Source organism: Carassius auratus, unplaced genomic scaffold (genome assembly GCF_003368295.1).
Source record: "Carassius auratus strain Wakin unplaced genomic scaffold, ASM336829v1 scaf_tig00042130, whole genome shotgun sequence".
Classification (NCBI taxonomy): Eukaryota; Metazoa; Chordata; class Actinopteri; order Cypriniformes; family Cyprinidae; genus Carassius; species Carassius auratus.
Window position 1 is genome coordinate 6,025 of NW_020526695.1, and position 72,089 is coordinate 78,113.

General features: G+C 37.3%; 2 protein-coding genes and 1 long non-coding RNA gene across 3 annotated transcripts in view; 2 read left to right on the forward strand and 1 right to left on the reverse strand.

Annotated features, from left to right (window-relative positions):
• The window catches only part of LOC113085622 (probable U3 small nucleolar RNA-associated protein 11), a 7,762-nt gene extending 2,161 nt beyond the window's left edge, over positions 1-5,601 (forward strand). The window contains exons 5-8 of the mRNA XM_026255219.1: positions 1-49; positions 4,436-4,566; positions 4,908-5,018; positions 5,227-5,601. The exon at positions 1-49 is cut by the window's left edge and continues 45 nt beyond it. Of these exons, the coding sequence (XP_026111004.1) occupies positions 1-49; positions 4,436-4,566; positions 4,908-5,018; positions 5,227-5,310 (375 nt within the window). The 3' untranslated portion in view covers positions 5,311-5,601. The remainder of the gene's footprint in view (positions 50-4,435; positions 4,567-4,907; positions 5,019-5,226) is intronic.
• A 25,535-nt stretch (positions 5,602-31,136) lies between these two features.
• On the reverse strand, positions 31,137-34,480 carry LOC113085621 (POU domain, class 3, transcription factor 1-like). The gene has a single exon (XM_026255218.1). The coding sequence runs from the start codon at positions 33,815-33,817 to the stop codon at positions 32,711-32,713; it is 1,107 nt and encodes a 368-aa protein (XP_026111003.1). The 5' UTR covers positions 33,818-34,480; the 3' UTR covers positions 31,137-32,710.
• Positions 34,481-34,938: 458 nt separating this feature from the next.
• Positions 34,939-41,783, forward strand: LOC113085623 (uncharacterized). Its single transcript, XR_003284336.1, has 3 exons — positions 34,939-35,260; positions 39,106-39,201; positions 39,403-41,783. It is a non-coding gene; the product is annotated as an uncharacterized LOC113085623 (long non-coding RNA).
• Positions 41,784-72,089: the final 30,306 nt, after the last annotated feature.

Below are 72,089 nucleotides of genomic sequence, written 5' to 3' on the forward strand. Positions count from 1 at the left end.
GAAGAAAAGAAAAATAAGCATGTTTTTTATGTGGACTCAAAAAAAGAAGGTACCGTAATATTGCATAGCTACACCTATTACATAGTGTAAACCTACCTTATAATCAGATAGTATCATATTAATATATTTATTTATACACCTTATGCGCCTTACATTGCTATGCCAGTAAAATAAGATTTATTGATGTAATTTACATTTTAATTTGACATTTTTTTTTTATGTGGTTCGATACAAAACATTTGCCTCTAGCTACTTAACTTTAGCTTTATGTGAAGTTAAAGAGCAGGCCAAATGGGTTTTTGAAAAAATATCTCTTTTGCAGTTTATAAAGTAGCTATCCTTAAATGAAAACATTATGCAAAGTTGTTCATCAAAAAAGTGCATGATAAATAAAGATATTGTCTTTTAAATGAGAGAGTCGTTTCTTAATCGCCTTAATGATTCGTCATATTTTTGCTTGTTACAGGTATGCATCACTAGGTAACATATTTGCATAATCCCGCCTGCCCGCTAAATAGGAACACTCTGACTTGCCCACAAACACTTCCGCTAGTTAGTTTGTTTACTTCACATCATGTTGAGAAGACGCTGTGTTCAAGGATACCACAGAAATACGATTCAAACCTTTTGTTTGCATGTAATTTTAGTAATAAAAATTAGGACTTAAAGCTGCAGTCGGTAACTTTTGACGCTCTAGCGGTTAATAAACAGAACTGCTTGCGGAAGAACATCGTAGCCGGAACTACTTCTCTCTGTTTATGTCTATGAAGAATCACAAAGGTACTGGGTTAATCCGCCGCGGTACCCCCGAAGCAATCTAAAATAGTCACAATATAAACACTTATTATAGGTGTACCCTAATGATTCAGGACAAGCTAAAAACACGGTTTGGAAAATGGATTCATGGTGTACTCGCTTATTATATAATTTTTTCTACATTTTGAACACAAACAAAGTTACGGACCGCAGCTCTGATTGGTTGTTTCTTACCGGGAGCGGATGGCTTTCTGCAAATGGCAATAGGACCACTGGGAGGAGCCAGAGGAGCTTGATTTTTTTCACAGATTATCTGTCTCATATTCTACTGTCAGGACATAATTACAGGTTTAACAAATATGTAAAAAATATATTTTTACAAAAGTTACCAACTGCAGCTTTAATAAGGACTGCTTCTATAATCTGGCTGGTTTTCTGAACTTAGATGCATTTAAACCTGTTGTAGTTGCTACAACACAAAATTAGGATAGCATAGGGCTGGGCGATATGGAGCAAAAAATATATCTCGATATATTTTGCTATATCTCGATATACGATATATATCTCGATATCTTTACAGGAAAAATAACCCCCAAAAAACTACTGCAAAAACAAATATGGCAAATATTACATGTTAAGGGGCCTATGAAACATTTTATTTTTTTCTTCACCATATGTTTTATTGTTACCTAATTCTGTGTGCATAAATGCATAAAAACAACTTAATTAGTTAAAAACAATTCTTAAAATAGCCTTATGTGAAATGTTTTTTTCCCTTCAGAAATTCTGTGTATTTACATTTTACTGATTATCAAATGAAGGCATAAAACATTCATTTAATTTATCTTTTAATTATTTAAAGGGGATTTACTATTAAAAATAAAACATGGGAGAAATGTTGTGTGATTATTCCTTATAAAATTATGTTCGTTTCATTTTAATAGTAGTAGTAGTGGGCTATCTACATTCTGCTGTACAATAGTAATAGATTTCTGTCAAATACTTTTATTTTGACGGGTTTACCTTTACAGTTCTGTGTATAGCCGCGTTTCCACCGCAGGAACTTTACCCAGGAACTAGGGACTTGGTCCGGTACTTGGTGTGTTTCCACCGCAGGAACCAGGAACTAAATAAAAGTTCCGGGTAAAAAAATGCCCCCCAGAAAGTCCCTGCTGGCGAGGTGGTACTTTTTTAAAGTTCAGGAACTTTCGGGGGCGGGACTTTGGCGCTAAACATTCTGATTGGTTGAGTTCACGCAGCATTGGTTGAGTTCAACCACCATTTATTCGGATCAACATTTTCAAAATATTACTGTTATTGTGTCATGAAATGTAATTTTAAAAGTATTTCAGGCGAGAATGTAGTTGTTTGAAACTCAAATCTGTTGTTTATTTATAAAGACAGCGCCTATTTAAAAATGTGTTTCGCCGATCTCGTAGACGGTGAGCTCCACTCGATCAGCGGGAGCTCAGTCCTCATGTATCCGCAGAGAGCAGCCTCTCCTGGGATAGACTTTCTGATATGTGCCGCTGGCTCTGATGTGTCTTTAGTGGTTAAACATAAAATATAATTCAGCTGCGGGGTAAATCTAACAGGTTTTCTTTGGTCTGTATTCAATTTATCTATATGTTAAAATGAAAATAAAAAGGCAAGTCTATATAATATTTCTTTCATTGTAATGGCTGTATATAACGTTACACTTATCCCTGAACTAAGTACATTTCTACAGCTGTTATTATGTTTAAATGAAAATGAAAGGAGGCAGTGGTATTTTATATCCTATTTCGTTTTATTGTAAATATACTGAGGGGAAAATTGCAGTAGCCAAAGCAATCTGAGTTCACGCAGCATTGGTTGAGTTCAACCACCATTTATTCGGATAATTTTCAAATATTACTGTTATTGTGTCATGAAATGTAATTTTAAAAGTATTTCAGGCGAGAAGTAGTTGTTTAAAACTCAAATCTATGGTTTATTTATAAAGATCATGCCTATTTAAAAAATGTGTTTCGCCGATCTCGTAGACGGTGAGCTCCACTCGATCAGCGGAAGCTCAGTCCTCATGTATCCGCCGAGAAGCAGCCTCCCCTCGGATAGATCTTCTGATATGTGCCGCTGGCTCTGATGTGTCTTTAGTGGTTAAACATAACATATAATTCAGCTGCGGGGTAAATCTAACAGGTTTTCTTTGGTCTGTATTCAATTTATCTATATGTTAAAATGAAAATAAAAAAGGCAAATTTATATAATATTTCGTTTCATTGTAATGGCTGCATATACACATTTCCCTGAACTAAGTACATTTCTGCAGCTGTTATTATGCTTAAATGAAAACGAAAGGAGGCAGTGGTATTTGATATCATATTTCGTTTTATTGTAAATATACAGTAAGGAAAATTGCAGTAGCCATGACGACCAGACTGAAGTTATCAAGTACGCTGCTGTTTATAGATTTACCGGACTTGCGTCGTCGCGGATATCACACTCCTGAGACGAATGCACAAAGTCTGAACCAACTACCGAGGATGCACGTCCAAAATCAGCGTACTTTTTTTATTTTTATTTTTATCAGCGGTACTTTGTATTGAGAAACGCGCGCAGACCTACGTCACCAGTCTATTTGCCTAATCTACCCGGTACTTTACACCGCGGTGGAAACGCAGAAAGCAACAGGTCTGGGGGAAAAAAAGTTCCTGGGAAAAAAAGTTCCTGGTACAAATGTTCCGGGTAATTTCGGTGGAAACGCGGCATATGTGATACCACAGTCTATGATGTGATATGAGCTAGTCTTACTCAAATCAAACGGTCAGATGCTCATGAAGTGACTCTCAGTGCAGTTCTGGAGATGTTCCTCATGTGTTCACGTCTTTATTTAGAGAGAGGAAAGACAATGTAATCAGCGCGAGCGTTATGCGAGCTTCCGTGTTTAATGAATGAAGACGCGCTTCTGCTCCATTCGTTGACACAGACACGCAGAACATGCAGGATTCATATTTAAATAGACTTTTCCGGGTTAATATTTGCAGATATTAGTCCATTTCGCGATTTGATGTAAGTGCATGACCGACTTTTGATTAATTCATTTAAAATTTGACCAATTCCGTGACATTCCGCGTTAAACTGTCAATTCCATTTTTATGACTGGATTCCGCGATTCCGTCCGCGTTTCATTGGGCCCTACAGTAGACATCTGCCTGCCGTTCGCCCTACGTCTTAAAACTGAAGTATCTCCATATAATGGAGCCAGTTGTCTTTTTTTTTTTTTGACTAGTTCTCTACACGCGAGGTGAGAGGGGACAAAAGCAAGGAGGCGGGGGGCGAGCACAGCACAGGGAAGGCAAACAAGCAAAGTGGCGGAATCAGAATATAAACAATATATCGATATATACGATATGTCAAAATCCTTATCGTGTTTAAAAAAATATCTCGATATATTTTAAATATCGAGATATCGCCCACCCCTAGGATAGCATATGACCTGCTCTTTTAATACTGCATGATTGTAAGTTTATGAATATTTGAATAAAAGTTTGAGATCAAGTGATACTTGGTGGACCACTTGCAGTATTGCTGCAGACCCCTTTGTTATGTAGACGTAATTTATTGTTTGCTTGCTTATTTCATTTTTATACTTTAAAATTTATTTTTTTTTTTATATATATTTTTTTATTTATCCTAGTGGAGGGCTTTGATCTGGCCACACACCTCAACACAGTACCTGAATTGGTGGGACGAGCATATAACAGACCTACAATAGAGACCCTGGAAAAGAAAAGCATTGTGGGAGCAGTGGATCCTCAGAGAATAAAAGTAATTTAGCCACTGTATAGCATTCTTTGTATAACCTATGTAACCTAAGTATTTTAGTGTGTACACTGCACTGTTGAATCATTTCTTCATTCATTTACCCATTTTTAATAAGAATTAATATATTTTACACTAATTTAATAATTGTATAAATAGTAGTCATGACGACTTATTATTAAACTTATTATTATCTAAATTATTCATAATTATGATTATCTAATAATTTTTAGACCCATGAAAATGCAGATCCTGGTGTAAATCACATTTTAACACTAACTTCTCTGCATTTATTGTACCATTTCTCATACTTGTCATTTTCTAACATGTTGAATCCCCTTTCTCAGAAACTTGCAAAGCAGAGGGAACTTCAATATCTGAGGCTTTCACAGCGTATTGACAGAGAAAAAAATATGTTTGTCATTAGCCAAAAGATCCAGACTAGAAAAGATCTGCAAGTAAGTGAATTCTTCTACATTTCACATAAACCCCTTAAACATGGGCACTTCAGTACTTTTTATAATCATTTCAATTTAGTAATGCATGGATTTACCAATGATCTTGTTTTTAAGAACCTTATCTTATGATGAAGTGTTTGTTGGTGGTGATTTCAGAATTGGTTTTCATTTTTGTGTGACATCTGAGTTGTGCTTTTATCTCTGACAGGATAAAGTTAAGAAAGTGAAAGTCTGTGAGGAGACCGAAACTGCTCCAGCTGTCTATAGATTTGAAGCTAAGAGGAAAAGATGATGTCTTTGTATCAGTACACCGTGGAAACTCACTTTCTTGTGACCATCAATCAGCAGATTCATCTATGAAGTGGACTCTCTTTCACTTCTATAGTGTGGTTTGAAAGACTATGCTGGGAATCTTGCACACTATATAAAGCAAGGAGTTTGTAGATATTTACTGCAAAATCGTTTATTGCCTTAAAATACACATACTGTTTTGTAGTTCTTTAATTTAACAGTAGATGGCACTAAATCATCTCATCAAATTTACAACCTTGATAAATATAATAAAAAAAACAATTTTCCTGGCTCTTGATGTAGGCATTCAATTTTTAAAATGCAACTATTATGCCTTCAAAATTCAGTCTCAACTCTTTAATGATTAGGTGACATAGCAATATAATTTATATTACATGGTAGATCCATAATTCAGAAATATGGTTTCTGTATATATATATATATATATATATATATATATATAATTGTTTTTTTTTACTAATTTAAATTTTTTTTGTCCTATTACATCCTTTGTCCTATGTTTACTTTTTTTTTTATTTTTTTTATTTTTTACATTTTGCCATTACCATTACATCTTTAAATTGACTTAAATTGACTGGCTACAAAGATAAACCCGGTTTCCGGGGGCTCTTAAAAAGTCTTACATTTTGTTTTATCAAACTTAAGGCCTAAAAAAAGTGATTTCAAGTATGATTTCAAGAGGTCTTAAATGTGGGTATGAAAGACCAGAATAGCGGCTGAATGTGACGATTAAACTTCAAAAGGCTGATGTTATTATTTCATTGAATAAACATGAGCGCTGCACATTCAAAGTCCAGTGCTGTTCTGCTGTTACCAGGGAAACAGTTATACTCTACCAAACGCTCCACCTGCTGGCAGTATGAATGATCATTTTCAATACAGCATTTTTGTGATGTAATGTAATGAAGTCTTGTAGGTTAGACTAGTGTGCGTTCTTTCACTGCATGCATTAATCAGTGCATTTAGAATGATCACAATTTAAGAGGGGGAAGAACATTTATATTTATATAATTTCATATAGCTACAATCACATGAAAAGTGACGTTTTTTTTTCTCCTAAAGCAAGCATTATTATAAATGTGATTTGATTTTATAAAACAGTTCATGAGATTAAGTTTTAGACACCATATTTCCTGTTTTTGCTTACCCTCCCCCCCCATTTTTTATTAATATATTAATACTTTTGACTTTAAATGGCTAAAATGTATTTTATAAAACGTTTTTGTAACTGAACTGTAAATTATGCTTTTTACAGTAATTTTATGTTACTTTATATGGCACTATAGACATTGCCCTACCCCGCTCATATGGTATTAATTATGTGTTCAGGTCTTAAAAAAGGTCCTGCAGAAACCCTATTTAAAGCAGAAGTTAATTTTCTCAGAACATTAAATGGCCCACTTTTAAGGCCCACACGTCTCTGCATGACTTGATTGATCATGCAGGTGGCAGCGGCTTCATAAACAGGCCCCATCCATTACTCTCTCCTGGGAAAGAAGAGGATTGAATCAGGAACAGGTAAATGTCACTGTGTTCGAGAGGAGCAGGCCAGGAGTCTGTCTGTTCCCACGCTGACCACAGGAAAAGCAGTTTGTAATGAATGCTGCGTGCATACTGCTGCTGTACTGTAATACACTCAAAATGTTTAATTCTTACATGCTCTTCTTTACACACACACACACACACACACACACGCATATATATATATATATATATATAAGGAATTACAAGCCAGTGTTCATAGTGACATGTGGATACATGTCCAAGTCTGGTGATATTTACAAAGCAGCTCCGTGTGACATATCAATATTGACCTTCTGTATTTGCCAAAAGAAGTCACTGGCAGTGTGTGCGTCATGTGGCTGAGCATTCGTCACTGCAACCGCCTCGGTTTGGAGTGGTGGGTCATGCAGCCATGTGCGCAGTTCCGCTCTACTTCTGTCTGTCATTACACAGAAAGCCACTGTTCTTACTGAAGCCTGTCTTTCATTCACATCAGCTTTTGCATGGGGTCATGGCTGCAGGTCTACCAGCGCAGTGTTGACAGTGACCCCTAGATCTGAAAGATATTGGTCAAAATCCTCCACATTGTCCCGTAATGTTATTAACATTAGGAAATATAAAAGAGGCCTCCTGTGGCCCTCATGGAGCTCTTGAGCCATTTGTTAAGGGTTTGGGATAGGAGTGTTGAGTTGACAATAGTTTTAAATAGGCTCATTTGATGGGATGGTATGTGAAGTCTATGCTGAGCCTCAATGCTTTTGCTCTTCTTTTTTGTTTTTTTGTTGGTTCAGTGAAATGATTAGTGAAATCTTTAAGATGTGTACTTGGGATAATGTCTCAACCTGACTCCTGAGTAATTAATATTAAGTGATTCTGAATGGCACTAATAAAATGAGTTGTAAATGCTGTTGAAGCCTCTCGGTATGTAAGTGAGTTTGAACAAGCATTTCATAGCAGAGTAATTTGCTTATTGCTGATAAGTATCTCTCTATTTCTAGACTTTTTGCATGAAAATAGATCACACTGTAACAATTTCCATGGATTAAACTGTCATTTCAGATGCATATAATATATAATGATTAATATGAAAGCATTATTTTGTAGGCAATTAACGCAAGAGCTTTTCACAGCTGTATAGTGAATTGAGCTTTGTGAAACTGGAAGTAAGGCCATTTCTTAATCACTCTCTGTTTAAAACAGCGTTGGTAACTCAGAGTAGTTTTGACTAGAGTATGATGGCCTTGACTGTTATTACAGCACCTGAGCCCACTGGATGTCAAGCCCCTAGCTGCCTCTTCTCTGCTGTACCTCAAAGTCTCCTTTCATGAGTGAGGTTAAGAACAGCACTAATCGATTTGCCAATTACGGTTCAGGGTAACTGGGTGGGTGAACAGTAGAATCGGTGGGTTGTGTGGAGAAAAAATGGCTGAGGTTCTTATATCTGCCCATTGAGTAGCACCACACTTTGTCACACGGCTTTTGAAGTAGCAGATTGTAGCGAGAGCTCGAGGGGTGGGGGTTTGTCTCTGTGCCAGAGGGAAAGCAACTGAAGGAAAATCTTTATAACTCTCACTGCATGCGAGTGTGCGTGTATGTGTGTGTGAGGTGGGATCACAGAGACCCCTTTAAATAGTCACTAATTAGCCATGAGCCTGTTTGGAAGAGGCACTTGAATTGATTAAATTTGCATGGGAGCCTAAATCATGCTAAGGACTCCTCCCCAGTGGAGCTCGTTTCCCCTCTGCTCCCCAGACATGGGGGCCCATGGGGGGGACCCGCTGTGGGTGAGAGGACAGGACAAGGCGTGGCGCGCACCCATCTACTTGGGTATTACCGTTAGTCCATCACTCTCCCACTGGCAGCTGTGTGCCTGGGGGATGTGTTCATTACACTTTAACTACTGGATCTGTCCTTGTCTGCAGGCAACCGGGTGTCATTGTCTGTCTATCGCTGCGTATACCTCCACACTCTGCTTCTCTCAGCCTTATAAAACAACAGTCTGGCTTTATGGTCTATGATGGCCTGTCAATGGATGCACCTTATTGTTGTTTGCTACATCATTGTGTCTCCCTGTAGGTTTTTAAACTGCTCTCTACCATTACTTCAAAAACTTAGTTCAGCCAAAAAAAGAAATTGCAATTATTTACTCACCATCATCTTGTTTTAAACCTGCATTGCTTTCCGATGTTCTTGCTTTTTTACTTGGTACAATGTTGTTTGAACTCCAATGCTCTTTAAAGTATCAAGTTTTATACATTTTAAATCTTATGAGTATATTCTCTTTAGTTTTACCTATTGAAGCTGACCCTATACCAAAGATCCCAGTGACATGTAAAAAAATAATGAGAGTAATTTTCACTTTAAAATTATTGTAATATGTTTCTATGACGCTTGAACACTTTAAACCACAAAATGACTGGAAGGGATTCACAATATAGCTGTACCATATTGGTTATCAGCCAGTATTAGAGTTCCTTTTAAAATGCTGTTCTTCTCTTTTCTTCTTCTTCTTCTTCTTCTTCTTTTTAAAATAAAAACATCAGTTCATATTGCGCATATCCATTTCCATTTCCTCATTTTTACTTGCATTAATATTACCTTTGCCATCATCTAATGCTCAGTTAAATCTATTCTTCAAAAAAACAATAATCATTTAATAACACTTAAATCTGATCATTAGCAAATCTCAAAATAACCATATATTTTTCATACTGTACATTATAACGCTGTGGTGCCTAATTTTAACTTGTAGCTTTCAAAAAGATTTGTGTTTAATGTTTTAACTGTGTTGATTTAGACAAAATAGTGTAGACTTTTAAAATGACCACAATCGGTAATCAGCCATAGGATGAAAATTATTATCAGCTTATCGGTATCGGTCAGACTATTATTATTAACAAATCTCGAAATAAGTATACATTTTTCATAATGTACATTATAAATCTGTGTTGCTTAAATTCACTTGTAGCATTTAAAATAATACATTTGAGGTTTAGTGTTTTAAACTGCATTTATTTAGACAAAATAATTTAGAATTCTAATATCGACCATAATCGTTTATCAGCAATAACATAGCATCAGTGCATCCCTACTGACAAAATAAGATTCAAATAGTTTCTAGTAACATTATTTCTGTTTGGTGTTGATTTTACCTTGACAAATGGCAGTAAGTCTCCAGAGATTGTTAGCACTTAAACAAGTTCTTGCTTTAAATCTGGGGTCTCCGAGAACACAAACATATGTAACATTTTTCACAGAGTATGTGTAATTGGTGTTATCACTTGGAATCTTTGTTAAAATGTTAATTATCAGCACTTAATTATCAACGTTTTTGAGGCCCCTGTGGACACCCAAGCAGAATGTGAGGGTTAAATCTTTCAAATGTACTGCATTAAGCTGTATAATAATACTTTTATATCATGATATTTGCTATATCTGAATTCCATTATTCCTGTAATAAGAACAGAGTGAATGAGCATTCCAATATATTTATCACACATTCTCAGTAAATCTTGCACTCTCTCTCTCTTTCCCTCCCTCATGGGACTGGTCCTACGTTCTGTATGATTGCTGTAATCAGATCGTGCTGTTAATCAGAGTGTGTTCGTCAGTGTCCTGATGAGCGGCCCTCGCTGATTGTAATGTGATGCCTCTGTTTCAAAAAGGCCCCCCCTTCCTGAGCACATACACTATATCATCCCTGTCTATGGCTGAACGGGGCAGCCTTGTCACCTAAAGCATAATACAAGGTGGGATAGAGAGAACCCCCGGTGGGGGTATGTAGTGGGTTTGGGGTCCAATCTGAAATGCTTTATGACCCTGTCTTGTCCTGTCATACAACAAACAACAACATTCTCTGTATCTCATCGTCTTGCTTGTATTTTAATGAGGTCCAAACAGTTATACTCTTACGCCTGCCTCATCAGCCAAGTCCCTACCAGGGCTGATACAAATTAATTAACCTAATTAGAGGCTGTGATTGCAGACGTGATAGTGTGGGCCGGGGGAGGAGGGTGGCGAGGGGGGCTGCACTGGCAGGCAGGGCTCTGGCTGTAACAAGCCGCGAGGTGTGGGAGAAAAGCCAGATCACTGCGCATGGCTAATGAGCGATAAAAAGAAATCCGCCAACTCTCCTTTTCTTTCCCCTCAAAAAATCTTGGTGTTTCATAGGCCCTTTTAATTTTTTTTTTTGCATATTGTATATTAAAATCAATCATTCTCCAACGTGCAGTTTTTTTCTCAGAGGAAACTCCCTCCTCATATCTATATGTTTATTTTATGTATATGTTCACAGAGCTTAACTTTCCTCAGTCTTTGTTGGTTCTTTTCTTTAAGTGTGTCTTGCTTATCATTTCCTCCCTGTGATTTGTTCTGCTTCTCGTCGTCCTGTATTCTCTAATGTTAATACTTTAAACCCATCCAGTCCACTAGGTACTGTGATACTTATCTTAAACCTCACAATCTGTCTTTCTCTCTCACTCTCTAACCTTCCCCCTCACACACACACACTCACACTCACTACAAGAGCAATATTTAAATTTCTTGCTGTTTGTTTTGGAAACGAACCATGATATTCTGGAAAACGAAGCAAAGTGCATTTTTTCTTGCCTGGATCAGCAATTCTAACGTTTCTAATGAGTTGGAGGAGGACTGGAAGTGTAATCTGAGGGAAAAAAGAACAGTTTCTCAGGAAGGCAGAATGTTCTTTTCTGCCTTGTTGAGAACACACAGTGCCCTCCTCATTAACAAGTCATAGTTTACTGTAGCAGTTAGTAAAGCGTTCAACCCATCCAATGTCCTTTGGTTAGATAATCTGACAACAAAATTCTCTGTTGTGGGACATGGTGTTTACGTAAAATTGAGGTATTAAGAGGCTTTTTAACCTTTACAGACACAGAGACCCCTTTTTAAGGCCCAAAGTATGAGAAAGCTATATTTACTCGATAATATTTTATAATAATTCTCTTTACTTATTATATATTTATTTGTTATTCTATATATAGATCTATTAAAAACACACACATAATATATTATTATTATTATTAAAACGTAACAAATCATATTAATATTTCAAATTTTCAATATTTATTTAATGTATTTAAATTAAATAAATAAATAAAAAATATATATATATGCCTATATCGAGACACGACTAAATAATTTATTTACTCATGATTGATATAGCAGTCACCTTGTGCTTTGGTGAGATGAGGAAGTGACAATTAACTCAAATCTGTATATCCTTGCCATCTCTTTTTTTAATCTCTATATCATGCACTCACTGTCTCTTTCTCTCTTTAGATAAGTGCTGTGCTATCATGCGGAAGGTAAGTGCAGCTCTTTTGGATTCTTTTCTCATTTAGCGGTCACATTTAGTCTTTAATTAAGCCGAGAGCGATACCCCGGCAATGAGCTGATGCTATCTAGGGGCCGTCAAGGCACACTAGGTGATGAGGGCCCATGAACAGACTAGTGCTTACGTTAAAATCTCTGTGTGTGTGTATGGGCTGAGTGTTGCTTTCAGAGCTAAACAGCTGTAGAGTGGCTGATATCAGATATTTATAAGAGGCTCATGAATATGGATGGCGGCAATATGGGGCTGATGTTTGTCCTCTAAAGGGATGAAAGGAGAATGCACTCTCCTCCCGGAATGACACAGTCAGGGCTGCTTGGAGAGGAGGGTGGAGTGGTCTACACAGTGGAATGGTAGGGAGAGGTAGGTACCGAAAAGGGATGACACTTTCTTTGCTTCCAATCAAACTGTGCAATTTCTTGGGCGAACTGCTTAGCATGACACTTTCAACCAACTATGTGTTTTATAATGGGCATTTCCTCACCTTAGTCAAAGATAAAAGAAAAGGCAAGATAGAAAAATAAATAAAATCAAATAAAAACTGCAACAAAACAGCAGCACTCTATGTAGTGTATTCATGTACACACTTATTAATGCATATATATATATATATATATATATATATATATATTTTTTTTTTATGTATATGTGTATATATATATATATATATAGAGAGAGAGAGAGAGAGAGAGAGAGAGAGAGAGAGATTCTTTATGTTTTTTAAAAGAAGCATCTTATTTAAAAAAAGGTAAAAATAGTAATATTGTGATACATTATTATTAAATATTTTAATATATTTTAAAATGTAACTTATTCTTATGATAACAAAGCTGAATGTTAAGCAGCCATTACTCCAGTCACTCCATGATCCTTCAGAAATCTTTCTAATATGCCGATCTGGTTATGTTGAAAACAATTGTTTATTTTTCAAATTTGTATTTATTTATTTTTTGTTAAAAGATTTTTTTCAATTTTCCTTGATGAACAGAAAGTTCAGAAGATCAACATTTCTTTGAAAATTTATCTAGCATGTCTTTACTGTCACTTTAAAATAAAATTTCTGGAAAACAATAATAAAAATAGTATTCATTTATTATTGTTTTTAGATCTTACTGACCCCAAACCTTTGAATTGTAGATTAAATTAAATGTATGCATTTAGCAGATGCTTTTATCCAAAGTGACTTACAGTGCATTCAGGCTAGCATTTTTTATCTAACATGTGTTCCCTGGGAATCGAACCCACAACCTTGTGCTGGTAACGCAATGCTCTACCACTTGAGCTACAGGAACACTAGAGTATGTATTTAGTTGGTAAATAAGTCCCAAAATACCCTTAAAGTACCCTCAGAATTTGAGATCTCAGTGAATAGGTAAAGGTAAATATTTTGCATGTTTGCCCGCTGCAACATGTATCACCTGAGACAGGCATTTCTACAGGATCCATGTATTTAGATCTGCCAGACATGATTAGCCATCTAGCAATGTTAAAGTCATAACTGAAATGTCCCGTAGACTAATTTTGCATGAGGCCGCTGTTTCCTCTATATGATGTCTGCAAATTAGATGAGTGCAATGAAGTTAAATGAACTCAGTACAATCAGGGTCAAGCTCTGACCAGTCGGATGGGCCTAAAGCCTGTGACCCTGCTGCACCTCTCCACTTCCTCCCCTATACTTTATTGGCTAATCCATTATGATTAATTGCCTGGAGCAAAGCTACCTAAAGTTGCATTAGTAGTTGCCAATTACCATAATTGTGATGTTTCAGTATGGTTAATAGGCTGACATGACCTTGCCCAAGCACTTGGCAGGTACACGTTGTGCAAGAGCGGAGCCATGTGGAGTAGCCATATTTAGAATATTACTGATGGAGAGTCGGCCCCGTTGATTCATTGCTACGTTTGAAAGGAGAAGATGGGGAACCAACAAGGGACAAAAACATGCATTTAGGAACCATAAGAATGACCGAAAGATACAGTATTTAAAACAAAGTAGATGGACGCAGTCACCCAACAGAGCCTCCTCTGTTTGATGGCAAAACGAGGGCCAAAACATAATGGCCTCTATGGTGGCGGCCTTGACCATTCAACCTTTGAAATACCTTCATGGTGAATTTGGCTGCGTAGGAGCACTGTTGGGACGTCAGTGTGGGCATAAGAGTGGCAGGGAGGGGGTCGGAATTTTAAAAATGCCCCCCGAAAGACCAGAGGGGTCAATGCTTTGGTTTTTGATTCTTTTGTGAAGTGGACAAATGATCCCCGATGCTGCACAATAATGTTTTTATGAGACTCTAAATTTTGAGATGAAGAGGTCCTTTGTGGGTGTGGAATAGCCAACACGTGGCCACCCTTGAACAGTGGTAGTCCTGCAGCAAGACTGGTTGATCTTCGAACACTTTTCTCTAACAAGAAGCCACTTTGTTCCCATCAGACAAGGGCCACTCAGATATTACCTAGAGGACAGGGTGAATTGTGCCAGTGCGGCTTCTGCAACCAGTGCACTGGCTTTATTCTGAGAGATAATGTTTCTCTCTCATCTGGGGCTATCCACCCACCACTGGGATCCCTGGGAACAAAGAGACTGCTTAGCAAAGAGCTGATTGCTCTGCATATTTTCGTACTAAGCTATTTGTTTACAATTATACAGAGAATACACCATTCAGAAATGAAATGAGAATACCTTTTAAATTACAATTTAATCTCAGAATTTGAATTGAAACTAAACTGAGAAAGGAAATATGCATAAAAATTCAAATTTGAAATCAAGGAAGTACTATTAAAAATAATTGAATTGAATGAATTGATATTTACGTAACGGAATATTTTAATGGAATGCTTGTCAAGAAACACTTTAAATGTTGGCTTGACATTTTGTTTGAAAGTTTTGAGAAAAAAAGGTAAAGTTTGAGGGTTTATTGCTGTTGCTTTCAGCCAGGGGTCCGGGGCCTTCAGCACTGTTCCAAGGGGACTGCAATATGGCTTAAAATAATGAGCCTTTAATGTGACACATTTGCAATAAAATGTAATTTTTTCTAGTTATGTCAAGCTCAGAAATATTTTATTGGGTGTAAGTTGCTATAAAAAAAAAACAAAAAAAAAACAAAAAAAAAAACAAAAGAAGGTAATTAAAAAGCCTTGTTTATGGCATATAAATTCATTGATGATAAACAAAAATGTAAACCTCTGACAGCATTCAGTTATTGAAATTATTCAGTTAATTGCATTATGTACTTATATTTAAATTAATAATTTGGTACAATGCACTTATTGTGTACATACATGTTTTTACATTGTACTTGTATTAATCTATATATAGATATCCGCATGCAATTACATAATGAAACTGTTGACCCACCCATACAGTACATATGAAATGACAGACATAAAAGTTGTTTTGAGTACATTAAAAATTACACCTTAACCCACCTTTACCACCAAACCTGTCCCTTACCTTACCCGTATCCCACCTCAACAGCAGCAAAAATGTTTTGCAATAATCACCTGGACATCGACTTTTATCAGCATCAGTGTGATTTATATTGGTTTGATAAGAATTCATGTTTTTTCATTCCTCTTTATTATTATTTTCTGAACCAACCAGTTTATGTTTTAGATATTGAAATTATATAGCACAGATCCTTTCTAATATATTTTCAAAGAAGCTTTATGAATAATTAGTTACAGGCTGGCTTTCAGCCTCAGTCTACGGTTTCGTTCTCCAGAGACCACTTACTTTTAAACTACTTTGCTTTACACTAATTACATTGTTTGCTAATTGTGGGAAAAGACACATGCACTGAAAACCCCCCATCATGGTGTCAGCGATCCACAGTGGGCCCTTTGGATCATCCATTAATCTTTAGCCACAAACCTTGTTTGGTTTGATATAAACACGTGCTCCGAGGGCAACATAAGATTCATTCAAATGAATCATTCAGATCATGCTGGGAAATGAGTTTTTATAATGTGAATCTTGATGCACTGTACTTATACTGTACTTCCTATTGTTTCTTCTCCACATTCCTTTTCACCTGCTGGGAGACTATAGGGCAAACGGAAGAGGTGCATTATGGGCTGCGGTATGCCTTCCTAATGTCCCCAGAGTGATGCCATATGTCTCCTGTTAACAGGTTGAGGGCTGCCAGACACATAATCAATAGATCAATCATAGAAAGATCGTTTGCAATCAATCATTCGCCGCCTAAGGGTAGCACTCTCCCCTCCGTACTGTTTCATTGAACGGGGCATGGTTATGACACATTTATTTCTATCCTGCAACATTTCTCTTTAAAATATGTACACTGCGTTTGACAGTGTGCCGAAGCACACAAGGTAGCAAAACCGAGAGCATGGAACAGCACAGAGGAAAATCAGAGGAGGTACACTACCCTGTTGAGCCATTCTTCACTCCCAAAGCCGTACCCACTTCATCATAAAAAATCTATGAGCCAGCCCTGTGATTTAACACACATCTGAAGGCCTCTCTGTAGTAATAAGCCCGAGTCTGCTGGGGTAACGCCTGGTATCCGTGCGCACCAAAGATCCCCGGATAGAGGTCTCCATCACAGTGAAAGTGCCACATGGGACTCCGGCGAGTAGAGAGAAAGGGATGAAAGAATAATGAAAAGCCACTGTGAGTGAAACCGAGAAAGCGAGCAGGGGGAAAGAAAGAGAGGGGTATTGTTTCGCATCTGCATGCTCAGCTCGTCAGAGTTGCCATCTTGAATTCCATCCATTCAGATGTCAGCCACTGTGTAGGCCAGGCCTCCGACGCATTTCCCTGCCGCGTTCACAACAGACGCATTGACACGGCACTGCAGCGGGACATCTGCACACAGGCGCACGCTTGCATGCTCACGCAAACACTGGGTTGCTTTTGTATGGTGGCTATGACGCAGAATTTTAGTGACAAACGCAGGGGGCTCACAGGCTCTCAGGAGCATATGCTCAGTCAGGACCGAGGGTATTGCAGGGCAGGAGGGGTTATGGGCTACTGATGGGGGTGTTACAGGGCAGGGGCGTGCATCACGTGGGGTTTAGAGATATGGTCTTGCGTAGCAATGACCTTCAACATTCCTGGGTGTCACCGTATAGTGACGTGGGTGGGCCATTCACCCTTGAACCCTGAAAAGTACTCATGTAGAAATGGGCTGTAAACAATTCAGTTCAGATCTGATTCTGATGAACCCATTATTAATGTGTTTGCTGTAATTCATAAACCCTTTTGCTGTTAGACCATGCTGGTCTGCTGGTGAGTTTTATGGGGTTTTGTGCACTTTTTAGATAAACCAGCTGAAAACTAACTTGGCCAAATTTTTATATAAATTATTATTATTATACTTTTTTATCATTTAAATTTTTATTGTTTTTTTTATGATTTTATTTTTAGGGCTGCTATAGTTAATTCTTTGAATGATCTTAATGGGACCTTGTGCATTAAATTTCAGTACAGTCTCTGATGTTATTTTTTATGTAGTTGCATTTTCATGGTTATAAAATGTTTCAAATAATAAAATTAATTTCTGTCCATTTTATTTTATTTTTATTACTTTTTGAGTCATGTATTTTAGATTAGTTTGTTTCACCAATTATGTTGTTTGTTTCATCTGACAAAAATGTTTTCATTTATTTTTTGTTGTAGTTTTCAGACTCTGAAGACCAGCTTAAACCATTAATAGCAAACTGCTTTGACTGGTTTATTCGTTTTTCAGCAGGGAAATCATAATCAGTTTATGTTAAAAAGTGGGCTTTTTGCATCCGGTCTGTTTGGACAGAACCCAGAGACAGAGACAGACTTTCAGACCAACACTGTGTAGGAGCGATAGTCAATGTTATTGTTAGTGATAATGCCATGCACGTGTTGTGTTGTTGTCCAGCAATCGAAACATACATATTTAATAACGGCGGGCCATGAATACAACTGTGCCATTGTCAGAGCCTTCTCACACTCTGAAGCACCAGACTAGATTATGAATGCATTCACTGGTGAGACTTCTCAACAAATTCTTCTTTTTTTCCCATTATTAATGTTGGTTAAATACTAAATCTTGACCGAAAAGAACACAGGACATCTTACTCGATAGGCAACCTGCTCTTTCAAAAGGCCATCACAATTGTCACTCTCCACCAACTGGTCCCTTTTGGGGTTTCCTGGCATTTTGCACACAAGCCACTCATCTGCTGAGCGTGGCAGGATTGATGGATGGAGCTGGAGAAGAGGTTGGAGGGTGGTGGGGGGTGATAGGTGGACAGGAACTGGCTGGACCTGCCCAAATGAGTGCAGAAGAGACTGTGATGGATGTGGTCCTAAAGATGTTCTAGAAAGTAGATGATAGTCCGACTCTGAACACCGCAACAAATTGTCTTAGCTGCACGATGCAAATTGTTGCGTTGATGCACTATGAGCTTAACTAGCCATTTCTCAGATTAATATTGTGGAGATGACAAGCACGTCTCCACTGACTCTTCGGTCCAGTATACACAGCTGGACACTCAAGCATTCAATAGCTCTTTGAAGACAACTTGAAGCACTCTGTGAGTGCACAAATACTGGCCCCAAGCCAAGCTACTCTTGTGTCTGAGCAGCCTGGTGCAATTGAAAGGCCCTTTAGCTTGCTTCCTCAACACACTTTTCATCCTGGGAGGCATAGACCAGCACCCCAGAGAGCACCCATGGATTACCTGGACAGTGTCTTATCCTAACCTTCAAACGTTTTGCTGGGAGAGAGAGTCAATGTCACTGCAACAAAGGCACATTTGAGAAAAAGCCTGGCCCTCAGAAGCTTGGGCCCACTAATTGACGGCTTGAGGGAAGGGAAGCGACATAGACAGAGAGAGGGAAAGAAAGATATGAAAGCTGTTAAACCCACCCCACTAAACTATTCCTCCTGGCATATACAGACTTAAAATGCGAACTTGCCTTTTTTTTTTTGCTTTTTCTTCTTTCATGTGTTCAACTTCTTGCACGTCGCCCCTTCTTTCTTTTTCTGGAAATAGTAAACCCAGTAAACTTTTGAGATCCATTATTTACTCTCTTTCCTTTCCCTACTTGCCAATTTGGAGCACAACAATCAATTACCCCCCTGGCCCTCAGAACATGAAGATGAATTTTAGTCAGGTTAACTTTTTAACACTTCAGTAATGCTGTCATGGCCTTGCCTAAACACAAACACGAGACTGGAGTGGCCCCAGTTAACACGGCATTGTACGCTAATGGTCACAGAGGGCCCAGGGCCAATATTTAATTGTTGAGACCAAGCATAGTGAAAAAGGCGCTAAATCAATTAATCCTCTCCATTTCACCTCCAGTGTGGGGAGAGACAAGGGGGATCAGGCTTTCCTCCTGAGGGGATGCCGAGCTCCTTCACATCCAGCTGTCACCTATATCAGTTCATCATTCATGTTTTGGCAAACAAAACCTTCCAGCTAGCAAATGAGAGTGTTTGGAGTTGGGTTGGGATTAACAGATTTTTCTCAGTCTGTCTGAGAGAATCTGATTGTGTTTTGGACTGAGAAAGAAATCTTGGTTGCACTTTATTTTGCAGTACGTGTATTTACATGTTCTTATAGTGTATTTACAATGTATTCATCTAAGAAGGTTCTGACAATACTAGTAACTACTAATTAGGGTTAGGTTCAGGGGTTAGTACCTAGTTATAACATAGTTATTGTAATTACTATAATAAGTACATAGTATGTACATGAGGAACAGGACTGTAAAATAAAGTGCTACCAAAATCTTCAAGACAAGATCTTCAAGGTAACTACCTCTATCTTGCAAAATTATCTATATCTATATGCATTCTCACATATGATAATGGAACTTCATTTAACTGTGCACTGTACCTATATTGGGCACCGAATTTACTACAAAAAGAGATTTGCTATTTCTACCTGATATTACACTTTATTATTTGTTTCTTTTGTGTAAATGAATGACGATCAGTCACATTTAATGCTATTTATAGCAGTTAATTTACCCTACATTTTGTTATCTGACAAAAATGTTAAGATTGAACATTCATTTTTTTAAAGGTTGTTTTTGCAATTATATATCTATTCAAACTTTAAAACTATTTAAAAAAAAAATCTTTATTTTTCAAAATACATATTTTCATGAAAACATATTTTATTTTAACAATATAGATTTCCTGATTCAATTCTAAAACACAAGCTCTTGCTCCTATTACAATTCTGAATCGATTTGATTCTGATTCTTTTTGGTATGTTTCAGTTATAACAATCATTTTGTTTACATATAAATTCTCTCTGCTAATGCTATAAACTATAAAGGGCAGTTTCAGATTAATTCAAATTTTAAACTAATTAAATTTATTAAAATGATTAAAAGATTAAAAGATCGAGATAATAAGAGACCTCTTTTTTTTCGGTTTGCGCTGAATGTTTTTGATTCAATAAAAAAGAACCAACTCACTTGTTCGTGAATTGGATAATTGGATGTTTATTTTGCTGTACAAATGCGTTTTCATGCAGCCACTTATAATAGGCATACAGTAAAATGCCATTCTTGGGGTTTTAAGTATTTATATCAGGATTGTTCGAATAAAAACATAAAATCAATGTTTTTACCTCACACAGACTTCCACATTGATAAAAATGAGCTGAGACTTAAAACCTCTGTCTCCTGTCACCTCTGACACCACTTGCCTCCCCTGTCGAACGCGTCCTGTTGGCTGTGAGCCTGATTAGGAGTGTTAACGGTGCGACAGTGTCACTTGTATAGTGCAAAGAGCAAGAGGACAATCTTCCTGACCTTTTTTTTATTATTTAAAAATCAAACGAGTGCCAGCAGTGAGCCGAGGGAGTGCCTGGCACAGGGTTGACGGGATGACCTCTGACCCCTGGTGGTGTGTTGAGGGGAGATCGGCTGGACTTTGCCACTGAATATGAGGCCCCTAGACAGCAGAACCTCACAAGCTTGGTAATGATTTATGGGGCAAGGGTGTCATTGATGGCCGCTCGTCCCTGGGGAGCCCCTAAATGTTATTTTGACAGTGCTGAAAGCAGAGGTTAAAGGTGATCAATAACATGGCTGGTGAGGAGGAGAAAGAGAGGGATGGAGGGAATGATTTTTTTAATGCCCACACTCATTGTTGGACTCTTTGTGTCAGTCTTTCTAATTTGTGTCTTATGAGCAGAACTGTTCTCTCTCTAACTAAGAGAGATGGATGATTGGATGAGCACATTTGAGAGACATTAGCATCTGTCTGCTTTCTGTTTGTTCTCTGTACCTCTCCTGTCTGCGGTTACCTCCATTGTCAACTATTTATGAAATGAAATACACTTTATTGTTCCCAAAGGGTTTTATTTATTTATTTATTTATTTTTTGACTCAATGTTTATTTATTTTGCCCTAAAAAAAAAAAAGAAAAAAAAAAAGAAAAACAGAGGGTAACAGTGTGTCATCTAAGATTGTGTGAGTGTTAGAGTGACCCAGGGGTCTGATATTACCCTTTCCCAGGAGTCAATTTTAGCCATGTTTCATGTATAATGTATGATCACCTACTGGTGTCAAAATCACCTCTTCTGTATTTTTTATTTAAAATAAAAATAAGATTATTTCATTCACACCACTCTACAAGTCTTGAAACCTCTGAAAAATATACTGATGGATCAGAATTCTCTCACAAAAGGACTAAGTACACCAAGTACACAAGAATTTCACAATGAAATAATTCTGTTTACAACTCAAACTTATTCGTATACAATGTGAAAAGTATAGGAGAACTGACACGTCCCTGTGGAACACCTGTGCTGATACTTTTCAGTTCTGATAAAGTGTGGTTGACTCTGACTTGTTTAGTCCGATTAGTTAAGAATGATATATACCGCTTGATTCAAAAGGGATTCACACTGTGTGTTTTTGTTGAATAAAAAGGTGTGTCTCAATCATAATAAAAGCTGAACTAAAATCCACAAATAATAACCCTACATAGGCTTTTGTATTTTCCAGATGTTTAGTGATAAAATTAGTAACCGTATTAACTGCTTCTTCTGTACTACGACCCTCCTATACGCAAACTGTTATGGGTAAAGTACTAGATTAAACTTCTTAAAATGGACACCATATACTTCTCAAAGCTTTTCATTACACAAGCTGTCAAGGCTAATAGTCTAAAATCATTGTTCGCACTTGAACCTGTTTTTTTTTTTTTTTTTTTTTTTGATAATGGAAAAATTATAGGTTTTTTTTAGAGATCACATATAGTATGAAAGTATTTAGTTACTGTGTAATGTCTCTTACTCACTTCCACAGTACTATGTACACATTCAAATGACCTTGCATACACTGTACAAAGTGAAATGCTGTTAGCTATTCCTGGCTGATCTGACCCATCATTGCTTTCATTAGTGCAACCTAACCTGATGTAGTCAGACTGATTCAGTCCCACTTATTTATTTATTTATTTATTTTGTCCTTAAAATAAGTAATTCACATCAAAGCACATTTTATTGATCTTGTTGCTAATACAAAATGGTTTGTATTTGTTCAGTAAACTAGTTTATAAATTACATTTTGTTTTCCTGTTTTCCCCCATGAAATTAAGATTTTCTTTCAAGTATACATTCCGATTAAAATCTAAGAATATATATTTGAATTTTTATTAAGGTAATTGTTTTTTTTATTATTTTTATAAAAACACTTAAAAAAAAAATTACGCATAATTATTATTTCGAATTTTCATCAATATATAAATAATTTACAGTTAATTTATTTAAAAAAAAATTATATAATTCTATAATATATTGTATAATAATTTGAAAAAAAAAGTATTTAAAAATAAGTTAAAACACTTTACTGTGTTTTAACTTTTAACTTTACTTTTTTTTTTACTGAGACTTATACATCATCTGAAAGCAGAATCAATAAGCTTTCCACTGATGTATGGTTTATCATGACAATATTTGGCAGAGATACATCTATTTGAAAATCTGGAATCTGAGGGTGCAAAAAACAATAAAAATACTGAGAAAATAGCAATTGAAATTATCCAAATGAATTCTTAGCAATGCATATTACTAATCAAAAAATAAGTTTTTATATATTTATGGTAGGAAATTTACAAAATATCTTCATGGAAAATGTTTTTTACTTTATATCCTAATGATTTTTGGCAAAAAAGAAAAATCTTTAATTTTGACCCATATGTTTTTGTTTTGGCTATTGCTAGAAAATATACCCCAGCGACTTAAGACTGGTTATGTGGTCCAGGGTCAAACAATATATATATATCTGTGTAGTTATTATTTTATTTACATTTTATTTTGTTTAATCTAACAGCTATTTTTCATTTTGCATCACTTCACCCTTAATTGACTCTTGGCAGTTGTTTTCTGAAAATGGTTCACTGTTGCCATTATTGATGTTTCCATTTTTACTTTTTCTGTCTCTTTCTCTGTCTTCATCCTGTCACAGCTCTCAATATCTTTGTCACCAATCTTTTCCTGCTCTCTGTTTTTCAAGTCTCTCCCTCTCTTTCCTGGTTTCTCCCTTACTTCTTCAATCTTTTTGACTGAGTGGATGGTTTCAGTCTTGCTCTCTGAGAGTATGTCCCCCTCCCATCCATAAGGAGCTCTTAGAAGTGAGCTGATTAAGATGCTTTCCCTAATCACATCCCTGCATCTAAATCGTCTGTGTACATTTCTAATTACACAGTCGTGCGCAGCGTCCTTGAGCTCAGCAGCAGGTCTCTATTTCATCTCGCTTCGTCTCGTACTCCTTCCTTGTCTCCCCTTGTTTCATCTTCCTCGTTTAATTCTTTCTTTTTGTTGTTGTTGTTATTTTGGCAGTTGTGAGCCGAAGGGCTCGTTTTCACATTTGCTCATCTCTCTTGTGGCAGTGTTTTGGAGGGCAAGGAGGGTGGGCCTGAACCAGAACAAACAGAGAAATGAAAGAGATTTCAAAGAAGTTGGTCATCACCCTCAAATACAAAATGTAAAATTGAGTTTGTGGGCGAAAGCCATATTACATGTTTTGTTGCAAAAACAACAAACTAACAAACAAAAAAATATACATTAGATTGAAAACCGTTTGCAGAATTGTGGAAATAAAAACAATTGCACAGAACAACAAGTGTTTATTTATCTGGTTTATAGTTTTTAAAAGTGCTATACATTACAACAGAGCAATTATCTGAAAGACCCTGAAAATCTCTCAGCCCTTGTTACCTTCCTATCGTTTAGTGTAGTCTTCTTTCAGAATCTGCCATTTAATTAATTTTTTTCCTAGAGCTACAGTCAACCTTGTGATTTAAGTCTTAAGAGCATCCCTTAGGATGGCTAACACACAAAGGCTAGGTTTTGAATGTGAAGTATTGGAGAACCTAGGCCGTCGGGGTGAGTTACTAACTTGTGACCTTCCAACCCAATCTCACTGCAATTTGTACATTTTTCACAAGGTGGCTTATTCGTACAAATTCATACGACCACACTCGTACAAATTCATACGATTGTTGCCAAATCGTACGTATTTTAAGAGTTGCACAATTCGTATGAATTTGTACGAATGACCTACACCTAACCCCGCCCCTAAACCTAACCGTCACTGGGGTTTAGACAAATCGTATAAAATTGTACGAGTGAGGTACGAATAAGCCACCTCGTAAAATACGTACGAATTGGTCGTGAGATAGCGTTGGACCTTCTTAAAAAATCACAGAGAGCTGGACATCTGTACTATAACATAATATTTGAGATGAAGCATGTCAGAGACAAGTGGAATTCTGGACTGTTCTGATAATGGAATCCAACTATTTTTTTTTTAGCCCCCATAAGGCACTTTTATATCAGTGCATGAGCAAAAGAATGCATCCAGAATGTTCAGTTTATCTTGCGTTTGTCATTTTAATAGTGGATTTTTTTTTCCTATCTTAATTCATTATTAAGATGAACTCTAACAATGAAGATTAAATGACCATTTTCACCACAATGTCTGAACTGTCCTGAGTGCGTCAGACATTGCGGTGAAAATCAGAGGTAAAAAACAACATATACTGTTCAGTTTCTTGCACAGAGTGAACATTTTGTGGCTTTACACATCAATGTATCGTCACGAGCAGCAGGGTTTAATTTGGTTTTGTTTGTGTATGTTTTGTCTCTCAAAGCCGTGATTCCATCCACTTATATGACTGACAAATTGCAATGGTTTGATGAACATTTTTTTGGTTGTGGTCTACTAAAGAATCTTGGATGCCCTGAGGGTAAGCAGATAAACATACATTTTTCCTTTTTTAGGTGAATTATCCTTTTAAGAATAGGATTAATTGTTTTGTATATACATTATACGGTTTCAAATTCTACACTTTAACGGTGCATATAAAACTCATGCGATTGAATTTCCTACTTAGTCTGTTCAAAGGTATTTGCAATCAACGATTTCCAGCTCATGTTGAGTATTTAAGCCTAAACCCAGTGATCTCAAAATCCTTTCTTTGATTCACACAAGTATAAAAGAATATGCTACTGATATACACACACACACACACACACACACACACTTTTATATCAAAAGACTTTACAGATGGAATAATACACTTTTTATTAATGACTGGCCTTTTGACTTGAAGCTGCATTACCGTAAACTTGAGATGCAACTGAAAATGCTAAAGACCTTAAGAGCACAAGTTTAATTTAACCTTTGACATTCCTTTCCAGTTCTTAGGATTCATTACATTACCAGAGCATCAGCACAGAGAGGTGAAGCGAAGGATAGAAGCAGTGGAAAAGTTAGAGGACTCTGCACATGTATCCTCTGGGTCTGTATTTGATAATCAAACTGAAGGAGAGTCCATATAGATACAAGACCCCGGCATCATAAATAACTCAGCATCGGACTCCTCCTGTGCTCAGCCAAAGCTTTTCATATGGTAAATATCTGATCGCTGTGTGGCCACATTGTTGCTCATCTTTCATGCGGCTGTGAGGTGAAACCTTGAGGTATGGAAGAGAGAGAATTTTTGATGAAAAAATACCTTTTCCCCTCCTTCCTCCTCTGATTCTCAACCGCTCTGCCCTGCGCTGTCGGGGTCAGGTGTTTATTTCATAAATGATAGCGAGTGGAGAGTCGAGTGTAGGCTGTGAGTGCAGGAGATGAGGGTAGACAGAACAATGGTAAAAATGATCAGATCACTTGCTGGGTAACTTTGGTGATGCAAGTGTGACCGCACAAGTCCCTCCGTGTCAGTTCCTCACTGCCTTTCCATCAGTTGCTTTGAAGGGGACAAACGCAGATTGTGTAGCAGCACGCACAACTGACCATTTTGACATTTCTACAATGGTTTTCCGAAACCTGGCCTGCCCATTAATTTGGTAGAAATTAGATTAAAGAAATGAGATCTTATGATTAATCTTATGATTAATCTTATTAAACACAACAGCTAACAAAATAAATATAGTGCTGTTTCTCACTGTTTCTCACTTTTGTTAAATGTGAGCCAAAATCATCACAATTAACAGAACCAAAGACTTAAACTACTTCAGTCTGTGTGCATTGAATTTATTAAATACACAACTTTCACAATGAACTTTTCCACTACATTTATTGAGATGCACCTGTATATACGGTATATACGGTATATACGGTATATATATATATATATATATATATATATATATATATATAAGATTCTTCTTCACAGTTGGCATGTTTCTGCAGGAATTGTTTTGAAAGTCTGTCACAATGTAATGCAGTTTCACAAAAAGGCTGTTTTTGAAGAAAAATGGAGGAGGCACAAACTATATTTGATCCAGATAAAAACACAGAAATGATGTGTAAATATCAAAATGCTATTATTCATTTAATATGTGAATGTGTTTACATACTGTAGCAGGCTTGAAGACACAGCTGCAAAGAATGTTCAGTTTAGTTTTGTTTTTTTTGTCTTAAAAACTAAATTTTGCATGATACATGTGTTAAATACTATTAAATTGTGAATAAAGTGCTGTCTTAATTTATTCACCCTAATATTGTTCCATACATGCATGACTGCCCTTCTTCTGCAGGACACAAAATGAGATGTTTTTTTTCTCTCTTATATTGAAAATCAAAGCAGCCCCTTATTTTTATTTAAAATATATTTTGTGTTACATATCAATCATACAAGTGTAGAACAACATGAGGGAGGGTAAATGATGACAGAATTGTCATTTTTGGGTGTATCCCATTGAGAGCAAGTTTTTTAAACAGACTCCTGAAAATCTTCTCACACACAAAAAAACAAGACAAATTTAAAAATACATTAAATGCATTATTTGTCCCATTTGTTATAATTACCGGCATTGTTTTGGTGTATATAATGTCATTAATAACAGCCTGTGCCCAAATAATACGCTTAATTTTATTTATCTGTAGATAGATGCGGCTAATCCTCATTCATTTGCTCTGGATCAATGCAAATCTGTTAGCGTGAGCGAAATCCCTCCCTGAGCCTGTGGCTCCTAATGTATTTTCCCACCATTAACCAGCTATAATCCCTGCTAATCATTGCTAATCCACATCTCCTGTATTGGATGGCACTCTACTGATGGAGGAGGTGTCATTGTGTCTCAAATGCCCAGGCTCAGCCCGGGTCTGTGGTTCGCCAGATGTGGGCATGAGCCAGGAAGTGATTTGTACAGTGGAGAGGGAAAGGAGCACTGGGTTTTCAGGTAAGCCTGACGGCAATGGCCATCCCCGAGTGCATCGTCCTGTTGCTTGGTGTAATTATGCATAACTAACAAAGCTGTACTCATCATACTTGCACATTTAAATGCTCTTCTCCTATAGATTGTCTTTAATGGGTGTTTCTTATTCAAGCTTCAAGCATTTAGTGTCTTCATACACTAAACCCTTAGTCTGTCTCTCCATAAAGTTTGAGAACTTGTAAGACTTTAGAAGCCAGTTTTGTGATCCAATTTTTATAGAAAGCACCAAACAATCATGTCTTACATATAGGGCCTACGAAAGTTTATAATAAAATCACCATTACAGGAAGCAAAAATAATGCAATATCATTATAACATGTAACAAACCATCATAATATGACTTTGTCTCACAGCAGGATGAATTAATGCACATCCTTTGTCCTGATAGTTTAACTGGTGGTCACTGGAAATGTATGGCCCAGGATTTAGTGGTTCATAAGTCACCGTCAATCACAGTATACATCCCATCTGAACAAAAGCCTAACTCTTTGGAAACGCAGCTTGCTGTGGACATGCTATCTGCTTTCTTACAGTGCTGTCGTTCATAGTGACATCTGGAGAAACTCTGGCCCCGGAGACTCATTCCACACAGATTCATTCATGGTTTACTGTGCCTATTTATAACCACAGTGGTAAGTCATTTTTAGTAGCGGATTAGTTAATATGATGTCACATTTAGAAAAGTGCAGTTTACTTGAGTAGTTTTAATGATAAAAAAGATTTGTGTGTGTGTGTGTATGTGCCACACACTCTCATTCCAGGTAACATTACTCTTCAATTCCATAGTTTAACCGATTCCCATTAGCTCTTCTTCACCTAGACACACCTGTACCACCTTTGCTCTTTCCGGGTGGGCTAAAACATGGAAGGTAACTGCATATTCTAAGATGCTTATCTCTTTCCTAATCTTTCTATCTCTCTTTCTAGTAGAATAGACATATGCTTGAAAATATTCCTTTCGATTTCTTCCCATTTTCCAACAAACACTAGATATTAAAGAAAAGCTACACTCTCTCTCTAACAAGGAAATAATGAAGTAATACAGATTCTGTAAGATTTGATCTATAGATCTATAGACTGTAAAGCTTTGGGAATAAGTCCTGTTTTAGGAAGCTGATTTATTAGAAGAAAAGATGTGCCAAAAGACAACCTAACAAAAATATGGTCTAATTTGTAACAGCAAGCAGTTCATTTTTTTTAAATAGGCCTATAAACTTTTTAGAGATAAATGTTGGCATGGGATTAAAGGAAGCACATCATCTGAGAACCAGTGGATTATTTGGATGACTTTTTGAGGAGGATTGTGGAAAACTGAACCACGAACCCAATGCACCGTGGCTCGTGCATTAATTCTTCACGTCGTTAGGGGGCGCTTGGGAATCACTGTTTGTTCATAACTTCTCTTCCAATGCGATGCCTGAATAATTGGACACACAGCTCGCATCACATATGTGACACTGTCTGTGAAATCCAGGCTCAAGTCTCAAAATCTAATTATGAGATAACAAGCATCAAAGCTTGATTTCAACAATTAATCTCACTATGATTTCAATATTTGACATCTTTGACTTATCAGTATTAAAGTTACAAAGGTATTTGCACAGAATGTTCATTACATCTTTACGAAGGACGATTTTATGTACAAAATAGTAAATCACACACACACACACACACACACACACACACACACACACACACACACACACACACACACACACACACACACACACACACACACACACACACACACACACACATGCTTTAGCTGAGCTTTCACAGGCAGGGTCACATATATCACAAACCAGAAATGTTATTTGTCTAAGAAAAGAAAAGAAAAAAGAAGAAGAAGCCAGGGTATAAGAATTTTAAACTTGATCACTTAAATTTTAATCACTTTAATTTATAGCCTAACAAACCTTATCTCGGTTGGTACATTAACTTTGACTGCAGGCAAAGCTTGTTTAGGATGTTGAGATGAATATAGATAGATAGATAGATAGATAGATAGATAGATAGATAGATAGATAGATAGATAGATAGATAGATAGATAGATAGATAGATAGATAGATAGATAGATAGATTTTATTAATAAAAGTTGACATTTGTATATATACGTAATACATAAAGCACCCCAAATCTAATGCGAATGGAAAAAGCACCGGGGAAAAACGAATAGAATTAATATTAGAACTTTTCAACAACATCAACAACAAAAAATTACATATCCGACGACAGATTGAAAATATTGTTAACATAACTGTTAATAGGACCTATCTGCAATTTAGCAAATAGGGTAATAGTTTTGCCAGAAAACATGATTTAGCCTACATTATACTATTTGCATTACTCAATAACACATAACATAACCTTTATAATCATAGATTTCACATGACTGCGTTCATCCTGATACATGCTTTGATTTTTCTCAAGCGTTCTTATAACTTCTTAAACAGTAGAAATTCCTAAGATAAGATAAAATAAGAATCTTCTTCTAATTCTGATTTACGAGTCACGGATAAAATCCGGCAAATTCCTAATGTGAAATCAAACGAATTTAGCTAAGTCCTTTTAAGTATTTGTATTTATTATTATTATTATTATTTTTTTTTTTTTTTAGAAAAAACAGTCATGACACAATCAACTGGGTTTTAGAATAATCACAAATTATACTATTTAAAAATGTATAAACCTAGAGTTTATGAAATAAGAAACTAGAAATTCGTTAAATGAATGGTAGGCCTTGTATTAGACTTTAAAAGTTTGACATATAGCCTACCTCAATATATAGGCCCTAAATGCATTATTGTAGACTAGATGTCGCCGTTATGTTATAGTGTTCTCTTACAAAGCTTGTGCATTTCCATTAATCGTACTTTTAATTATGTTTTAATAGAGCGAAAGTGAATTTTTTACGTTTCTAGCTGGAAAAACATATAGTGTCTGTTTAAAATTTTTTTTTTTTTTTAACTACATGATTGTCCACATTAGAATGTTGTTTCTTGTTTGAATTATTTTTCATTCATTTAATCGTGCATGAGCAAAAAAATAAATTACGTGATCATAGAATTAATCTGTGCATTGATTTAAATACATCGACCAACAATTTTAAGGTTCGAATGGCAAAAAAAAGAGAAAAAATAAAAGAAAAAAGAAGACAAGGAATCCTGAGTTATTTTATAAACCCTTATCTCGTTCACCATAACCATTATATGCATGAAAATGTGCTTCAAAAAAGACAGAAGTCGTGTTTTTGTATATATGTTTTATGTAAGTAATAAAATATTACTATAACATAAATATAAACGTGACTTTGCAGTCTACATTTCGCAATCAACATACAACCAATGTAGTAAACAAAACATTTGTAATCCACTGCAACATAATCATCAGAGCCGAACAAAAAAAGCTCCAAACACACGTAGGAAATAAATATATAGATATATAAATGGTCATAAATGAAATATTAAAATATCTTCTTGGAATTAGTAAGTGTACAAAACTGCCCGGAAAACAAAACAAAACAAAACTAACCCAGAACAAATACATATGTTTACATATTCGACATATTTACATATTGGAAATAATCCTGACAACTATTTATTTAAAATCTTTTCTCTTGTAATTATTATTATTATTTTTTATCTTTATTACTTTTTTTGGAAAAGGTTGTATATTCACACTGTTTCAAATAACACTGTAGAAATGAACACCTGCTGTCCAATGAAAAATGCCAGATCTTGAGAAACAACACCAAACGTTACCAGCCTCCTATTTTTCCCCCAATCCCGAAAAATAGTCCAGAAAACACATCCCTTTTTCACTATACCAACTACTTTTCTCCGTGTCCAGGCTCATGAGTAGGACGCAAAATGTAATTCACATAAACTAAACGGGCACAGCTGACATAGAGAGTGTCAAGAGTTGGCCAATATTGAAGAAGAACTAAGAGTACAGCACGATTTTTGGGCACTGAAAATTACCTGAGATATTTCTTTCTTTTTGACTCATAACTCTCAATATGTTTCCTTGCTGTAATAGTGCCGGTTCAAAAAAACTGTAAACCAGCAAAGCATTGATGTCGTTTACATAAAAAAAGAAAGCAATGAAACTAAAATAACATTATAAAACATTATAAGTGCCTCATGCAAAGAGGACAAAAGTGAAAGCAGTAGAACTCAATATGACTAAATATAGTTTCAGACAGTGTATTCACGTTGCCATTTTAACGTCTATGCATCTTTAGACGATAGCAAGTGCTAAGAAATGATCATTGTAAACAGTTTCTGGTGCACTTGCTTGTTTTGGAGGTTTTGACCAAGTGCCTGTACTTTTACATCACGAATTTCAACCGTCTTAGTTGATATTAAAGTAAAATACTCGCTAGACAGAAAAATAATATCTTAACGTCTTAACGTAAAAAAAAAGTAAACAACACTAATAATATCGGATAAATCATCGTAATAATTAATCTGGTTGATCGCTTTAATACAAGCACTGTCCACTCTCCTTTGTCCAGGAGAAATTGCCCTTTTGTGGCTCGTAGCTCCCTTTGGTCGGCGGTGAAAGAATCGATTTTTTTTCCATAGTGGCACAAACGATAAGATTTTCGTAAACACTGGTACTGATATGATAAATGCACGCGAAGCTGACGTTGTAGGCTAATTAATGCATTTTCACGTTATTCGGAATTATTGGCGTCCCGTAAGCTGTCCGTGAACTCTTCCCAAACTTTCTGTCTCTGATCACTTGGGATAAACCAAGGGGATAAACAAAATCCATTGTAGTTTCTTTTTTAAAGAAGTACACAGTTTACGATAGCAGTCACTGGACAGGACTCTGTAGCGTGTGATGGAGAGGGGGTGTCTCCGCTTGTGAGTATACGTCCTCCATGGTTGGATGAGGGACCCCCACCGGTGTCATTCTTTTCTCTTTCTGTCTTCTGTTGCAAAACCATACACGCACAACCTCTTTTTCCAACTGCAGAGTGCCAGCTAAAGAGGTGATTTCGTGAGCGGAGGGCTTGGGGCACTTTAAGAAATGGTTTTCCAGTGCCCCTTTCACTCCGACTTCGATGGAGGTCCTCTTCTTTCGTTTCCGGCCCTGTGCTGCAATCTTGTCCAAATTCGTGGGACTGCCAGTGTTTGAATCGGTCTCCTCGAGCCATTTGTTAAGCAGAGGCTTAAGTTTGCACATGTTCTTGAAACTCAGTTGCAGAGCCTCAAATCGACAGATGGTGGTCTGGGAAAAGACGTTTCCGTAGAGCGTGCCCAGCGCTAAGCCCACGTCCGCTTGCGTAAAACCAAGTTTGATGCGCCTTTGCTTGAACTGTTTGGCGAACTGCTCCAGGTCGTCGGAGCTCGGGGCGTCTTCGTCCGAGTGGTCCTGATGGTGGCTGAACGGCTGCTGAGGTGACTCCATCTGGTTGTCAAGGCTACCCGCGTCATCGTGGAGCGGGTCCCGCAAGCTGTGGTGCAGCGACGACTGGGGGCTTAACATAGTGTAGCCCGTCTGAGAGTAAACCAGCGATTGGTGACCATTGGAGGCTGGAGAGAGCGGGGATAAGTGGTGTGTTGTGGTCGGCGCCCATGATCCGTGGTGGCTGTTTTGCGTCGGCTGGTGGACCAGATGCGATCTGTGATAGCCGTTCCCCAGGTCTTCCCTGCTCTGCACACTGCCTTTGTTGTGCTCCGCTTGTCCGATGTGGGTGCCGCTGGTCCAGTCGGTGTTGGAGGTGGGCAGCCACTGGTGGTGCGTTAGGCTCATCGGATGTCCCGTGTTGGTCGCTAGCCCTTGTAAGTACTCGTGGTGCATCATTTTCTGCACCTCTCTGTAGGTCGTCCCCTGGTGCATCCTGTCCGAATCAGGATGCATTAGCGGGTTCGAAGGCAATGAGTTATTCCGCGGAATATACTGAGCTGTTGTCGCCATGGCTCCGACTTAGAAAACTGACAAGCACTTCGGAGATCTTTGAGCTTTAGAGCCCAAAACGCAACAACCTGCTCTGGGAGGTCTTGGAGAAGAGCTAAGACACGCCTCCCCTACGCGTGCATTGGTTCCTCGCCGACTACAGCCCACCAGGGTTCCTTATTACTTCTCGCGGGCCGCTTGGTTGGCTGCCGGGCGCCGTGGTCCCGGTTACTCGCAATTGGCCACTTTCACTAGACGATTTCTCTTTTTTCCCTTTCTTCTCCTCTCTCCGCCAGTCTAAAGAGCGTGAGCAGCAAAACCATGGGAAATTACTGGGCTTTGAGGGTTGTTTTGCAAATAACCACGTGGGGGAGTGTGGTACCCTTTTTGGAGGGGTGGAAGAATGACCCGTCTAGCACAACCTCCTTTGAGGAACTGTACCGCTCCTCTTTGCAAGTAGATTAGCATTCTAAAGTATCTCAGGAGCCACCCAGGAGAAAGATGAGGAACAGTATGTACATTAAGATGTTTATATGGCAATATCATTTAAGTGTTGCCCATATACACGATAATTTATGATTATCATGTTACTGAAGTAGCACACGAAAGCACAATCACGGAAGCATGAATCGAATTAATAAAACATGATACAGAAATAGCCTACAGACCTCCCACTCTGTAACATATAAGACAATCTTCATAATTATGCATAAATGCACAAACAGTCTACAGCCCATCATGTAAAATATACACTATACCCATCTCATTTTATTTAAACTTATGCAGTGTCTAGCCTACGCGTTTTAATATTTCATTTCATGGGAGTAAATTTAAGTCGAATTCCACATTAGTATTTACAAATTAGTAAATTTAAATGGTTAGGTTAATAAACTCATATTTAAGCCAACAAATTTTAACAAACGTACAAAGTCCACACAAAGCTGCGGTGTGTTGCCAATATCGAATAATTTTTCTAACCCGTAACTTCGAGAGAAATCCACTGTTTCTCCCTTCTGGCCTCCTCCGTATCCCCTTCCCGGCTGATCTGATTATTTTTCCCTTCACGTTTTGTCCCAATAGCAAATTACCAATTCTATGAATTGCAAAGCAGCCTCGGAGACGCTGAGGGGTAGAGAGGGGGAGATGCGAAGATTGAAAGGGATCTTTGCAAACACAATCACGTTCTTAAATGGAAATGTGGGGCTTTAAACAAATCTTACATCTCTCCTGTTCCAGTCGTCTAAAACTCCGCAATCAGGCGCACGGTCGACTCCATCTAAAACCACAGCTTTTTTAGATTTTCTTTTTTTGGTACCACTTTTATTTAAATTATTTACCTTACTGTTTTTTTTAGTTCAAGTTCGTGTTTGTCTTGCTCTTATGGGGTGTTTCCACAGGCTTTTGCGAGGAATTGTGCCGTTACACGCGGAGAATTCAGGCATCAAACCCAAAGGCTCCTCTGTGGTAAGTTTGCTCACTGCTTTTACTATATGTCCATCTGCTCGAGCTTCGCGCGTTCATGAAAGTGTAACCTAAATGATGTTCTTGAGGTCAAGTGCTCGTCACCACTCTTTCAAAGGCGTGGTTATGTAAAGCCACCAGTTATTTATTTATCACATAGCCTATAACACTTGTAGAAGAAATGTCATTTTCTAAGGAACAGCTGATTATAAAGTGTTTTTTATTCCAGATAAAACATGTCGGTTACTTTAATACGATTTTCTCAGATGGTTTACACCTGGGTACTGTAAGTTAGCACAACGTTTATACATTTATGTAAAGAAAGTAACATAATGTGTTATTTGATACGAATTAACCTAACATCTAAAGCTTTTGGGCGTTTATATTAGACTCCATCTCCTTAATTCCTTTTGAATATATTGTTGGAATTTGATTTATAAACAATTGTAATTTTTAACCACTTTTCTTTATAATGAAAAAAAAAAAAAAAAAAACTCGATGGTTCTGTGTTCAAGATATATTTCGTGACCTAGGGCGAAAATTAATACATGAGCCACAATAAGTTATAGGAAAGGAGATTACAGGATTTTTATTTATTTAATTTTTTTTATCTAAATTGTACTGTATAGTCGATTGCAATTCGACGGTCGGTTCTGCCCCAGAGAACTGCAGTTTATGAGGATGCTTCACTGTACAGTTGCACTCATTTGGTCTATAATAAGTCTATAAAAAGAGCGGTCATTTATGCCCAGAGAGCTGCGTCACAGTAGCAGCTCAGTCAAACTCTTCGCTTAGTTTGCCAGCTAAAAAGTGGTTCAAAAAGCGCCCAGATGCTTCTTTTTCCTTCGCAAAGAATATGGCCTTGTGTGGAGCGAGGTGAATTTTTCCTGGGATGCACGAGGTTGCTATGGAGAGCGGTTTGAAAGGATCACACTGATCCTGCAGATGAATGATTTGCCATACAGGAAAAGACAAATAATAGCCCTTGTTTTGTAAGATGGCAATGAAAGACAGTAGGAAACAGTTTGTGGGCTTTCAGTATCCAGGATGTAGCCTAGATCTGCTTACAGAATTTCCTAGCTTAAAGTTTAAGAAAAAGAAAAAGTTTACCTTATATATGTTATAAGATGATTTTCTTTAGGTTAAACCAGGCTGATTTGAATTCAAACATTAAGATAATAAAAAGTCTTTGCTGGAAAATGTGCTATAAGTATCTAATTAATTAATTTGATTCTTTATATGAGAAACTTTTAATTTTTATAATGTTTCCTTTCGTTTACAAAAAAAATATAAGATTGGTTTCTATGGGTCTAGTTGTTTTTTCTTTCTTTCCCCCCCTCACGATTCACTCATCTGTAGTCAAGTGGTTTAATCTGCATGAGGGACCCCCTCCACTTGAATATAATTAGAGTCTGGTGGGTCAAACCCTGAATTAACCATATAGGACATACAAGTGCACAGGAGAATAAGTTCAGAAAACAGCTAAATATACATAGCTTCATCTGTGGGTGCCAAATACTGAAACAATTCATGTGCAAACCTTTCATTATCATATTAGAGATTAAAAAGTTTCATTGTTTTGACCTTTCATTTATCTTTTATTTCATGGCTGTATCAGCATTCGCTTAGGCCTATAGAGAAATTCAAATTTCTGCCTGTGTATGATTTTTTTTTGCATCCATCAACAGTTCCAAAAATACTAAAAATGTTTTATCAACACTAATGAAACTACTATACTATAAGTTAGAAATTAATTATTCAGGGTCTTTAGCATCATTTGGTAATACATTAGCTCAATACTTAATAGTGTGTAATGAACTGTAATATTTCAATGTCGCGTAAGCTTATCAATAATAAAAATAGTGTTGCAAAAAAATACGTAAACAAGGGAAAATAATTATGATGAATAATCTATATTGTTGTCTGTAATGAGGAGTAGGCCACTGCAGAGAAAATTTACTGAGGGATTTCCATTTGGACACTTTGGACACAACCTGCTCTTAAACTAATTCTGTACCAACTTTAGAAAGCTCCATTAGTGCCATACATATTGACTGAAATGAGTGTTTTAATTAAAGATTCGTTACATTCTACCCGTTTGTTTTCCCCGGTTAACTTTGACAGACGTGTGTAATGGGTACCCACACTTCCTGAGAACCCATGAATTTATAGACACATCCTGCTCTTTTTCAGGTACCCTTTTCTCTGTTTTTTGGCTAACGAACTCAGGCGATTCCGCAAGCATCCCGAGGGAATGAACAGGAATGTTTTCCTTTCTGTAAAAGGTGTGGGCTACAGTATCTCTCGCTAACTCTTGACTTATCTTTGGGCTAATTAGGCGGGGCCCTGAAGACGCAGGCATGAATATTCATGTGAAAGCACCGGTGTGCAATTAGCCATAGAGTGAGTTCCTAACTTCAATCACTGGCCAGCGCAAAGAGAGAAGGGTACTCTTCCCTCACAGCCAGAGAACAACCCTTTTTAAAACATAAAGTGTAAGAGAAACAGCTAAGAGACTAACCTGACTTCTTTTTTACACAGTTAATTCAATGCTCAGTCTGTACTTTTTAATGGCTGGCAATCCTATTTATAAATTACAGGCTACTCGCGTTCAATTTTTCCATTACCAACATTTCATAGGATTTTGACAGGATCAGAAGTGCATTTGGTCAGTCTAGGCTTTTTATAGATTACACAATGTATTTAAATCACCAGATTCTTACAGTATCCTAGATAGGAGTTTTCAGCCGTTACAGACCCAGGGACCTCCATGGCATGCAGAGACTTTAAGCCGACCCAGAGACCCCATAATATAGAAAGCTTTATTTCCCAGTCTGTAATATCTTTCTTAGCATTATTCAATTACATATTGCTCACCAGAATATAATGTTAATTTAAATTCTGATCTATTTATCTTCTCCTCAGACCTCTGCAGTACCTCCGCAGACCCCCAGGGGTCCTCTGGTGCAAAAACCATCGGCTATAAAGAGTATTCTAAACAAAATTAGCATGTATTGGATGGCATGTTATATATGCTTTATCTACAGTAATGATGAAACATTCTGTACTGTTTTCAGATTGTTGAACCTGGCCATCCTTTACTTTTGTAATTATTTAGTGCAGTTTTAAATCTCAAATCACTGGGCATTTCTTCTTTTTTACTTGTCCTCCAGTTCTAATATACTGTACTGCCAGATTTTGGACAAATTAATATAGTAATTTATATCTATAATTATCATTAATTAACTGCATTTTATTTTTCTGCAATCTCTTTCTTTTTCTCTCACATGCATTCACACACAAAGTTGGGCACCATAACCGTGTCGCTGTCCGTTCTGTCCACCAAGGCCTTAATTCTTTGCTTTGAATTCAAGGTGATCTTTATCCTGCCCCCTTCTGGGTGTGCACTTGCCACTTGCTTCCATAAAGATGCATTTATGTATGTATGTATGTGTGGAAGGGAACGGCGAGCTTTTGGAGGGGGGCTTGTGAGATAAGCAGTGGAATTTGTGCCGTCTGAATATGGATGGTGGCCAGACCCTTGGTAAGCAGCTGATAGAGTAGTAAACAGCTTGTGGGCTGAAGGGGTTTGAAGCATGCTCCTGAATACATTGGGCCTCTCTGCCACTGTCTGCCTGCACAATTGTCAGTCAAATCAACGTAACTTTAACTTTTTGTTATATATTAATGTATGTTATCTAACAATCGCGTAAACATTCTGAAATGTTTAATGATGACTTATTCATGACAGCTTCTATAAAATGTAAGCATGATGTTCTTTTTATAGATTTATGTTTATAATAATACACAGCTTGACGCTGATCGAGTTTCATCATCTCTCCTGACAGGACTAATGGAGCTGAAAGCTGATGATGATGATGACAGAGAAAATATCATGCAAACATAATTTGCCTTCTGTGAAAGAAAATGCAGAGAAAAAAAAGGTGATACAAGTCATATAATCTAAAATAACTTTACAATTATATATACTTTTTGTTAAATAATATTTTAATATTTAATAAATAATATTTTTAATTCATGTTAATGCATGCCTAATGAACCCAAATTGTTCCCTTTGGTCATTCCGCGGAGTTCCACTATGTTTACTCATTCTGTCTATTTTTTCTGCTTTTCTGTTGTATTAGGCTCAAAGAGGCCTGAAAGGACAGAATTACTTGCTTTGGAGACATCTGAGAAGTCCATTGAAAGAGCTAATAATGGGATCAAGGGGCATTTGTGTATAAATTCAACTGTATTAAATCAAGAAAGGCTGCTTTAGCAACAGATGCATTGAGATCAGCACAATACGCTCGTACTGAACTTCTAGCCTCGGGGTTACATGTGTGTTTTGGACTGGTTAGGAGCTGGCAAACAGCAGAGTGGCCAGACCAGCTCCCGCACGAGAAGGGTCACGACCAGACACCAAGTGCCCCTGTCTCGTAGTCGTCTGTGGTCAAGCACTCACCGAATTAAATTAGACTGCTTTTAATTGAGGATTGACCGGTCTGAGAGCAGCTGGTGCTTGGGTCAGTCAAGATAGCAAAGCCTGAATCCCCCAGGCCCCAACTGTAATTTCAGCCCTGCAGGTCCTGGAATGGACTGGGAGGGAGAGGAGGTCGGAGCATGCTGGGAATGCATGGCTGATGATTAGCAATAAGAGTTTATAGGAAGGCTTAGATGAGATTTGGCTTGTTTGCTTGAGTGGAAAGTGTAACTCACACACTCACAGCCTGTGGAGTCAGTGTAAATCCGCTTAAGGTTTGCACCTCACTGAAAATCTCCTCAATCGCCTGGTCGACACAATTAATTGCTTCATTAATTAATAATCGCTGCACGATACACCACCCTGACTGCGTCTTGGCAAGCGTGCAACTTACAAGCGACCCTTCTTTTTCTTCTTATGTTCCCTTCTTTCACTCTTCCCGCCTACTCTGATACTCTACTCCTCTTTTTTTTTACCCTTTTCTTCTGCACGCCTTTTCTTTTCCTACTTTAAGCAGCATTGCAGATGCAGACTCTGCTGTTATAGCATGAACAGACACACTTTTCTCTCGGCAAGCAGGTCAGAGTGCTCTGCTAACATTTGTTATCTATAATCCTGCAGGTCCCCACGCAAAATGAGCGTAGTAAACTCTTGCAAAACCCTAATCCCTCCATTTCTTTTAGACGCGCTTTCTCTCTCTCTCATGCTCTTTTCTTTTCCATCTTTGGGGAAGGAAAGTGAGGAGGCATCTTTGACTTTGGCCCTTATTTTTGAGTTCTTCTGAATTACCAAACTTCTTTAACCTTCAAAATTATCAACATTTTCTGGCAATTAAAAAGATTTAGATTTTTTTTTTTTTTATCAAACTCCAATGCTAAAGAATCATTTCGGGCTGCCACCAGCCGCCCATGCTTTTATGACAGGCTTTGTGGATTTGTTTTTCAGACTCCTTGTGTGCAGAAATCTCTATGCGTTTACGGTTCAACTGTCGGTGTCAGTTAATCTGGCTTGTGCTGTTGATTCATCTCAGTAACATTCAAGGATCTGTGCAAAAAAAAAAGTTTTTTTCTTTTGCCATCACTCTCAATTATATATGCGCTGATTTGATTTGAGTTTGATACTATGGAAATTATGTATATGAATGCTCTTGTGCAGTTCTGCTGCATTTAGTCTTGGTCATGCACACCCACACATGCAGTGAGCACGTCGGAGTGTGTGTGAGTTTGTGTTGTATGGTGAGTAATAGCAGGGCTCGCTGGAAGGCTGTAGTGTTGACAGCATGGTAAACGATGCAGCCTGCCTACTGCAGCAGCTAGCCTGCTAATCACACACACACCACATGATAATGAGAACAACCCCTGTCCTCCAACACACACACACACTAATACGACTAACCACAGCAAACAGACACAAACTCCCTCTCACACACACTGACCCATACTTCTACAGACAAATGGAAGACATAATGGTAGCCGGAGGCAGTAATGGGGCATCTCTCTCTCTCTCTCTCTCTCACTCTCTCTCTCTCTTATACTCTTGAACCAAGCACATCTCTATCGCTTTACTGTCTTCTTTACACAAATACACACACTCTTCTCTCTCATACTAACAGCTTTCTGTTAGAAGACACTCAGACTTGAGCCACACTTACACTAAGAATGTGACTTGAGATTTGAAGTAGTATAGATGGGACTTCTGAGACTTGTAATCCAAAGTTTTTAGGTCTACAAGGCAATGTATTTTCTCTGAATATTGCAAAATTTAGTAATAGAGTTAATAGCTATTAGAAATATAGTTAATATTGGTTACTGTTAAAATTTCTTTCTTTTTTTTTAAATTTAAGTAAACAAGTGATAGAACAAGTGATATAAATATTACATTTAAACTGATTCAAAAATATATACATTTTTTATTTGATTTACACAACCATTGTGAGTTTTTATTGTTTTTGAAAGAAGTCTCTTATGCTCATCAAGGCTGAATTCATTCACTCTAAAAATGCTGGGTTGTTTTAACCCAACTTTGGGTCACATACTGTTTGGACCTAACCCAACAAAGTTGCCATTTTTAGCATTTTTTAATAGTGTTTTTAATAAAAAAATAGAATAAAATAAATAAAAAGTCTTATTGGAAAATGTTACTATAATATTGCTGTCCCCTGAAAGCTGCTTTAAAGTGTACAATATATACAACATATTACTTGTGATATATCACACTTTCCTACTAAGGGGATGAGGAGGACCTGAAAAAGAAAGGGAGCATGTAAACCCTAAAACTTAGTCCCATGGGTACAAGATTGTGAGTCATAACTCCTTTCTCAAGGCAGCTGTGGACCTATGAGGGTTTTTCAGTTCAGCTCTCTCCCTCACAACCCAAAAAACATTCAGCTGTAGATGCAATAGAGATTCCCTCGACAGTCCCTACTCTGTTAGCCCATCAGGACACTATGCTGTTGCATGGGGAGTCAGGAACAAAGAACAACTATTTACTGTGGCACAAACCTCAGCTCTCGAATTTTAAGATGTTTGAAGACTGTGCCAGGAAGGGAAATATAAGACGGCAATTTGTTTTAGGTCATGTGCAGATTTATGAATGTTACCTGTGATTAACACGGGTGTAAATTAGGATATTGTTTCCTGGAAAATGTGCACTCAGAGGAATGAAGATGTGTAAATGTGTTCGTTTATTTTGAGTGAGGTGACACTTCACACAGTCTCACATTCACACTTCTTTGTATCTTGCAGGGAAGCATGTGCAAGATGTAGAATGGAACAGCTGTGGTGCCCATAGGTCTTTTTCATGCCATATGCAGGTAAGAAATATATATATATCAGTTATAGCCATGGGGCATGATGTTACCAAAAGTGTCACATCCCAACACTTTACACTCTCTTTCTGTCTCTATCACTCACAAACAGACTGCATTTTCAATTTTTGCTTTATTATTAATCATTTTTTATTCATTATTCATAAATATAATGATAAGCACAATAATTACATTCATTACCATTAAAATGAAATATTTAAATAATATTATTAGTATTAGTATTATTTTCATTATTATTAAAAATAACAAAATGTTCTTTATTGTTGATATTGTCATTGTTTCTTTTAAACAAGTGTTACAAACTCTTGATGCTTTGTTATGTGTGTTGTTATTATGAAAATGCCTTCAAAACAATAAAAAATTAAAGAAGTTATATTTTGTAAAAAGTGTGTTTTCTGTATATTACTAAAGTATTTAGTGAGAATTAAAGTGACTACTTGCAGAGACAGTTTCCCTGGAGCAATCTAGGGGTGCTGTACTCAAGGGTACTGTCAACTGAGATCTTTAACCCTGTGCTTGTGTTGGTAGTAAAGGTCCTTGTTTGACAGAAAGAGCAAGAAAATGTGTTTGTGTGTAAAACATGTAAAAGCCATTTAGGATTTGACCCCCTGACACTACTTGGAGGCAGCTTTTCCTTGCAGTATACTTGGCTGTGAACACTCGCTCATGCTGGCTCTCTTTCCTCTAGTTGCTTAGCCACACTGACTGGCATCATAGCAGTGCTGGTTTTGTATGTCTGTTCTGTCACTGTATGCTCATTGCTCAGAGAGCTGTTGCATCAGTTACTCAAATGTGTGACTGCACAAAACTTTTTTATTTGGTTATGCTTACAACCAGGGTCCAAAATTAACAGTCACCAAGTGACAAGAGTAAGTAAAAAGGGCTTTAGCAAGTAAATAATTTAGGACTGACAACTAGCAGGAAAATTTACCATCTTAACTTTATATAAGATGCCTTTTTTCTGAAGAGAGATGTACTGTACATGCACAATTCCTGCATTAAGCCACCAAAACAAAAATATTACAAACATAATTCAAGGGTTAGTCCACACAAAATGAAAATTCTTAAACCAAACAGTTTGGTTGACTTCCATTGCAGAGACAAAAAAAGTAAATGGGAACCAAAACCAACATTCTTTAAAACATCTTCTTTTATGTTATACAGGTTTGGGGAAAGAGTTTCAAGACCTCTAAGAAAAAGGAATGGTCTGGTTTTGTTTATGTATTTTTTATTTTAACTATAATTTTTTTTTTATACAATTGTCCATTAATTCCTCAGAGATGCTTAAAGAACAATAAAAAGTCACATCATATACAAACAGTGTCATATTTAAACTGACGTTTGATCAGAGGCTGAAGCCCTAGGATGCTGATGTTCGAGAGGTACGCACCAACTCCAAACACTTGGACTTGCGCGCACACACACACACACACTCTCACTTCCCCTTACCAAAACTGAGAGGAGTGGAAACGGTTCCCGCTCTGATGAAAGGGGCCCTCTGATCGAGATGACAACAAAGGGTTCAGCCGCCTCTGTTTTAGAAAAGCTTCTCCTTTCTTCTCGCCTTCCTCCTCCTCCATCTCCTCTTCTCTCATCTCTGATCTTTCCCTCTCTCTATCTCCCTCTGCCCAGTGCCACTCTTTCTTGCAGGGCCCTGCTCAACTCTTCGTCAGGGTGGCGATACAATCGAGGGGACCGGATTAAAAATCAGCGTGCATCCTTGTCGAAGGCGCCCAGGATTGTGCACTTTGATGTCTCTCCGCAAATTTGAAATTCATATGTTGTCACACTTCATTTTATTCTCCCCTTCTTTTTTTCAGGGGGCGCTGTTCTTTATTATCACACATGTACTATGTGGAAAATGTGAATGGGAGAAGATGTGAAACTCGTTCTCACTTGTGCCTTTCTTTTATTTTTCATGTTTCTACATCTTTTGGTGGGTGGGAAGAAATAATGAATCATTTAATTTGCTTTGATTGAAGGAGGCGTGATGGAGCTGCCGAGGTTCGGTGGGATGACAGTGTAGAGGACAGAAAGAGTTCAGAGGAAAAGAAAGAAGGAAGGGAGATGGGGGTTTACACTTTGATGACACTTCAAAAACTGTGCCAAGACTGAGCTATCAGCCCTATCTGAGAACTAACTAGCATATGTGTGCCCTCTTTTAAAGTCCCCTGTGAAAACAAAACAAAACAAAACAAAACACAACGCAACAACAAATAACGCCGGTAACAAACAAGGCCTTCTATTTCTTCAACCAACAAAACAAGAACGACGTCGACAACAGGCTGAAGTAATCTCATTAGCCTGTGAGGAAAAACAGCTATTAACGGCAATTCAATACACTTGGTTAATTCACTGCACTTGTACTTTGGATCAATGTGACTGATAATTATCCCGCTTGGGTTCTCATGCAACCTATCCCACAATGCATGTTCCCCAACTTCACTGACCTCCTTAGACAGTAACAAATGAGCTTGATGGCTGGGCTGATATTTGCGAATATAATGTGGAAGGGATTCTTCTACCTCTTATGCCTAAAAACCAAGCTTTGTCATCAATCTCTCCAATATCACAATTCCTTCTACTCTTCCAAAGCCCCAATCCCCAGGCAATGGCAATCCAGCCTACGACACACGGCCCAGCCTCTCGCTCTCTTCTTCATGACGGATGAGTTTTAATAAAATCTGATGGAGTGATGAAATTAAAAGTGCGTCCCATGGCCTCCAATTGCTCCAGCTGCTCAATTACAGCACATATCTCAGCACCCTCACCCTTGGTTTGCCACCATTGTCTTACATCACTATTGGTGTAATATTATTGGACCCAGTCGTCGTCAGGCCCAATTTTTGAAGTCTAAGTCGTTGTTCTGATAGACAGCCAACGAGATGCACAATGCCTGTGCGTCTTTCCCCAACTTAATAAAATCGGTCTTCCACGACCTTATTAGTATTTTGTAGATTTCCCATGCTACCTCATTATTGCAGTAATGGTATACCCGAGCAAGTGGGTAAAGAGAACAAGTGGGAAAAGTCCCATAAGCACTAACTGACAGAGTCCTAATCTGCCCAGTCACCCGTTTTGGAAAGTTTTTCCTTTGTTTAAGACTATGCAGCATCCTCAATCCTGCTCTCATTCTCCCGTTTGTTCTAATTTATAATAATCTTTTAGGCCTGAGATTGAAGGGGGTAGAAGGGGTCTCTGTGTTCCCTTAGAGGCCAGTATTAACATCAAAAAGGCAATGTTTTATATATAATAAGGAGCCCATTTTGGGAAGACAACAAATCCTCAAAACTTCTACAAATTTTCAATATAGGCACAATGGGAAAATGTGTCTGTAACTACATTTTTGCAAAACTTCAAAGATGTACCTATACATAAATTCCTGAACTGAACACTAGTACCAGTAAAACACCAAAAACATTTTAACAATTCAACAATTTATTTATTTTTTATCTCAAGCTTAAGTTAACACTATCAGTTAGGTTTAGGGTAGGGTTTATTGTAGATGGGACGTTAATTTCAAACGTGATGCAGAACCTGATTTTACCAAGTGAGACATGTTCCTGGGACAACATCGTTGTTGACCCTGGAACAACATTGTGATTAACCAATCAGATTTGAAGAACCAGTTTATAGATTTTGTGAAGTTTATGCTTAAAATCAGTGTTTGGTGCTTTTACATCAGTGTCATTCATCTATCATTTCCTCTGATTTTAGGGATTACTCATGGTTAAGGTTAGGTTTAGGTATAGGGATATGGTTAAGAATATATTTTTGGAGTAAAATGTTGTTCCAGGGTCAACAAAATATGTTGACCTAGGAACACATCGGACTTGGCAAAATCAGGACGTGCCAAACGTGATACAGCGTTAACCTTTTAGTGACAGTGACTTCCCTTTGAAAGTGCCGTGTTATGTACAACAACCAACATAATAAAATGCACTGTAAAAACAAACTTATTGAATCTACTCAATTAAACTGAGGGAACAATTTGCACTCAATTTGTTTGGGTAGATTCCATCCTATAATATATTTCTAATATATTAATCACACAGCTAACTATCTATAAAAACTGAGCAATATTAACTTGTTAGAAAGCAACAGTTGATAATAATAATCATCCAATAGGAATAATTACACATTATACTGTATATTGAGAAATGAATTAACCTAAAAAATAATTTATTCATCAAATACTTTTTTTTAACCAAATAACAAACATTTTAAATGTTTAGAATAAATTATTGTATGTATACAAAAAACCCTCATATAATCAATTTCAAGTGACATACCACTTTATATTGCTCATATTACATAAAACTTCTTGAACGCGTCCCGTTCAAAAATAGATCAATGTCTTCATCCATGTCAGAATATGCACCAAAAGCAACATTCTAAAATGCTTCACATTTTGTCATTTCAAACAATAAGAAACTGTTATTGATGTAATGTGTGATTGATGCAATTCTGCATTATTCTAAAGTTCTGTCAATGTTATAAAGGTAGGCCTTCCATTTGGATTTATTTTACAATCTCTTCATGAACATCTTGAAGCATCAAGAGATTTGGATGAATAGGCTTTCCATTGCTGTTTAGTTATAGCAGTTCAGCTTAAATAAATGAATGAGATAAACTGAAAATGTAATCAAATTACTGTGAGGTCAAATTAAATGCAATCATTGGCTGGAAACCCAACTAGCAGATGCCAACTGATGATGTTACAATTGTTAAAATGGGGTCAGATTATACTGTGTGAGAGCCACACGGAACTTAAAACAACACAATAAAGCTAGAAAGCCTAGGCTGTTAAAAGAGTCTTTCATTTCCATACCGTAAAACAGTCCTTGCATGCTGGAAGTCTCAGTGTGAAGGTGTCCCAGAAGTGTCCACAGGTGTATATACAAAAGTCCACTGCAGTGTTAAAGGGTTAGTTCACCCAAAAATCTAAATTCTGTCATTAATTACTCACCCTCATGTCATTCTAAACCCGTAAGACCTCCATTCCTCTTCAGAACACATATTAAGATATTTTTGATTAATTCTGAGAGCTCTCTTACCCTTCCATAGACAGCAATGTAATTATCCCGCTCAAGGTCCAGAAACGTAGTAAAAAAATTGGTAAAATAATCCATATGACATCAGGGGGTTTAACTGTAATTTTACGAAGCTTCGAGAATACTTTTTGTATGCAAAGAAAACACAAATAAAGACTTTATTTAACAATTCGTCTCATCCGCGTCACCTGGTGCCATACAACATTTGTATTTTGTGTCAGCTGCTTCACGCGGATGCATTTTCTATGTTGTTTACACTTTGATTTGAACAAAAACCATTTACCACCCTCCAGTCCAGAGTAATTTTTTACAGTGTGTAGTCTCATTCTCATTAATCTGTTTCTGAGAAAATTTTACATTGTTAGAGCCTTTCACTGGACATTTCACTAAAAGTTATCAAAAACGTGCATAAAACAACATGATACCTGATTTGCTGAAATGTCAACACAAGTTAGTTTTTTCAACAAGCATAAGTTCTAGAGATTTTACTTGATGCTCTAAAAGTAATACCAACCTACCCATTGTTCCTAACTGCAAGTGTCACAACAAGTGTATTTTCTACATCTGTCTGAACCTACATGCAATCTATGTGTTTCATACAGCATAAACAGAAACACACATACTGTACAGCAGAGCTGAAATCTCAAAGTGGCACAGACGGAATTAATTACATTAACTCCACACCAGTAATTTGATAAGTAATCTAATTGCTTTTAGAAAACAAATAACACATAAATCAAAGTAATACAGGATTAGGAGGGTGGTTTACTTTATCACTGATTGTGTGTGTGTTTGAAAGAGAAAGAAAGAGAGAGAGAGAATGTATTGTGTACTTTCAGGGGTCGAGGGAATTGGAAGATGCAGCAGCCATCGATGAAATAACCTTGGAGGGCGTCCAGACTGACGGCGTGAGTGGCAATGACTTGGAGCCGTTCCACACAGGACCTTTTGTGCCAATTCCCAACACTTTCCAATCAGACACGGACATTTAAACTGTTCCAGTAATTGAAAGGCTGTCTTGGGAGCCATCTGTGAGAGCAGCTCTCTGTTACCATGTTCACAAACATTTAATACAGAAATTTATATGGGATTTTTCATAAAGGAAATGCAATGCATGATTAATTCACATTCTGAAATATATAAAAAAAAATACTTTAAATGCATGATCTAGAATTGGGCTTTGATTTTCTGCTGGATTGTGTGGGCATTATTCCAGTTTGGGTTTCCTAGTCAATTGACACAGGCACAGAGCTCCCTGTAAATTTATGACCCAGCTCAAACCTTCCAAAATGTATTGTTTAATGGTATTTTCCTACACTTTAAGGTGTGTTATGTATACACAGAGAATGGATTTCTTTGTAGGACAAACGCCTCACAAAAGTCAGAGATGTACTCAAATGCAAGATGCAAATATCTACTTTACAAGCTGAACAATAATGTGCAAAATACGTTCTTTTTTAATTTACTGGGTCAAAACGCAGATATAAAACAAGAATTGATCAGCTATGAATACTGGTTATCGGAGCCCTTGCAGAAAATATAAAAAGAACCTGTACTGGCCTCTATTGACCATGTCACTAACTAAACAAGCAAATGAGTTTTAAAAAATTATAAATTGGATATATATATATATATATATATATATATATATATATATATATATATATATATATGTATACATATGTATGCAGAAGGATGAGGAGGACGATAATTTAGATGTGCCTTTGAACCTTCTGAAAGCTACTGGACAATAAAAGACTGAGTGGGGTGGGATGGGAAACTGAGAAAAAGACTTCGGGAAAAGGAGACAGGGAGGGAGAGTAAAAACCAGGCCTTTGGATTCAAGCATCCCTCAATCTGGCAAGCACTTTATGGCTCCTTCTTCAGAGGAACTAAAAGAACTAAAAGCCCAATGCACTTAGTATCTGTTTCATCTCTCGTTTTGTGAAACCAAGTTTGTTTTGATGCCTTTTCTCCGAGAGTAGCGGATACACAAGGACTGAGAACCAAGCTTTGCAGGAGATGCTGCCCATCAACTATATCTGACTTTGCATGATCAAAGTTATTGGCTGTGAGCTGCGTAGCAATCCCAGCCGAGGTAGGCCCAACCGTGCAGAGACAAATTGATATGTTGGATCCACGAGGCACCGAATTGCCTTCACCACCTGAGGGGATGTAAACATAAACAGACCAAAAGGCAGCTAAGAAACTTAACCAAAGATCCGGGGAGGATACGCTCCCCTCTTCAAGAGAAAAATGGGACGGATCAGTTTAGGGTGTTTTTAATAACTAAGCTTGCTGTATTCGTTTATTTTTTCCCTCACTTCCATACTCCTACACTCCTGTGGTCTGTCAGTCTCTGGGGTCCACGGCATTTCTGAAGATACTTCTTACAGGAAGAGTGCAATCTTTTGACTGGACTTCAGCATTCATTGCCTCAAGTGCAGGAAGGGCCAAAAAATAAGCACATTGCCCTCTGTCCACTTCACCTGCTCAAAACACTAGCACTAAACACAAAAAAGCCAGAAGAAATCATCAAAGAGGAGAAGAACAGTGGGAGTGTTCATTTTTGTCACTGTTTGTTGAAATGTTCTTATATTTCGCTGTCAAATTCATATTATGCCGTTTTACAGACTAAAAGGGCATATCATTTTATTCGACAAAATTACATTTTTGTTGAAAATTAAGCCAGATATTCAAACATTTACACAGCCGTTCAAATTGTTAGGAGTCAGCAACGGTGCATTCACTTGATCAAAGCTGAAAGACTTTTGTATTGTTTAAATCCACTTACTAATTCAGAATTCTACTCTGAAAAATAAATGTTTTCAACCTTAATAATAAAAATAAATGTTTCTTGAGAACTAAATCAGCCTATCAGAATGATTTCTGAAGGATCATGTGACACTGAAGACTGGCGTAATGGCTGCTGAAAATTCAGGAATAAATGACAATTCAAAATGTATTCATATAGAAAAAAATTCCTTGAATTTGTAATATAATTTCACAGTATCACTGTATTTTATGATCAAATAAATTCAGCTTTTTTTTTTTAAACAATTAAAAGTATAACATGCCTAACGCACACACACATATATATATATATATTAGGCATGTTTATTGCTTGTTTCTAAAATATACACATATATACACTCATAATATACACATAATATAGCTATTTCAGCCTAGATTGGTGGTCATACATGCTTGTTTAATATGTCCACTTTAATCATGAGACCATAGGAATATAAAACAAATTTAACAAAGTAAAAACTGTTGCCATAGTGAGGTCCAGGCTTGTCAAAAGCTACCAAGACCCCAAAAAGATGGAAAAATCAACACATTATAACCTCTCGGTGGAGCTGTTAATGAGTCAGGTCATGTTGAACAAAAGAAAACATATAGCTCCATCACACAGGGGCCTTGTGGGGATCAAAAGAGGAAAAGGGATAGAGAGACAGCAGGAGAGGGAAAGAAAGGAGCACGAGAGTGTGAAAGAAACAAAGAGCAGAACAGAGCAAGCTTGATATGATTTCAATGGAATGTTTGTTGACACTGATTCATGGCCCCGGGCCTACAGATAAATGATTGAACAGCTCGGCTGTCAAAACCAGAGGATTTCTTTGGGCTTGTGTTTCACTGTGCACTTTTAGCTGGAGGGAAGGTAACAGTCAACTAACTGACACAGAATTAAGCATGAAACACACTAAGCGTTCCCCCTCCTCTATAAGCGCAGCTCTCCGCAAAGCAGAGGGGCTCACGACAGAGACTGATCTGGTTACACCACACCCACACAAACAGCACACATGAATGCTGTGCTAGCAGAGCCCAACAGGCATATACATATATGTAATCAATTTGTACTGTAAGGATCCAGACTTAACTACACTGCTCTAACCTTTTTTCCAGGGTTCCACCTACCACAATACCCGGAGGTATTTAGGGGTGTTGTGGCACCCTGAGAGTTCCTTCTAGGTCTAAAAATAAATAAATAAAAAAATTACAGATACAAGCAGGGAGAGTTCTAGACTTTTGGAGACCCTAGGCAAAATTAATGTTGGACCCCCCCCCCACTTCCAATAAAAAGTACTTTAAAAAATTTGATTCCTATCATTTTCATTTATATTTTGTAATTATGTATATTTTTATTTATAGAGTACCAGTCAAAGGTTTGGACACATTTCTGTTTTTAAAAGAAGTCTCTTATGCGATGTCATTCAAAGTGTCACGTCTGGGCATGTCAACAGTAGCCTACTTATGCTCTTTTAAACTCGTAATAAACCGGTGAATGAACTGTCCAGAAATGACGCTGATTGACAGAACAAGTTTATATTTAGAAAACATTGCAATCACTCCAAAAAAGATGACAGCAACTCACACACCTGCATTAGGAGCTGTACTTCTTTGCATTGCTATTTAGCCTTTTGCTTCACAGCACTTGAAGGATGTGTTTGTTACATCAATCATACAGAATGGGGGGACCCACTTTGAAATGGCAACATTCATTGGTTTAATTGCAGATGAGTGACAATTCAAATATAGTCAATGAACCAATGAACAAAGAGGCTAGTATGTTGCTGCCTGTCTTGACTGGTGGAAAAGCTGATAGGATATGTTACAGTTATTGAGGATCTGCCCTGAGTGCAATAACAGAATATAGTTTCTGTTAAATGAATTAATTAACTATTATGCACAATACATCAGAGAATCAGAAAAGTTTCTATAAAAGTCCAAAAGTGGATATAGTTAAAGAAAAGCCCAAATCCTTTATTTGTTTTTGTTTTTTTTTATTCAAAGGTTTTTGTGTGTACTGAGTACAGTACCTAAACCAATAACGTGAGTTTGGGGCAGGACTACTTTCTTGTCCAACAAATAAAGACTGAAAATCTGTTATTTTTTACAATTCATTGAAGTGACACAAGTGGCACGGAAATCACAAATTCAATCAGGAAGTGCATAAAATGAGCTAAATTTCCTTCATTAAACAACAACAAAGGGTTAACATTGTATGGTACACAGACAACAAGATGTAAGACCTGGGGGGTATTCCAGAAAGCAGGTTATGTGACATACCCGGGTATGTTTAAGATTAAGTAAGCGGATAACCTCAAATTTCGGTTCCAAAAACGGAGGTAACTTCCAGGGTATGTTAGTAGTCATAGCAACTCACTCTCTGAACTTAACCTGCTCCGGAGCAGGTTATGTTCCTGGGTTAGATCACTTCAGCGAGCCATCAGTGGGCGTGACAGAACATTATATTATATTACAAAACATTATATAATATTACAATATGTAATATAGCCTATTTTATATATATATATATATATATATATATATATATATATATATATATATATATATATATATATATATATATATATATATATATATATATATATATATATATATATATATATATATATATATATATATATATATATATATATATATATATATATATATATATATATATATATGATATGTTAATGAGGAAGCGCTAATATAAGTAATAAATAAGGTAATATATTATTCTAATATGATTATTTCTTTTATTGGGATATATAAGAGATATCTATAAATTATGTATTAAGACGTATGCATAAATTATAAAACACAATGACAAGGTCATGTTTAACTTATATATATTTATATATTTTATTTATGGTAATATCTCACACATGGAGTGGTATTTTCTATAATGTCTAAATTCTAAATCAAAATACATATCTGATATGACTTAATGTATAATTAGTATAAAACAAACAATATAATTTACATTCTCAAGGATTAAAGATTAAATGGAAATAAAAATAAAAATGATTGCACATCCATCAATTAGTTGGCGATATGCACTAAGAATGTAAACAACTAATGAACAAAAGAAGAAGAAAGAAACAGCTTGGCGCGCTTTTTCTTAGCGTCCGTTTCTATAGTGACTCGTCGATTCGTCACTCTGTTGAGAATGTCTTGAGTCTTAACCAGTAACATAATCTGAGTTGAATGAACTTACTCCCGGTAGCGTTTTTGGAACCACATACCTCGAGTAAGCAAGGTTTGGGGTTAATCAACCGAGAGTCTAGGGTTTAGTTCACGGTAAGTTAACCCTGCTTTCTGGAATACACCCCTGGTTGGGTGACAACAGAAACAAATGACTAAGCAGTAGGTGTGCAAGCATATGTGTGTGTGTGTATGTGTTATAGGTGTGGGGAGCCATGCAGAAGAGTGAAAGAACGCCGCTGATTTGGCCACCTCAGCTCCTGTATGTCCTTGTGAAGGAGCTGAGGAAGAGAAAGGGCGGGGGAATGGAGGGCTTGGGTCAGAGGTCTGCCATTTAATGTTGACTACCGACCAATCAGAGGGTCCCAGACTTTCAAGGACTGTGGGGGAGAGGGGGCGAGCAGCTCAGAGGCAGACCCCACAGGTCAATTATCTCTAGCAAGGAGACACCGTCTGCGAATATCCAAATCTCATTTGCGCAGCTGCGGCCAGACTACACACACACCTGAGCATGCGTAGTGACATTCTGCAAAGGCAATTAGTGTCTTGCCTCAGTGACACGTGTATTTGCAATGACAGCTCCTGTAGTCTTGAAAAAAGGATAGATCTACCTTCCAGGTGAAGGTATGGAGAGGAGAACCTTAACTCATCTTCCCGGAGAGAATAATTTTAGGTGCCACATGTTTTGTCTCAGCCCTGCAGCCAGCCACGCATCAGGCGAGAGAGCAATGCACCTGTTAAACCACACCGCACCAGTTGAAAGTGTTCTGCTGGGAGCACCGACCTAGGCTTGGCATGAGAAAGAAAAGAAGTGAAGCGTAATGGTCTTATGAGCTGAATCTAACAGTGGATTCTTTCACTACCTCTTTAAAACATAGCACACAGCCTTAAGTACAGAAATGCTTCTGAAGATGGATATGTCGCATTCATCACACATACACACAAACAAAATCTGTTGTGTGCTTTCTTAGATGGAGCTCAACAGAAAAAAACATTCCAGTGAATGCCTTGAATGGAGATATTCTTTAGAATGTTTAAGCTTTTAATGCAATTTGATGCAATATGAAGACTTTCTTATAGCTAATTAGCCAAACATTTGCAATGACAACCCATTTGTATGCATTCTGATTCAGATTTTTATAAAGAAAGTAAATTATAATATAAAATCATGACATAAGTAATATTGTTTCACTTTCTTTAGCAAAGGAACTTTCATTAACAACTTTAAAAAATATCCATTTGATGTTTAGATTATGCGCACATACACTGGTAAAATCATAAAAAATATAGCATTTGTGATTAATAAATTATATGTATTGTTCAAAAGGGGTCAGTAAGCCTTTTTGAAAGCATAATAGTGTGAAGTATTGGCATTTTAAAGGAGGTTACATTTAATTTATTTCTGTGAGGGCAAAGCTGATTTTTCAGCAGTCAAAATTCATTCTAATGCTGATTTGGTGCTCAACATTCTTATTCTTATCATTATGACTGTTGAAAACAGTCGGCTGCTTAATATTTTTGTGGGAATCTTGATATATTGATGAATAGAAAGTTTAAAAGAACAGCTTTAATTTGAAAAACAAACATGTTCTGTCAATTTGGATCAATTTGATGCATTCTTGCTTAAATTGACTAATTTCTATCTTTCTTTCTTCTTTTTTTAATCTTACTTGGACATTTTTTTTGCAATATGTCTATACAAATACTTTTGTTAAAATGTCTGGCTTTACAGTAGCAGCTTCTCTGTTTACTGAGTCATAGCTGCTTTCTACTCTGTTTGCTTTATCTGTGTTTGAGTCAGAACCATGAGTAAGCAGAAAAAATGTGGGCACAACTGTATGATGGAAAGAAAGCGAGCAGAGAGAGATCATTCTTCCATTCAGAAGCCCCTCATAATGCTCACCGGCTTTTGCTCATTTAGTTATTGAATTACTCACAGCACATATAGCCAATATACAGTATTGTAATACCTTGTGCAGCGTCTACATGCAAAATTAATCCATGAGGGTTTACACAGCCACTGAAATGTATCCTTGAGAAAAAACAATGGCATCCACCCTGCGGCACATACTCATAATAATACTTGCATACTTCGCTCTCATTGCTTTTCTTCCCCCTTCCTTTATCGCTCTTGTACACTCCCCACATATGTGAGGGCAGGCACAGCCTGTCTGTTGGATGAGAATTAAACAAATGTATCCGTTGGAGCTGGAGAATATAACGCCCCTGGGACTTCATTTACCTCCCGCATGTTCGCAGGAGTTTGTCTGTGTTTTATTGGCCCACATAATCTACAGCATCCACGACTAGCACTCAGCTCATTATGAGTGGCGGGGTGAATTCCACTGAAAGTCCAGACCCCACAATTCCGCCCACTTTTCGCCGAAGGTTAGGCTAGCATGCTTTTAACTTTGAATGTTCATTAATAACACAGGCAATGCCGTCTGCTTGTGCTGGGCTTTTGTCTTGATTGTTAGTTGATATGTTGCTAATACAGGCCGGAAAGGCCATGTAAAGAGGCCTCTTTTGTTGTTCTATTTGGAATTGCTCTCACCCGTTGTGTTAAGAAATCATTAAAAATTGAAAGGGAGAATGCTGGGAGAGAGAAAATGCACATGTTTTGGACATTATTAATAATAAATAATCATGTTTGTCTCCTAAATTGAGAGTGGCTCGCACCACAATATCAGTAATTAGATGAATTATAGATGGAGGAGGGATGGACAAGTGGCCAAACCCAATTCTGCCTCTTTTTTTTTTTAAATATTATAATAATATAAGTGTGGCCCTATTAGGAGTGTCAGCTCAATGTTCATATGGCACTACTAATAAAGCCACAACTAGCACTTAGCCAGTTTAATTAATAGAAAGAAGATTAATATTAGAATTACTAAACCGCTCACACTGTTCAGTGTTTCACAGCGGAAGGTGAGTGTGCTGGCAGAAGAACTGCTTTAGGGAAATTAGACTGTATACGGTTTATACCTTTTCCTTAATCTAAATGTTATTTTGCATGATAAGTCACTACATACAAGTCCATATCAAGACATTTAAGCCTATATATCTTGGAATGCAGACAGGTTTAATTGTTTAAGTATCAGTATGATATTATGGTGACCCATACTCAGAATTTGTGCTCTGCATTTAACTCATTCAAGTGCACACACCAAACACACACAAGTAGTGAACACAAGTAGTGGGGCCTTGCTCAGAAGTCTCACCTCAGTCGCACTATTGAGGGTGGAAGAGAGCACTGGTTATTCACTCGTCCCACTGACAATTCCTGCCAGACCTAAGGCTTGAACCTGTAACCTTTGGGTTACAAGTTCAACTTTCTAACCATCAGGCCACAACTTCCCCCTGCAGTATTGTTGCAGTATTGTTGTGACGGTGGACGTAAATAGGACTCTGTCAGAGTATTTTAGTAGGGTGTCCAGTTTGAAATGGCAGATGAATGCATGTAAGAGAATCATTAATGAATTTGAACATTACTTATGTTCGATAGATATTTTTTAATGGCACCACTTCTGAATAAGACACCTACTTATGATACATTTCTATATTGGTATTTCAATAAATCTAAGGCTGCCAGGAAGTATCTATCAGCTGCTTTCTATGCCATTAATTATGTATTTCTACACTGACTGTTAACTATGTGAAGCTTCAACCCCTCCAGTGTCTCTTTTGACAGAAAGATAACATTTCACCACAGCATATCAGCCTCTAATTGGACCCGATAATTAATCCAAATGAAATACTCATGATAACTACAGGCACAGTTCTGAGCATGTGCTGTGTGTGAATGCTACGGGCAAGTAAATACAGGATGTAGAGATTCCACTACTGCTTTCCTGATCCAGCTCTCTCATGGGCACACTTGAACTCCCTCAGCAGCATAAGTTTCCCAGAGTATATAAACATGCCTGAAGTGGTCAAGAGACAGCAGAATGGCACCATGCCAGACCAGTGTTTTTCCCAAGAAACAGTTGCCCAGATGGAGAGAGGCTCCTGGGCCTGGTCCCTCTGAGACCACCAGAACCACTAACGGGCACAGAATGAAGGTGACAAATGCCTCGGCTGTAAACAAACATATTACTAATGCAATAGAAGATTTTCTATGTACATTGTATACTGGAAATATAAAATAACTAGTGGGAGTGTGTTCAAGTTATCAGATAAACAACTCAAACTGATTTTCATGGATCATTTAACTTCCATCTCCTATATTCTGTGTAATAAATCAAAGAAACACCAAGGCTAAGAGGAACACAGTCACCTAGATCAGGGGTTTTCAAATGTTTTGATGCCAAGGACCCCCAAATATTATGATTCACTTGCAAGGGTCCCCTTATAAATTATAAAGACACTGTATACCATTCAAAAAATTGGGATCAGTAACATTCTCATGCTCATCAAGGCTTTCACTTGATCAAATATAGAAGAGTAAAGACATCCACAGAAAAAGGAAGGCTGACTGGAATAAAACAGCAGAAAGCCGTGGACCAATTGAGAAATTAGGGACGCATGGTGACGAATCTCTGAGAACCATGCAGTGAGCCGAGACCTATTACAACACATGGCACCAGACAGTTGTGCCGGTAATTATCATCTATATGTTTAGCAGACGCCTTCATAGAGGGCATTGTGCATGGATTCTGCCTCCACCATTTAACCAACCTATCTGCATCCCCACGGGGGTAAAGAGGAGACAGACAGGACGTCAGCCTGGGATTTGAACCCAAAACCATCTTGTCTTTGATCTCTGTGTGCAAGTAAATGAATCTCTCAGTGCACAATTGATAACAGTTCTTTGAAGCGCACTAGTCATAACGTTATTGTCTCCTGCTGTGTTCCACAGATGTGTATTTGGGAGCTTTAGATACAAATGGGTGTGTGAGTCCTGGTTCTCCATTAAAGACTGTGGTGTGACTAAAGCCCAGATGTGGCACTGATGCTTGGTTGCATCCAGAGGTGCTTCACCAGTCTGTCTATTGTCGAACAGCTGCACACAACCATCTGCTTCACCTCTGTGCTCACTCGTTGTCTCCCATTCTCTTTCACAGAGAAATACACAGACTGCCTATCACAGACTTCACAGAGGCATCCTGACGAAACTCAGAGCTCATTAGGGAAAGTTAAGCAAGTGGTTGTTCACAGAACACACTCAGGAAAAGACGAAGAGGGTATTAAAGGGATAGTTCACCCAAAAACGAATACCATTAACTCACCTGTCTATCTTCCGTGTAGCACAAAAGGCTTCTTTTCCATTTAATAGAAGTGAGTAAGGACAGGGGCTGTCAAGCTTCAGATAACAAAAACAGCACCATGAAGTATCATAAAATACGACACATGCCACACATTCCAAGAATTTGTGAAGAAAGACTTAAATTCAAGTCATTATTCACTGATAATTGTCCAGTGCAGTAAGTATTGACCATTTTGAATAATGAATGAATCATTCAGACTGGAGCTAGAGCAGCTAAAATCTTAACCTGTTCTTCGCATTAACGAATCATGTGGCTTCAGGAGATTTGGAATGTTATGAACTACTTGTTTTGGTTCCTTTTTGTCATTTTGTTGACAGTTGATAGCCTTAGTTCACTCTCATTTTACAGAAATCAGCATCTATGACCCCCCCCCCCCCCCAAACAAGCAAGTAAACAACAATAAAGTATATATATATATATATATATATATATATATATATATATATATATATATATATATATGCATGCATGGATGAATGATGGCCTATGGATAATCTGGTGGTGACATCATGAAGGAGGTAGACGAGGATGAGGAAGAGCATAGGAATGTTCAATCCAAATGTGGCTAAAGGCACATAACAAGGCACTGGCCGACGGCCCATGATTGCCTTCCTTTCCTCTCTCCCTTTTGAAGATGGGCAGGACTTTTTTTTCTACATAAAAGTAAACAACATTGCCTGCAGGCACAATTTCCCTGGCAACACAATAAAATGTGCAGTGAATTTATGATGGTCATCCATTAGCTCTTACCAAGGAAACATCACCCATATCTGTCGTCCATCATTCTAATAGAGGGTTAATGCACCAAATTTACATAAAAAAGTCATATTGTCTGCATGAATTATTTACACCCTCAGCTGTTTTTCCCCCTTTCTTTCTCTCCCTCGCTTTCTTTTTTCAGCAACTTGGGGTTTTGTGTTGGATTCTCAGAGAAAATTCTGACAATAAGAAAGTGGCCTTGTCAACTCTTTTTGCTCATCAGACAGATGAACACAAGGAAGACCGGCATCTCACTGCTGCCACAATTAAAGCAATTGTTAAGAATTTATGTTTGAAACAGTTTACCAAATTATGAAGCAATGAAAATGCTTCAGACAGATCAATTAGTGCATGAATGGAAGTTTAGCTAAAATGAAATACAGTAAAATTAAAATCACATGAGAAAATTGGGATAAACAGCCACGTGGAAAATCAATTTAGACAAACCCTCAAACAGTGTATTTACATTTTTTTTTTCTTTTTGCCAGAGAACATCCAATCTTATAGATCACCCCCATTATTCATAAACAAAGAAAAGAAAAGAAAAAAAGATGAAAACCCCTACACGGAATCCCCTGAATGATGTAACTCATTTCATAAATGCTTGTGTGGGGACATGAATTGTAATATTGCCACTAGACCCTTGGGATGAGCGTTGTGACTGAGCAATTATTACCAGCTCAATTACTATCATCACATTATCACTGCTAATCCATCGGTGTCAAAGACGTGGTGTGCTGCTCATCTTATCTTCATACAGCCTTTCCGCCACTAAACCCCTGCCAACTGACTCAAATGAACACCCCTGTGCCTGTGCCCTCCCTTCTATGCGCACTGTAAAGTTGTCGCTAGGATGAGAGCTTCCATTTTTTCTAATTTCACCTGACAGCACTACAGGCGTTTCTGGCGAGCAGCGCTAATTTTTGACATGCCTCAGCAGACAGAGACTCGATCACCCGGTGTCATCTGACAGACACGTGCAGGGGAATCAGACAGAAGGATGGAAGTAAAAACACGAGAACAGTTCAGTGCTGAGTTCGGATGATAAAAATGCTTTAAGGCACACTTCAATATATATATATATATATATATATATATATATATATATATATATATATATATATATATATATATATATATATATATATATATATAAAACATAGATTTTCATGTGAATTCTTTAAAAGCTGGAATTCATAAGTCTCATTGAAATATCATAGTCTAACAGTTTAATCACACATAATAATGCATAATAATTGTTTATATAAATATATAAAATGATCTGATGTGACAGAACTTTCTATTTGTCAAAAAAAAAATGCTGAATTTTTTTTTAATATTATTTAATTAAATGTTATATATATATATATATATATATATATATATATATATATATATATATATATATATATATATATATATATATTATAAATTTGACCAACTCAAACTTTTTAGCAGTATTGCATATATCAGTATAATTCAAGGAACAGTTTTATGAAAACATGAAAATGTACTGACTCTCACATCGTCTCAAATCCCTGTGACTTTATTTCCTCTGTGGAACACAAAATGAGACATTTTAAAGAATAACCTACTCAGTACAATGAATGTGAATAAGGACTAAAGTTGTCAAGCAACAAATCAACAAAACAGCACCATAAAAGTGTGATAAAAGAGACCCATATGACTAAATTCCAACACTTCTGAAGCCATACGATAGCTTTGTATGGGAAAGGAAACAAAATTCAAGTCAATATTCACTTTTTGCAGTGGTGGACTGGGATCTGCCCTATCTGAAAGCAAGGGTCAAGGTCACGACCTTCTGTTTAACCCTACTGACCTCACCACCCCTGAAATACCCCTCCTGCCTGCAAGTTCACTGCCTGAGGCACTTGCTCTCTCTCCCATGCACACAGAATATTTTGCATAAGTTTTAATTCGGCTCTGAACAATTGAATAATTTCACCTAACATGGACAACACACTAAAGGGTGGTCTCGTAAAAACAATAAATGAATGAGAACGGTATTGAAACCTTGCTGGCACAACTGTTACTAAACAAATAAGAGGCCTGACTTCTTCTAATGATCCAGTGATGTAATAATATTGCTGTAATGGCACAGTACATGCTTCATAAATTACAAAGCCACCAAAGTGGCTTCTGAGTGGTATTTGCATGCTCACCACCCATAACATAAATTTACATACAGAATGGTGACTGGAATTAAAAATCAACTTTGATCCACCCTACTAATGAACAATTACAAACCTGGTGCTCTCAGGCCCTGATTTGCATTCTAAGAGCCAGGCAAAAATGTTACTGTGAAGCATTTATCTCCTTCTGCAGAGAGAGCTTGTAATTCTTGACAGTTGGGTCAAAGTCTCTGTTTAATCTAGATCGTAATTTTTTAAATCTGCTGATCAAGTGAATTTTAATAGTTTAAAATACAGTCTGTTTGAAAGAAACACTAAAAGAAGACACCTACGATAGGAAACACGTCTCAAATTTTGAGTTATAGCATGTCGGGTGGAACGAGGAATGCACGTAACGCTGTATTTGCTGGAAAATGGTCTGTGCACGGCACTATCAAAGCCCTGCCATAAGGCCAGGTGCTTCTGAGGTGAAGTATGAGCCCCAGGGTATTATGTTTTACCCCTGCATATCAAAATGCCACATGCTGGGTCCCACTTATCTTGAGTTACAAGCTTCGTCCAGTATCCACACATCCTTAGATATGGGATGACTGAGCTGTGTCTTAGAGGTTGGGTATTATTTAGATGTCTTTTAGTCTCATATAGAAACTTTATATTTTCCTACCCAAGTTAAAAAAAAAAAATAGACCCACTTTATATGAAGTGTCCTTAACTACTACTGTACTAACATTTAAAATACTAATTTGATGCAATGCACTTATTGTGTACACACATCCTGTAATTACATTGAAAGTATATTAAAATTGTTATACAAAGTTTAAATAATATTTATATTAAATAAGTCATATTGCATATTATGAGGTGGTAATATGCTTCAGTAGTCTTGAAACAAATGAAGGCACTATATATTACAGAAAAACAACAACAATGTAAATTATTATTATTAATAATATTTACTTATGAGGTGGGCTTCCATAATATTAAAAAAAGCAACAAAAAAATCCTTTTGAATATTAATGCAATTTATCAGTTTAATATTAGTGATCAAAGAATAGCTACACACACACACACACACACACACACATTTTATGGACTTTGCCAACCACCTTTACACCTGTAAATCGCATTCGATGGTGAATAACGATTAAAACGACGAGTTAAATTAAAATGAATTAAAATGACGAGTTGCTGAGCAAGTGCTTTTAAAAATATTCCTGTGAAAGTGAGAGTTGTTTTGGTAACCTCTTTCAATAAAACACCTGAGGTGTCGTTTCTGGCATTCACTTAACTCCAATGGCTCATGTGCTGGGAGGTTTCTTCCTCCCTCCATCAATCAGTACTTACAAATGCCAGCATCCTCCTGACTAATGTGTTTGTGTAATAATATCTGTATCACACACAAAGCTGTTTGTCACAGACACACATGGATGCACGTAAACACACAGACATGCGGTAAAGCAATAAATTAATCAGGAGATTAAGTGGAAAAAAAGCCATTGATTTTTTGTTGTGTGCAAATAGGCATGAGAGGTGAGGAGCACTGGGGTGGAACATGCTACAGCTGTGTGCGCGCTATGTGTGTGTGTGTGTGTGTGTGTGTGCATGCACATGCTTGAACAGGGAGTGAAATGCTTCTAGCTATAGTTATCTACTGCTGGTTTTCACATAAAAACATTCTTTACAATTGAACTAATTGCCTATCAAAGTCACCTCAGAGTTTAACAGAATCTTCATATGGAGGATTTGGATCAAACATTCTGTACTGACTCATGTAAACACTTAATCATGATTTTAAGATGACATAAAGCTGAGTGTAAATTAAGCTTCTCCGGCTAATGAAGTTTGTTTAATAGCTTCTGTTCCCGCTGCAGAGGTCTAACCCTTCTTCACCAAGCACTGAAGTTGGGGAAAGGAGGGGCTTGATTTCTATGCCAACTGGCTCAGGTTCCATGGGAAAGCCAGCCAGCATCATCCCAGCGTGATACAGCCTGGCCTGGCAGAACTCCATACATCCTGCAGACACCCCACTCGCCCTTTTACAACAGGATTCCACAGGTCCTGCTGCACTGCTAGGAACCAGGCCAAAGACCCCGTTTACACTTGATATTAAGATTGATTTTGGGCGGTATGATCACAAGTAACTAAATACATAGGCCATTCACACAGTAAAATTGTGCTCAGATCTGCAAAACTTCAATGACATTTTGCAGTTAAACAGGTATATTGGATAAGGCACCATTCACACAGAAGTCACTTTCAAACCAAACAGCTGTCTGGTGGTCAACATGGCAAATTCATGTGACCTACTTGAATGCTTTGTGAAATCTGTGCTGGGAAGTCTTTTCCTCTCACGTGAAATTCCTATTCAAACGTATGGAACTGTTTCTGCCATGAACTAATAATAATGAGAAAAAAAGGTAAAAGGTAAGAGCAAAATTTTATTTCACATTTCGGAATTTTTTCTCTGAATTTTTCTCGTAAAAAAAGTGTAATCTCCAAACTGTGAGAATAAAAGTCCAAATTCTGAGTCTGAGTAAACTGTGTTTACATCTCACAATTCAGATTTTTCTGACCTCAGAAATTCACAGAACAAATATGTGGTTGTGATCGAACCATATAGTGCAAGACACAGCACAGCAGAATGCAACAGAACGCAACAGGACATAAAACATGGTAAATGCAAAAGATGTAGAAAAATCAGAGACAGTAATTGTATATATATATATATATATATATATATATATATATATATATATATATATATATATATATATATATATATATATATATATATGTGTGTGTGTGTGTGTGTGTGTGTGTGTGTGTGTGTGTGTGTGTGTGTGTGTGTGTGTGTGTGTGTGTGTGGCACAGTTGTCAAAGACATCTGTTACATAGAGAAAATGTAAAAAGCAGCACAATTGAACTTAAAAACAAAATACAAAACATTTTATTTATCACACAAAAATGTCCCCGAAATTTAGCTTGAAATATATTTTTTGTGTATTGTTATACTTGCCACTTGTGATGGACCACCAGAGACGGAACTTAATATCTGATTTAAAGTACAACACCAAAATGCAACAATACAAATCAGATTCTGCATTTTTGCATCATAGCCATAGCTTTACCATAAAGGTGACCATGCCATTCTTTGAGTACAGCCTTGAATCTATTTGGAGGTCTGATATACAAAAGCTAAATCTCACAATGCATTCATGTACATAAAAAGGCTCAATGCTGTCCAAACCCCGGATCCACATGCCTCTGAATGTGAAACGTTCACTTGTTCAGGCTCTGCATGGTTTATCCTCCGCGTCCTGATGGCTTGCCCTCTCCGTCACTCCACGTATTTATTTTCCGCATACATTTCCATGCCTTCGCTTGCAAAGGCCACTGGGAGTGGAGAAGGGGAAGGGGGAAGAGTGGAGTGAACAAGTGACTTAAACAGCTCCTTCTGTACTCCATTCACCTTCACTGACCGCCACAGAACACACGCACACACTTGCTTCCGTTCCTGACCTTACAAAGCCATCACTGTTGTGGGCAAAGGTAAAGCAGATGCAATCGTCTCATTGCTATTCTCTCAACAAAAGAGTGCGGATGAATAAACAGCGTCCATCAGGCGGACGGAAAATAGCAGAGTGAATGAGGTGTTTGGGAAGGGGTCAGGGAGAGGTGACTGTAACCATGTCAGAACCACAAGCAAGGCCATTGGTAGTCAGCAGTCCACATCAGGTGGACAGATGGTGCCACTGGCCTGAGACCCCGACAACGGAAACTTTTTTCAAGCTATTTTTTTTTTTTTTACATTGACTGCATCTTTTAGCATTTACTACTTGCGTTCTGAAAGGATTCAGTTCTTCTGAGGCAATCACTGTCTCTTGTTTTATCTTTAACCGTCTTTTATTCTGTGTGCAGTCTTTCTTACATAAACACACACCTGTGCACTTCCTCTCATTCTGCCTTGAGCGATCCAGTCTCTCTCTGACAGAGGCAAAGGAAGTGCAGGGCTTGAAACAGCAGATGGTTGCTTACCTCACTTGACTCATGCACCTGCCTTATCAAATAATCATAGTCATCATGCGTACGGTTGAGAAATGAAACTTTTAATCATCTAAAACCCTAGAATCCATGCACGGACCATACGTAAAACTCCATTTGCATGCAATACTTAAAAATTAAATAAGTTTTTTCTTATAACTGAGCCATCAATTATTTAGTTTCAATGACACACTTTGCCATGTATCGTCGTTTTCACAGAGAGTATTTAAAAAACAGTGGAATACAGATATGGACGGGTTAAGTGACAAAGGAGACTGGGGGATGTGTTTTAGCATGCGTGTGTTTTTGTGTGTGTGTATGCTGCACCTGGGTTGTGGTGCTACCTGCAGCAGAATCCTGATTGGTTTTGTTAAATAATGCATGGCTCTGAGGACAGGCCTTTGATAAAGTGTAGCACAAGAGCTTATGCATAAACAGTCACCATATGCAGAGGAAATTGATGGAGGAGATAAACTCCTCTCTCTGTGTGTCTAAGTGCCACTGTGTGAGTATTTAACTATATAAAGCGTGATTTTTTTATGTGCTGGTTTGCATGGGCATCCTATTACTGATTATCATACAGGCCAACAAAATAAAGTACTTTGGAAGTATCATGGTACCATGATGAAATCAGATAGAAATACCATGACAGTTTGATATGTACCATGAAACTGATCAATTAAAATATTCCTATTTTTACATTTACATTACACTCATAATGAAAAATCAACAACATATAATCATGAGAAATCAAACAGAGTAAACACAGTAATATTGTGAAATATTATTACAGTATATAGATATATATATATTTGAAAACATTTTGTTTGAATGTCATTTATTACTGTCATGGCAAAGCTGAACTTTCAGAAGCTATTAGTCCAGTCTATTAGTTCAGAAACATTTATTTATGCTGGAAACAATGCTAAAAAAAAAAAAAAAAAATAAGCAGCAAAAAAACTGTTTTCAGCACTGATAAAAAGTGAGCATATTAGAACATTTCTGAAGGATCATGTGATACTGAAGACTGGAGTTATGGCTGCTGAAAATTCAGCTTTGATAACACAGAAACAAATTACATTTTTAAATATATTAAAATAGAAAAATTTAGAATTTTGTCAAATGTTGTAAAAAAAATGTCATTATATTATAATAATAAATTGGCCAAAAAGCCCCAGAAGTATTCCAAAGAGTAGCGCCAAAGTAATTATCTCTGGTGCTTTATTTGCTAGTTTACTTAGTAAGATACATGCCCCCTTGTGTATTTAACATAAAACGTATAAAAACAATAAAGCCCTCAAGAGTTTTGTCTGCATTATGAATGTTTTTAATGACACACTGTCGATAACAGCACAATCCTTAGCACATTTATATGTCCTATGATGCTATTCAGTATATCTATTTGTATGTGAATGTGTGTTTGCGTGTAGCTTTGAGCCGGTCTGTGTAACTGTAGTGGGTCAAGGGGCTGTCGTTGGGGTCAAGGACTGTTTGTACATGCAAAGATGCAGTGCTTTCTGTGGCTCTGAAGAAAGAGCTGCTATCATCATAAACAGCCTGCATATGGAGATACATGCAAACTAGCCTCTATCTTAGTCCACCCACCTTATCACAGAACAGTGTCACCCTGATCTCATCAGCGCTCATTCTTCCTTTTTAAATCTTTTTTTCTGCCTTATAGTCTGTCGGTCCATCCCTGATCTTTCTTTCTTTTTTATATATAGCTCTTCAGTTCTTTCTTCTGGGATTTTGTTTACTTTCATTAAGTCATTGATCCAGGACATTGAGCATGTGTCTTTCTTTTATCCCTATATTTTAGTCTACCAGTCACATTACCCACAATGCACCACTGGATCCACTCTGTTCTTCTTTCCTACCCTTTAACTGATACATAAACCCAACCATGAACAATAAAAATATACTGGGGAAAATCAAACTCTTCTGTGTGTGTGTGTGTGTGTGATTCTTCAGCTTTAATTTACTTAGTCCATTAATATTTCAACTTTTTCTTCGGGTGGAGACAGTGGTGATGGGTGTGCTGAACCGTCGCACCCTTGTTGTTTAGAAGGCATAAATATTTCAGCCTGCTTGATTGGAGACCCTTGTTTCACATCCCAAAACTCGGTGGGCACACAAGAACACAGAGTGTCACACATTACCTCTTTGTTTTATTTTTCTTCCTCTGTCTCTGTTTTACCTGATCACCTCTTGCACCCTGTTTTCTTTCTTTCACTAGCCTTATTTGCCAACTGACTTTTTGGATTTATTTTTTAATGTAACATTATGTACCGGAAATAACATTTCACACAATTAAATAATTTTTTTTCACACTTTTTGCTAAATTTAACAAAATTAGAGCCTGCATTAAATTGATGTACACACACACACACACACACACACACATTTTTGTGAAAAGTGGGGACATCCATAGGCTTAATGGTTTTTATACTGTTTAACTGTATATTCTATCGCCCTTCACCAACCCTACACCTAACCCTAACCCTCACAGGAAACTTTGTGCAGTTTTACTTTCTCAAAAAAAACAACAAAAAAAAACTCATTATATATGATTTATATTGAAAAATGGGGACATGGGTTGTTTGTGTGTGTGTGCATGTGTGTGTGTTTGTGTCTTAGTTACATCTTACCATCACAGTGTCTTGGCATGCATATGCCCACGCATGGTGCATAAAAGTGAGGATGTTGTAGGTGATCTTCGGCAGGCAAATGGGAGCTACGAAGGAGCCTTTGACGAGACAAAATACACTGCCAAACTCACCACATACATAAACACACACCCAGGAGGAGGGAAAACACAGAGCAATAAGCAATTTGAAAAGTTGGAATTGGATTTTGCAAAGAAGGAGGAGGCCGTCGAAGGCTCTTTTCCCACAGGCCAGTGCCCGGCGGAGCACATGTGCACATACGAACCTGACGGGATGCCATATTGAAATTCGCCCTGTCTCCAGGGCACTTAACCACCCCTGAAATGTTTTAAAATGTGAAGTGGGTTGTTTTTGCCCACTGACCCAATCACCTCGGAATCAACTCCAACATGGCCACAGCTTTCCTTGGACTCCCCCACCACATTCGCAGAGGTCTCTCTTCTCATTTGCCTATTCATCTAAAAACACCAAATGCCCACTGAGATCCAATATGGGGCAGAGGCAGGGGGCTCGAGCGGGCACGCAGTGGGGTAGAACCGTGAAAGAGATGGGCAAAAAGAACAGAACATCCTGGCAGAGAGGAAAAGAAAATAAGGGAGAGAGGTCGGGGATGACCAGGCATCATGAGGAAACATCTTCAGATGTATATCTCTCACCATTTTTGCTTCTCATCCAGCTTTCAGGGTGGTGGGTGGCGGGTTGTTAAAGTGACGTAGTCAGATAAAGTCCATTCTACACATTGCTAAAAACACATTAAAAAGGACAAACAGGGATTTAAAATGGAAAACAGGACACCTTAGTGCTGATCAGAATGTCTGGAGTTACAGTAGCTGGTGTTAAAAGTACTGAGAAATTATGCTTAAATGAAATTATTACAGTAAGTCTGAAAAATCTAGTGCAAAAGATACTCGAAACGAAATTGTTAAAAGATTTAAAAATTTACATTTACAATACACATTTAATATTTAAATATACTATTTAATATTTAATAAGATCTTAGATAAGATACATATCAAAACTGTGTTTATGAATAATAAAATTAATTATGCAAGAAAACCTCTAACTAGAAAAGTTAGCTAGAATTTCTTTTTTATAAAAATAACTCTAGTAAGGAGTATTTTGATAAATATATACACTATATTACAAATTCAGTATAAGTTTATGTAACCTGTTGTCTTTATTATTTAATGTACATGATGTGGGAATAAATCTGTCATGTCAGAAAAATGTGTTTTTGCAAATATGATTCAACTTTTCCCTATGCCCAAATTTTAAAAAAGCAAACAAAATCACAATTCACTGCGATATTAAATGGAAAAACTTGAAGAATCACACTTGTTAAAAATTTTCTGCTACAAAATTTTGCATGTCTTTCTGAATTAACAGTCCGAATCTGGTAGCTCATGCGAGAACTGAACTCACCCCACTAGAAACATGTTTGTGTTTTCGCTTACGTTTTCTCATTCTTCCTCATTCTCTCTCATCACAAACACACACACATGCACATGCAGGTTATTAGGGCTAATTACAAAGGCGATGCCACTTTCTTCCAAAGCACAAACAAAATCAAAGTGGAGCTTTCCCTGCTCTTTTCTCCTTCCTTCATGAGCTGAAAAGGTATACTTGTTCCCAGACCCCTTGTTCTAAACACTTCAAGCGCCTGGTGCCAATAAGGTCAGTTACAGCCCTCTTAAAAATGCAATAATCCCCATATGAAAAAGAAATGCATTGTAAAACGACTTCCTCCATATGTTAAAAGTAAGGTGTTTAAGGTTAGTCCCATCTTTTGAAGACTTAGTTCCTAACAAACTGCCAGCATATGTTGTGTATATGCCTCTGCGGCTAATCCATGCAGATATGCAGCAGTTAGCACAAAAGGGCATCCCAACGTGAGGAGCATATGCAAAAATCACTACCTCATAATAGCCTTTATATCCTTAGGATATTGATAGTGAGCCACCAGTGAATACAAAAAGAGTTGCCCTACCATTGGCAAACCTTGCGGTCATGTGGCCTCGCTAATGCTAACACCAGGGCTTACGGCGCAGTCCTTGGAATACCTGTACCCCAGGAGAGATAAGTGAGAGCCGTGTTCAATCCGCTGCTAAGCCAAGTATCCCCAGTGAGATGGCTCACCTATTGTCTATGCTCCTTATCATAATGTAGGCCATGTTGTCTTCCCTATTTCACACCGACCATTCAATTAGCCCCCATTTCCATAGTAATTGAGGCAGGCGTTCGAAGGGTCAGCCATGACAAGGGGATGAGAAGTGCCCGACGAGACTTTTTTAAAAAGGGCTCTGTCAGAGCTGGCATGCAGGCGGGGGTTTTAAAGGTATCTGTCTCTTAAGCAGTTGTTGGTCTTGTTCTGAACACTAGCATAGCAGTTGTTAGCTATTTTGAGCACTAGGTTCTACTTCTCAGGTGATTTTATTTTTGGATCGTACGATTCAGACATTAAGAAGGCAAAGTATATTTGTTGAATGTTAAAGTTTGAGCTACAGGAGCTCTACTGTGCTAAGAATACACGTACATGGCAGCACCTTTGCTAGTGGATCTCGACTGTAACAATGAATGTTCTGCGTTTCCTCATTCATTAGATTCAATTGACTGCTTACTTAAGGACATCAAAAAGTCCTTTTTTAAAAATTGGGTTTTTGGAAAATATTTACTTTTGGAGAGTGCGAAGAAAATGGGGGTAGAAAAGCAATTAAGTCCAAATATTATATCCCTGAGCTATCAAATTCTGAGCTATCAAATTGGGATCTTAAAGAAACTATTTACCCTAATTTAAAACTCTTTCATAATTTACATTTAAACTGAAAAACTGTACAACTGCCATGATAGAGTTTATGGATTGTTCACCACAAAACTGTCATGCTTTATTCACCCTTTGTTGTTTCAAAACTGTAAAACGTTCCCTTCATAATAAAATACAGTTTGGTTATATATATGTATATATACAGTTCACCAAAACTGTTTGGATGTCAACATTCTTCAAAATATCCATGTTTGTTGATCAATCAGTGATGGTGAGATACTGAATCCCTAATGATATTACCATATTCACATTTTGAGCATTATGATCATGAATTGGCATGTGATATTTATATATACTCACGGGTAAAATTTGATTTTAGAGATTTGTTATTCAATTTTGACCTTTTTATCAAACAAAACTAACATATTACTTCAGAATAGCATCATACAGACTACAAACTGTCATCTTAACACATCTTTCACTGATAAGTGAGTGAATGGTGACAGAATGTTAATTTCCATGGAATTATTCCTTTAAAGAAATCATGGTACATCCTGGTGTGGGAATTAAGACTGACAGATCAGTCAGTCAATGTAAATCCCATATTAAACACAAGCCATCCAATGTCTTCTCTTTTTTCCCATTTAACTGTCTCTGTCACTTTCTCAATATATCTTTCTGCCTCTTTCTCTTTCTTTCAGAGAAAGTGTCATGCTGTCATTACTAGAACTTTGTTTTACTGTCTCTCTCCGTCTCTTCCTCTGTCGTTCACGCTCTGTCTGTATCTATCTCTCTGTCAGAGATGGTGCCAATAACACTGGCAG

Coding starts and splice junctions, on each gene's coding strand:
- LOC113085621 (XM_026255218.1), bottom strand. CDS start 33,817: ATGGCGACAACAGCTCAGTATATTCCGCGGAATAACTCATTGCCTTCG.